Genomic DNA, 70,535 nt, shown 5'->3' on the forward strand with positions numbered 1-70,535 from the left:
ATTATCTGAAGTACATACATATATTTTTTGTGTGAAATTAGCTTCAGCTTTGTAAAAGGAATTCTCAGTCTACTGTCTCCAAAGACTGCTTTTTCCACACACAAAATCTTGGCGGGATTTAAAATCAGATTTTCCTCTATACGCTTATTTGTTTACTTATAATTAGAGTAAGTCAGTCAACAGAAGCCTAAACAACAAAGTCTCAGATTCACAGAGTCCAGCCAATTGATTGTCCTACAAAGGGTTTAGATTTAAGTTTGAACATTTTAGTCACGCCTTTTACGGAAAATCAGCCGGAATAATATGAATTTAAATGTTAAAAAGTTCAAGGAACACCTTGAAAAGACATTTCACCAAACACCATTTAGAGGTAAAAATCAAAGGAATCTGCAGAACTGGACCAGAACATCTCTGAGCCCCTGGACGGTCTAAGGTCCAACAGCACCAGGCAGGCCTAAACATAATGTCATAATAAGGCAGGGGACATGGGGCCAGTCATTAGTACCTCTTTCTCCACCCTCCAGATCTGCCTGCATACACTCACCACAGACAGGTGTGGTGCACCAAGAGGAAGGCAGAATAGTCTCCACAGTCTCCCAGAGGAATGAGCCGTTCATCCTGATGATGCCTTAGACAGTCAGGATGCCCCCAGAACATCGCTGACCCACCGCCAAAGCACTGGGTCATGATGTTAGAAGTAGCTACTGTACTGACCACAATTTGGTGCTAGACTCTATTTAAAATGTGTTTTTATTTCCCCAAAGCTGTGCTCCAGTCTTCAATTGCACAAATATTATTTTTGTGTTTAATTTTTGTACATATATTATATTTTATTTGTGTATATTATATTGTATTGGCCTTCACGGCCACTATGCACATACAGTATCCACATTAACCAATAGGGACATTACTAGACATTACAAAATGACCAGGGTTTTAATCTTGTGGCATGTCTAGTGAAACTGAACAGATCAAGGGTTTACAGGAGGTTGATCCTTATCCCACATACAGTGTGTAACAGTAGACAGGATGTTTTCTCCTCTGTCCCACCAGAGAGAACCGTGAAAGCCATAATTATATTATTAACACTATGTATAAGCTGAACTCACTTGTGTAACCCACTGGAACATTCTGTCGCATGTAAAATATAAAGTTCCATGAGAACAAGGATTGTTACCCATTTTGTGTTAACCTGATCCTCTACAAAGGATTTCTGCTTTTGTTGTGCAAGTCTAGAAATATGAACCTACAACTGTGGGAATTGGAAACTGATAAGAAACAATAATATCCAAATTTATTATGTTAGTTTATGTAATGCAATGTCATCTTTCATCAGAAACATATTTTACTTTAACTCCCCTTGGATTGTGCTTATCACATCCTCACAAATGTGGATACCTATAGTTTTTTCGTTTGTTCTTTACAAAACAATAGAGCTTATCAACGAAGCTCTATTGTTTTGGTTGAGTAACATGTTCTGGGTGTGGCCAAAGAACGGTTTAAATAATGAGGTGCTTGGTACTTAAATCAGAAGAAGAAGGAGAAGAATCCAAACAACGATCATGATGTGAGTATTTATTTTTACATTTTAAAGCATTTTTAAATTGTCCTAAAATGTAATTAAATGTGAATGTTTTAGGATCTACCTTGCAGGACTCGTTGGCTTTTTGCTGGTTCTGACAGCTCAGGCTGGTGTGGGGTATGTGCCAGCTTTATTCACATACCACTTCTGTACAAACGTTACAAATTGCAGTTAGTTGATTTTCAATATTTTAACCCACAGACCCACAGGTCCCAAGTCCTTGTGTGATGAGTCAGAAGAATGTCTCCAGTTTGAAACCATTTGCAAAAACGAGGACTATGAGGTGAGTCTGCCACAAGCGTAGACATTTATTTCTAACCAGCCACTTTAACTGATCGAGATTAAGCGATCTAACGATATTACAATGTCACATTTTACAGCCACAATGTTTGAGAAATTGAGCTTTATCACAATTTGCACAACTACCGTATTTTCCGGACTATAAGTCGCACCGCAGTATAAGTCGCACCACCCAAAAAAGGCAAAATAGAGAAGAAAAAAACATGTATAAGTCGCACTGGAGTATGAAATGCGGCTGCAAGTGTGAGAATAACAAATAATATCACATATAAGTCGCTCCGGAGTAGAAGTATATAAGTATAAATATAAGCATAAGTCACACCCCGGCCAAAACTATGAAAAAATGTGCGACTTTTAGTCCGGAAAATAGGGTACTTTCAAAAACAATGTGTTTATGACTTATCTTTATGACATTATCCGTCAAACTTTCAGATTTAAAATAGTTAGATAAGACAAAAAGTAATATAGGTTTATTCTTTTTTACTGTCTCTACTAGGGATGTCAAGATTATTTCGTTAATCGAAAATCGAGATCATTTAGGTCACATTGTAATCATATGAACCAAAAAATAATAATCGTGACCATTTTAGAAGCAAAATTATGTCTTTTTAGTTAAATCTGTAGTCCAAAAAATATACCGAAATGTAAATAACTAACTTTTTTTGTCATATTTAACTTTAGTTTGTCTTTCATAAAGTAACATTTCACAAAGACGGTCACAAACTTGAAGAATAGTAAAATGTTAGACCACAGGAATCAAACCCAAACAAATAAATCACTGTTGTTTGGTCAGTCTCTGTGAATAATCGTTAAATCGTGATGTTTTGTCTAACAATAATTGTGACACTAAAATTTGAAATCGTGACATCCCTAGTCTCCACCATCTGTCTCCCTCTTTCACGCTACTGCCCTGCCTAATAAAGCCTTCTTCAAGTAATATACTATATTACTGTATATTAATATACCGTTTTCTTTTGTCAGGTTCGCCGCTATGCCCCTGTGAAATGGGTATGCACTTCCTTCAGTAGTCTAAATTGGGCGTTTGGAATAGCACCTGCATTTTGGCGTCTGAAAACTTACCTAGATGGTAAGTTGATAAATAAATTGAACTGCTATTTGTCCTTAGAAGTCATTCTTTATTTAAGATCCACATGTTTTCTAAATCAGAAGTTAAATCAAACCTATATTTGATTTGTGAATTCATTTGTCACACAGATAATAACATTGGCATGAAGACAGCTCCTGGAATTATGGCAATGCCAGCTGACGATCCCCCACCTAGCGACGGAGATTGGCTTTCTGCACTCAATAACATTCCCAAGCGCCTTTCCAAAACCTACTCAATCTGCTTTCTACCATCGAGTGAACATCAAAGCAACCCTCCCAAGCCAGCTGACCCTAAAGTAATTAGCAAATCAAACATTTCGCCCACTTATTCAATTCAGGGGATTGGACTTTAGACCTGGGCAAACTGTATTGATCCACAAAGGAAATGATTTGGTTACAGTAGAATAGTTAGGGAATAAGGACATGTATGATTATTCTCTGTGAATTCATATGACGGGTTCAAAAATAATACCTCAATACATCTTGCAGGTGACGATTAAGAGCGAAGGGGTGAGGTACATGTACGTCAGAGGCTACAAAGGCTGGATTAAGGATGACACTGCTCAAGCCAATCTGCTCTTCAGTAGTCTCAATATGGCCAGCTATGAGAAGTCCCACTATGCCGTTGGATACAACAGGTGAGACAACTCTAACTTTATCGTCATCATTTCAGATAGATATTCTCAACATATGCCTCATTTCTCATGCAGTCCAATGAGCAAGTCACCATATGGAGAAGTGTGGGTTGAGACTGATGACAAGGCGCACTGCTGAAGCAAGAGGAGACACACTCAAGCAAAGTGAAATATTCAAATCGATGAATATAAACACATAGAGAAATGTAATTCTATATATTACATGTAGCTGTAATTGATGAAGTTTAAAATGTCACAAACATGGCACTGCTGTATGATCATTGTTGACTGATATCATGTGTTTGACTGATAACTTCAATAAAGGCTATGTCCAACTGTTTGTGAATTTACTCCAAAGTGTCTGTGTCTGACTTTGATAAATAAGCAAAATGAAACAAAAAATAAACTGCATTTTGTTGAAAAAGGCCCACAGTTTAGTTTTTGCTGTTTAACAAGACCACCCAAGTACTAAGGACACACCTCCTTAACATTGGCCAAACACCATGAATCTAAAGTTTAACACAGATTTTACAGATGAATAAAAGTGAAGTTGGAGGAAAATTAATATGCATTATTATATTTGATGAGTTAACTTGAAAAACAGATAAGTGCAATTTTAAAAACTAATTGGTGCTTTGCAGTTTACTCCTTGTATGGCAATGCTTTAATTTACATAATCAAACCAATACTACATCCTCCTTGGTAAAATCCACTCTACGTTATTTGAATTGAAAGCATCTGTAGATTTGTATAAATGTGTCACACTGATTGATATGGCTCTCACACACCTGGAGCATTTGTTTCTCTGCTCTCCTTTTGGCTTCATCCTACAGACACTGAAGGATAAACATCTAATAATAAAAAGCATGCCATAAAGTTGTAAATCGCATTACAGACTTGTCGAAGCCTGTGCTACACTGTAGTCATTCTTTTGCTCCATCCTACACGGTGGGCCACTTAGACCTATACTGTCCCTGTGACCCCCACCAATCATTCACGCACTGCCTATATTCATATTATGCAAGGTGGGTGAAGTGTCTTGCTTAAGGACACAACAATAAACCGTGGGGTTGGTGGACGAGCGCTCTTCCCGACCAAGAGGCCCCAGACCTTCAAAATCTGCAACATCACCTCCACATCCACACTGAACACAAGAGGCTCGCCCTAGGGGTGTGTTTTGAGCCCCCTGCTGTATACACTGCTGACATAGGCTTGCACCCCACACAGGCAATGTTTTGGTTGAGTAACATGTTTTGGGTGTGACCAAAGAAAGGTTTAAATAATGAGGTGCTTGGTCCCTAAATCAGAAGAATAAGGAGAAGAATCCAAACAACAATCATGATGTGAATATTTAGGCCTGAGTCAATGGACGATAATCATTCCTGCGAGGGAACTATTGAAATTGTATCTGGGGGCTGGAAAAATGCAAAAATTTAGTAGAAAACAAGGAGGGATGTATAGCGTTCTGGATGTACTGCAGCTGTTTTACAGCTCGTTTGGAGAGAACAGTGAGCCGGCCGTTACAGTAGTCTAATCTACTGGAGAGAAACACGTGAATAAGTCTCTCCCAAATCTGGTTTAGACACTATATTTTTTATTTTGTCAATGTTTTTTAGATGGTAAAAAGCTGCTGATGTTATTGATTTGACGTGGCTGTTAAGTTCAAGTCTCAGTCCATTATTACCCCCAGATTTCTAACTTGGTTTGTAGGTTTTAGAGCGAGACTCTGGAGGTGACGCTAACACTTTCTCTTTGTTTCTGTGCCAAAAACGATAATTTCAGTCTTGTCTGAGTTCAGCTGGAGAAAGTTGTTTTGCATCCACAAACTGAACTGTTGGATGCAGTGACAGAGTGAATCTACTGGTCCATAGTCACCTGTCATCAGTGAAACATAGATCTGAGTGTCGTCTGCATAATTGTGATAGGACACATTTCTTCTGCATATCAGCTGACCTAACGGCAGCATGTAGAGGTTGAACAGAAGGGGACCCAGGACTGACCCTTGGGGCACTCCACAGGTCAGGGTCATGTGGTCTGAGACACAGCTACCAATTTCAACAAAGTACTTCCTGTCTTCCAGATAGGACCTTAACCAGTTTAGGGCAGTGCCAGTGATGCCCACCCAGTCCTCTAGTCTCTGTAAGAGGATCCCATGATCGACAGTGTCAAAAGCAGCACTCAGATCTAACAGAATTAAGACTGAGGCTTTGCCCGTGTCAGTGTTCAGGCGGATGTCATTTGTCACCTTGACAACAGCAGTCTCAGTGCTGTGATGAGGTCTAAAATCTGACTGAAAAACATCAAATGAGTTGTTTATTAAGAGGAAATCTGAGCTGTTGGTAAACAACCTTTCAAGGACTTTTCCCCAAAATGGCAGATTAGAGATGGGCCGGTTATGACTCAGTACTGCGGCATCAAGACTGCTCTTCTTTAGGAGAGGCTTTATGACCGCAGTTTTCAAAGACATTGGGAATGGTCCAGATTGAAGCGACATGTTAACTATGTGAGTGAATGGTGCTAACAAACTGTTCAGCACAGACTTTAGAAATCTGGTGGTTAACACATCAAAGCAGCATGTAGATGAACTCAGACTGGTGATGATCTCCTGGACAGTTTTGTCAGTTACAGGTGCAAAGTGAGTAAGCGCTAAGTGTCTGGGTGGTTTTAGAGTAATTTTTTGTATTGTGGGATTTATAGCATTTTTAATGGCCTGAACTTTGTCATTAAAGAATAATGCAAACTCATTACACTTGGATGTGGAAATGAGTTCTAACGGCAGCTGAGCTGGAGGGTTTGTTAATCTGTTTACTGTGGCAAACAGGACACGCAAGTTGTTACTGCAGCTTCCAATTATTTCAGAAAAATATCTTTCCCTAGTTCTACATAAGATTAGGTTGTACATGTTCAACTTCTCTCTGTAAATCTCTTTTTGAACCTGGAGCTTTGACTTCCGCCATTTCCGTTCGGCCCTGCGGCACTTCCTTTTCTGTGCCGTGACCGAATCTTCATTTCTCCACGGCGCCTTCTGCTTATTTTTAACCATTTTAGCCTTTATAGGGGCAATGGTGTCCAGAACATTCAAAACACAAGATGTAACGGAGTTCAACAAACAATTTACATCAGAACATGAGACATTGTCAAAGTTTATCATTTCCATAAACAGTGCACCTGTGCCATCATTTATGTGTCTCCTCTGAACAAATGCAGGACCAGCCGGTGGTTTAGGAGAAACAGACAGGTCAAAGAAGACACAGAAATGATCAGACAGAGCAACATCGATCACATTAACATTTGAAATATTTACCCCCTTTGTAATTATGCGATCTAGAGTGTGCCCTCTGCTGTGGGTGGGGCCTCTCACATGCTGAGTAAGACTGAAGGTTTCAAGGACAGCATCAAGCTCTTTAGCGTTTCTGTCACAAATATTATCAACATGCACATTGAAATCACCTGTAATGACCAAACCATCAAAGTCAGTGCATACGACTGAAAGCATCTCTGTAAAATCATCAATAAAATTTTGGCAGTGCTGGGGAGGCTTGTATAAAACAATGAAGAGAATGGATTGAGACTGTTTTAGCTCCATTTTAAAAGATAAATACTCAAATGATGAAAACACCCCAAAAGACAACCTGCGGGTAATTATTTCATCTCTAAAGACAGCACATACTCCACCCCCTTTTTGTTTTCTTGTCTTTCAGATTCAAACTTTAAGTTGGGTGAGGCAGATTCTATTAGAACTACAATTCCTGTGTTTTTGTCAAGCCATGTTTCAGTTAAAACCATAAAATCAAGATGATAAGAATAAATAAAATTATTAATTAAGAATTATTTGTTACATAAGGATCTGACATTTAGCACAGCAAGTTTCAGACTAGTTTCAGTGGGACTGGGTCTTATCTTTTCACAGGGAATATTAATCAAATTTCTCAGATTGGGTAACCTGACTCGCGTTTTGTTTTCCCATCTGTATGACGTAACTACAGAAATAGCCCTAAGGGGGGGCTATTTTTACACAGGGCCCCGGGTTGGTTTGATTTCTAATGTGACAATAAGTTCCGGCAACGCTGAGACCCAGTGCATCCTATCTATGGGAGATACCAGGTGAAAGGCAAGGGGAGAGGGCTGGTGGGGCTTTTGTTGGTGTAGTCAGCTTGTGTGGGGAAGAGTTGATAATTGTTGATATAAGGAGAGTGAGGAATCTGCAGGGGGGACCCAGGGCTGGTCTGAAGGCAGGGGTGATGACAGGGATGCGGTCGGGCCTGTCACAGATGGGTCCAAGGCCTTTGATGAAGACCCTATGGGGAATGACTCCTGCTCTATGCAGAATTTGCTTATTTGTTTACTTATAATTAGAGTAAGTCAGTCAACAGAAGCCTAAACAACAAAGTCTCAGATTCACAGAGTACCAGCCAATTGATTGTCCTACAAAGGGTTTAGATTTAAATTTGAACATTTTAGTCACGCGTTTTACGGAAAATCAGCCGGAATAATATGAACTTTAAATGTTAAAAAGTTCAAGGAACACCTTGAAAAGACATTTCACCAAACACCATTTAGAGGTAAAAATCAAAGGAATCTGCAGAACTGGACCAGAACATCTCTGAGCCCCTGGACGGTCTAAGGTCCAACAGCACCAGGCAGGCCTAAACATAATGTCATAATAAGGCAGGGGACATGGGGCCAGTCATTAGTACCTCTTTCTCCACCCTCCAGATCTGCCTGCATACACTCACCACAGACAGGTGTGGTGCACCAAGAGGAAGGCAGAATAGTCTCCACAGTCTCCCAGAGGAATGAGCCGTTCATCCTGATGATGCCTTAGACAGTCAGGATGCCCCCAGAACATCGCTGACCCACCGCCAAAGCACTGGGTCATGATGTTAGAAGTAGCTACTGTACTGACCACAATTTGGTGCTAGACTCTATTTAAAATGTGTTTTTATTTCCCCAAAGCTGTGCTCCAGTCTTCAATTGCACAAATATTATTTTTGTGTTTAATTTTTGTACATATATTATATTTTATTTGTGTATATTATATTGTATTGGCCTTCACGGCCACTATGCACATACAGTATCCACATTAACCAATAGGGACATTACTAGACATTACAAAATGACCAGGGTTTTAATCTTGTGGCATGTCTAGTGAAACTGAACAGATCAAGGGTTTACAGGAGGTTGATCCTTATCCCACATACAGTGTGTAACAGTAGACAGGATGTTTTCTCCTCTGTCCCACCAGAGAGAACCGTGAAAGCCATAATTATATTATTAACACTATGTATAAGCTGAACTCACTTGTGTAACCCACTGGAACATTCTGTCACATGTAAAATATAAAGTTCCATGAGAACAAGGATTGTTACCCATTTTGTGTTAACCTGATCCTCTACAAAGGATTTCTGCTTTTGTTGTGCAAGTCTAGAAATATGAACCTACAACTGTGGGAATTGGAAACTGATAAGAAACAATAATATCCAAATTTATTATGTTAGTTTATGTAATGCAATGTCATCTTTCATCAGAAACATATTTTACTTTAACTCCCCTTGGATTGTGCTTATCACATCCTCACAAATGTGGATACCTATAGTTTTTTCGTTTGTTCTTTACAAAACAATAGAGCTTATCAACGAAGCTCTATTGTTTTGGTTGAGTAACATGTTCTGGGTGTGGCCAAAGAAAGGTTTAAATAATGAGGTGCTTGGTACTTAAATCAGAAGAAGAAGGAGAAGAATCCAAACAACGATCATGATGTGAGTATTTATTTTTACATTTTAAAGCATTTTTAAATTGTCCTAAAATGTAATTAAATGTGAATGTTTTAGGATCTACCTTGCAGGACTCGTTGGCTTTTTGCTGGTTCTGACAGCTCAGGCTGGTGGGGGGTATGTGCCAGCTTTATTCACATACCACTTCTGTACAAACGTTACAAATTGCAGTTAGTTGATTTTCAATATTTTAACCCACAGATTCTCAGGTCCGAAGTGTGATAAGTTAGAAGAATGTCTCCAGTTTGAAACCATTTGCAAAAACGAGGACTATGAGGTGAGTCTGCCACAAGCGTAGACATTTATTTCTAACCAGCCACTTTAACTGATCGAGATTAAGCGATCTAACAATATTACAATATTTTACTGCCACAATTTTTGAGAAACTTGGCTTTAATACAATTCTCACGACTACTTTCAAAAACAATGTGGTGTTTATGACTAGCATTTTAGTTAGATAAGACAAAAAGTAATATAGGTTTATTCTTTTTTATTGTCTCTACTAGGGATCTCAAGATTATTTGGTTAATCGAAAATTGCGATCATTCAGGTCACATTGTAATCATATGAACCAAAAAATTATAATCGTGACCATTTTAGAAGCAACATTTTTTATTTTTAGTTAAATCAGTAGTCCAAAAAATTTTCATTATTTGTCGTTTTTGTCACATTTAACTTCTTCAAGTAATATACTGTATTTCCGACATTCCTACTGTTTTCTTTTGTCAGGTTCGCCGCTATGCCCCTGTGAAATGGATATGCACTTCCTTCAGTGGTCTCAATTGGGCGTTTGGAATAGCACCTGCATTTTGGCGTCTGAAAACTTACCTAGAGGGTAAGTTGATAAATAACTTGAACCGTCCTAGCAGTTAACTGTCCTTAGTCATTCTTTATTCTTTATATAAGATGCACATGTTTTCTAAATCAGAAACTAAATTAAAACCAATATGTGATTTGTGTATTCATTTGTCACACAGATAATGACGTTGGCATGGAAATTCCTGGAATTATGGCAATGCCAGCTGACGATCCCCCACCTAGCGACGGAGATTGGCTTTCTGCACTCAATAACATTCCCAAGCGCCTTTCCAAAACCTACTCAATCTGCTTTCCACCATCGAGTGAACATCAAAGCAACCCTCCCAAGCCAGCTGACCCTAAAGTAATTAGCAAATCAAACATTTCGCCCACTTTGACTTTAGACCTGGGCAAACTGTATTGATCCACAAAGGAAATGATTTGGTTACAGTAGAATAGTTAGGGAATAAGGACATGTATGATTATTCTCTGTGAATTCATATGACGGGTTCAAAAATAATACCTCAATACATCTTGCAGGTGACTATTAAGAGCGAAGGGGTGAGGTACATGTACGTCAGAGGCTACAACGACTGGGTTAAGGATGACACTGCTCAAGCCAATCTGCTCTTCAGTAGTCTCAATATGGCCAGCTATGAGAAGTCCCACTATGCCGTTGGATACAACAGGTGAGACAACTCTAACTTTATCGTCATCATTTCAGATAGATATTCTCTCAACATATGCCTCATTTCTCATGCAGTCCAATGAGCAAAACACACTATTCAGAAGTGTGGGTTGAGACTGATGACAAGGCGCACTGCTGAAGCAAGAGGAGACACACTCAAGCAAAGTGAAATATTCAAATCGATGAATATAAACACATAGAGAAATGTAATTCTATATATTACATGTAGCTGTAATTGATGAAGTTTAAAATGTCACAAACATGGCACTGCTGTATGATCATTGTTGACTGATATCATGTGTTTGACTGATAACTTCAATAAAGGCTATGTCCAACTGTTTGTGAATTTACTCCAAAGTGTCTGTGTCTGACTTTGATAAATAAGCAAAATGAAACTAAAAATAAACTTAATTTTGTTGAAAAAGGCCCACAGTTTAGTTTTTGCTGTTTAACAAGACCACCCAAGTACTAAGGACACACCTCCTTAACATTGGCCAAACACCATGAATCTAAAGTTTAACACAGATTTTACAGATAAATAAAAGTGAAGTTGGAGGAAAATTAAGATGCATTATTATATTTGATGAGTTAACTTGAAAAACAGATAAATGCAATTTTAAAAACTAATTGGTGCTTTGCAGTTTACTCCTTGTTTTATTTACGTAATCAAACCAATACTACATCCTACATACTGTCCCTGTGACCCCCACCAATCATTCACGCACTGCCTATATTCACATTATGCAAGGTGGGTGAAGTGTCTTGCTTAAGGACACAACAATAAACCGTGGGGTTGGTGGACGAGCGCTCTTCCCGACCAAGAGGCCCCAGACCTTCAAAATCTGCAACATCACCTCCACATCCACACTGAACACAAGAGGCTCGCCCTAGGGGTGTGTTTTGAGCCCCCTGCTGTATACACTGCTGACATAGGCTTGCACCCCATACCATAATATACCAAAAATATAATCAAATTTGCAGATGTTACATACAGCTGTCACAGGGCTCATTACAGTCGGCCTGTCACATTAACATGTTTCAAAATGTGATAAATTGATACAGAAAAAATCCCTACTTTAAGCAACTGACAAAATAACTAAAGCCAGATAATCACTTTTCCAAATATGATTAAAATATTGTTAAAGAAACATGAGCTGCAATAGCTAAATATATGGCCCAATGAAACACTTATTTCATACCCATAATTAGTCATAAACAGTACTAAATCTCATTGTACTACCAAAATAAAAATATATATAATAAAAAAAAGATGCGTTCATATGAGCAATGTAGAGTTCTTATGTCCTGCATCACTGTGTGGCTATGAGTTTGGGACAGAATCAGAAACATTTGCAGAAAAAATACAACATTAAACAATTCTCTTAATTTTCATACATGCAATGATATTTAATATATAAGCCCTCAGTAAATAATACTTTTTTTTTCTTTTTTTTACATTTCCTGACAATGGCCCCAGACAAACAAAAATTTAAATTCACGGCGAAAGTGAACGTTCAGATAGAAAATCCAATCATACAATCAACATTTCCCATTCAAAAATGTCTATATTTTCTACATAGGGCTTTAGGGGGAAGATGTGAGTATACATGTAGCCAACCTAAAATGTGTGCTCATGATGTGTATGAATATGGCGTTCAGGGGGAGATTTCTAGGGGTGAGAACGTTAGATGAGAGTTAGTTGAGGGCTTTCAGAGTAAAACGGTAAAAGTAAGGATGAAAGATTGAATGAAAATTTAAAAAAAAATACTTTTAGAGCTTCACATAATGTACTGAATAACTAATGAGTTGTAAGTAATAGGATTTGTTGTTGTAGCAGTGTAACAGTTTTATAAAGCAAACATCTTTATGTAAAAAGGCTGTGTTCACAAGATTATCAATTAATTGTGATTACTATATTGAACAATAACAAATATTATATAATAGAGAAAGCATTATTAGTTACAGTTCACTATCTTAAGCAAGTTTGCCCTGTCTGTGTCTTGTAAACTATGTACTTTCCACTGTCTATTGCAATGTATGTGTAACGATGTCTTTTTACTGTGTTTTTGACCAGCTCGAAAATGAGTGCTATAAGTTCCTGCTGAAAGTAATTGCTTGACTAAACCTGATTTCAAATGATGAATCAAATAACTGATTATTATTTTCTCCATCATCAGGCAGAAGCACGACTTAAACCTCGATGTGAGATTTCCTGAAGGCCTTGTAACGCAGACACAATTATTATGTTTATGTTCTTAATCTTAATGCAACAGCTAAATGTTTTCAAATGTTTTTAAAGCGTGTGGTGGAAATGTCCCACTTTGTTCCAGCTCAATGTTTATAACGGATCAAATAAAGGTGAATAAATACATTAATACATAAATACATTTTTCAGTTTATCAGAGGGAGCAGTTTATCACTTTGTTAAACCAGAACCTGTAGTGTCTTATATTTTTTTCTAGTTACTTTTAGACACAGGTTTAAACAGGTGCCGCAAGTCTTCTCTTATTACAGACCATTATAATCCCTCAGCTTTTATAATGGCGTTGTCTTCTGGAGCATTCTGTGGTGAGTAATATTCCACTTCATTGTGTGTAAACGATCCTCCACAGGGGACTTTCTGTCTGCTTTTGTTAAAAGATCAAAGATGCGTGTCCTTAAAATTTACGAGCGCTAATCCCAAATACAAATTAATTTATTTGTAAAAAATGTAACATATTTTAATGTCACATTTTTTTTTCAAATTGACTTCATGCTTTTGTTGTTTAAGTCTAAAAAACAACGATATTATAATCTAATCTAGTTTAATGTACCGCTAATGTAATGCATATTTTCCCACAGCAAAAAAAAAGAGAATTATATCATTTAATTCACGTGGGACTTGTATGATCGTCACATCCTTACAGATAAGGATACCCATCTGTTCTTTTGTTCAATTGCTTTGACAAATTGTATTGTTTTGGTTGAGTAACATGTTCTGGGTGTGGCCATTGAAAAGTTTAAAAAAACAGGTGCTTGGTGAGTCCGCAATATAAATACATTATTCCTTGCTCAAACCATCCGTCAAAACTATATTTCATAAAAATCATTTCTTTCACAAAAATAAACTCCTGAACATTTGGTGACATCTCCACAGTTAAGTTAAAATTCATTCTTTTGTCAGATTCGCCGCTATAACTCTGTGAACTGGGTCTCCATTTCCTTCCTCGCGGCACCTCAATTCTGGTGGAGAGGAGAAATATCTGGCAAGGCAAGATTGTTTGTAGAGCACAATTCGTACACTCAGGCACTTCTTATGTGCTTCACACAACAGGAAAGAAGATACATTTAAATCACAAAGAGATGACAGAAATTGCAAATCCTTCATTTCTATTCATTCAATTTAACAATTTTGCTGATATGAATCATAAATTTTGTCCGTACTTAGTGAGCCGCCAGATGGAAAACCAAATCTATTGGACCACGCTGGCAGACAGTCCAAACACTCTTTCCCATATTTATTTGACGTTGCCAGCATGACAGGTGTCTCCGGGACGGGCACATTGCTTTTAGATTTGTTCGATCCCATGTTTGACCGTCCAGAGACGTCAACGCGCTATCTACCTCTGCACACTTCTGTGCTGAGCGTATGTATCTTTTACGACGTCTCTAATGTCGCCATCAACACGTTATGTGTGGTGCATTTGTATCTTTAATAACGGACTCAGTCTTGTCTGCCCCCTCTCTAGATTTAGCTTTCGCTAAACTAATTGTCCCAGACAAAACTCGACCGAAGCTTATAGAGTTAAAACTCGCTCTTGATCAGTGGGTAGGTGCGCCAGGCTCTTCCTGGACTTTGCAGTGACAATCTAACAGGCACCAGCTATGCGGCTGCGCTTGGACACCGGCACAATGGGCTATTGTGTCAAGCGTATATATATGTTCAATTGTAATTGTGTCTAAATAGTAGTTTTAGAATTGTAAAGAATTTCTCTAAAGAAAGACCTTTCCAAATTAAAGAAATGTAAAGGTGCTATGTCTTTGTGATTTTACTTTAACTATTTAACGGATAGTCAAATAGTTAAAGTAAAATCACAAAGACATGACAGAAATCACAAATCACAAAACAGTTTAAGACATAAAAGAGAGAAGAGTGTAAAGAAAATCATTTCAGTCATATGCAAAGCTAAACAAAACTGTTTAGCTTGGATTTGATTACCAGGGTAGAGGCCTGCATTTTGGGATCTGAAAAAATACCTAGATGGTAAGTAGGCCAATTGACTGCTACTTTATGACCCCTATGTGGATGATTTATTTTTGATTTATGTATTCAATTCACACTCAGATAATGAAATACAGATGGAAACAGCTCCTGTTACTGTGAAAATTCCTGAAGATCTTCCACAACAGAACGCATTTTTAAGGATGTTCAGCCAGTGCGAATACACAATGAATGTTCTACTGCCAAGTGCGCATCAAATTTTGTTTTTTTTAACAGTTATATGTACCGTATTTTACGAGTATAAATCGCACCAGCCAAAAACAGACATTTAATCTTGAAATGCACTTTAAAATAATAACAGATTAAAGAACATGGTGAATAGGTGTTCGTATGCTAACATAACACCTTCAGCTAGATGACGCACAGTCAATGTTATTCAGATAACTATCGCATAAAGAACATGCTAACAAGTAAAGCATCAATATTACCCTAAATCACTAAATCCATGGAATTCTTCTTCCTGTGTCACTTCAGCCAGATTATTCTTCTGCGTCGCTTAGAGCCTAGAGCGCCCTCTTGTGGTTGTCAGTGTGAAAATAATCAACATGTGACAGACTGTTGCCAGTGTTAAAATAACTAATAATATCACATATAAGTTGCTCTGGAGTATAAGTCGCACCCCGGCAAAAACTATGAAAAAAGGTGCAATTTATAGTCTGGAAAATACGGTACGTGTATGTCAGGTCACACAGAGGCTGGGTGACCAAAGACGAAGCTGAAGCAAAACGCCTATTGAACAGGTGAGACAAATCTAACTTTATATAACTTTATATAACATTCTCTATCTTACTCATCGGTGCATCCCGTCTCCTGCAGCCAAATGAACCCCAATCCATATTCAGAAGTGTGGGTTGAAGCTGATGGTGCTCCACAGTGCTGAAGCAAGAGGAGATTGTCAGGTCGTCTCAGATTATAAGATACATTGCTTTATAATGTTTAAGCAACTGTATGTTCAATTGTTTTAAACCCCAAAATCCCTTCCTAAACATACTGTATATGCTTGATGTGCATGACTGACAACTTCAATAAAGTCTTTGCTAAACTGTTTGTGAAATTACTCTTAACTGTCAGACTTTGATAAATAAACTAAATTGATAATCATCTTAATTGAATTGCATTGAGAATATTAATTATAAATACCAGAGACCCTTTTATTTGGATTTGAAATGTATGTAAAGCTAGCTGATTCAAAACAAATGTAATTTATACTTGAAATAAGCATCACGGATTTTACAGATGAATTAAAAGTAAAGTTGGAAACCAATGTGTGGCCATTCAACAGTGGCAAACATGCATTATTATAATAAAAAAGTGTGTTCAAATTTGAGTATTAAGACAAATCTCCACCGTTTGACAGGATACATCTGCGAGTTCATTTGTAGAACTTACACTTCATTCACTGTACTTTCTATTGATTGCACGTTCATTGTTTCCTCTGTGTCATACGACCTTGAAGAGTGGAGTGTACGCCCTCAACAGCGCCTTTTCTCCGAAGGGAACATTTAAAACAAAGGAACCTTGTATTCAAAACCTGTAGCTCCATTTACATAACAGTAATCTATGCTTGATAAATTGTTTTCATAAATAGTTAAGCCCTAATCATGTATTTATCACAAAGTTATCTTTCTTTCTTTCTGTGGACTCTTATCTTATCAGCTGTGCACCACGATGCTGCCATGATCATTTCATTCTGCCTCTAGACACAGGGCAAGAGGCCGTCCCGCTGGAGGACATAGGAGTGCCAGTCAGGAGAGGTTTATGAGCCCCAGTAATGGAGCGAAGTCCACTGTGGTGCCTCACACAATAAGCATAGGCTCAACAGGGCCCTTTGGCCTTCCGGCTGGCTTCGGAACAGTGTCTGGTCTCCGGTCTCAACAATGAGGACCAGGCCCAAATGACTGTGAAGCTCCAGCCAGAATGGACCCACCATGTTTCCCCCCACTGCAGACTGTGACCCAGGCAGGACCGTGTGTGGCCCACACTGAGATGATCTTACAGGCAGAAGAGGGACCCACATGTGAGTACAGAACAAACGGTGTGGCTTTTTCACTGAGGTAAAATAAACCGGGGAAATACATCGATCACTATAAGTTTTGGTGAATTTTGGCCTCAAGCTTAAGGGCTTTTTTTTGTGATTGTGAATTATGTAATTGTGAAACTACTGTTACAGTGTCTATGACAGTGTCTTATCACCTTATGATAAGACACTGTCATAGAGACATGTACTCCTGTCAAAGTGATCATAACTATGTTTGGTTTTGCATACATACATACATACATACATACATACATACATACATACATACAGACAGACAGACAGACAGACAGACAGACAGACAGACAGACAGACAGACATAAATAAATAAATAAATAGATTTTGATTCTGTTCTGTTCTGTGTATAGCTCCAGAGTTAAACACAGAGACTGACGCCAGACCTGAATCACAGGAGAGCTGTCCAGTATGTGGAGACAAAGTGTCAGGATACCACTATGGCCTCCTCACCTGTGAGAGCTGCAAGGTAACGTCAAACTGCACCACATTCTTCCTTTTTCTGAGCGTACAATGTAGTCTTTATTTTATTTCCTCTCTCTGTCTCTTCACAGGGCTTTTTCAAACGGTCAGTGCAAAACAACAAACACTACACCTGCTCAGAACAACAGAGCTGTACCATGAACCTGACTCAGAGAAAGCGCTGTCCTTACTGTCGCCTCCAGAAATGTTTATCAGTGGGCATGAAGAAAGAAGGTACAACACTTAACTACAGTCTTCAGCAATCTGTCACTAAATTGCCCTACTCCACTGACATGCAAGCCCATTTTCCATAGGATTTATCTGAAAGACCATAAAGCACATGTATTGTGACGTAATAATAACTCGTTTTCTTCTGTGTTGACAGCTGTACGAGCAGATCGTATGAGAGGTGGAAGAAACAGATTTGGCCCTCTTTATCGGCGGGACAGGCAGATAAAACAGCAGCAGTCTTTTCAACAGACAAATGCTGCCCCCTATTGGATTAAAATGGAAAGTGCAATACCAAACCAATCTCTGACTGCAAATGACCTTTCCCCTGCTGACTGGAGGTTAAATACTGCATTTTCCTCTGGTACTTTTCAAGAAAGTCAAATGTACCACACAGATATGTCTCATCCAGAAGTATCCACTCCTTGGGACTGCAGTATGAACTGCTATAGAGAGCTCACTTCTCCACCCCTGCTCTACTCAGAACGGTTCCCCCAAACGAGATACCCTCAGGAAACATATTTAGATTACCACAGATCTTCTACCAGCCACCCACTGCATAAAGCAGCAGGTGAGTCTTACGCCCCAAGAAATACTCAAATGGTATCCTCAAATGTAAACACAGATCCCAATTTGGACCTCACGTCAGCCACAGGCCCAGGCTTTTCTCTTGGATCCTTTCAATCAAACTTTTTAGATTCCCTTCTCGAGTCAGAACAAGACGAAGGCCAGTTATGTGCAAAAGTCCTTTCCAGTTTGCAGCGAGAAAAAGCCAACCGAGGAAAGCATGACTGCCTGAACACATTCAGCATCATGTGCAAAATGACCGACCAGACACTTTTTGGGCTTGTTGAGTGGGCCAGAAACAGTCCTCTTTTCAAAGAGCTCAAGGTAAAAAAAATACAGTAATAACATTACTTTCAATAATTATGTATGCCTACATGAGTATTTGTGCATATAGGCCTACAGACAGGGTAGAAGTGGGTAAAAGACAAATTTACCTGTCCCAGGTAGAAGACCAAATGCAGCTGCTGCAGAACTGCTGGAGTGAACTGCTGGTGTTGGACCATCTCTGCCGACAGGTGATCTACGGAAAAGAAGGCTGTATATATCTGGTGACAGGACAACAGGTAGCAAGTCATTTCTCTAAGAATCTGGTTTTAATAATAATCTGCTCCTCATGCATCATTTTCTGTCATTGAAGCGCAGATTGAGGTCCCCACCATCATCTCACAGGCTGGAGTGACACTGAGCAGCCTCGTATCCAGAGCACAGGACCTGGTGACCAAGTTAAAAGAGCTCAAGTTTGACAGGAAAGAGTTTGTCTGCCTCAAGTACCTTGTCTTATTTAATCCTGGTAGGTAAAAAAAAAATTAGGATCTATTATTGATAAATATAGTCAATTTTGATGTTTAAAAGTGAAAAACAATTGCAGATAACACTCTCCAATGACTTTAATTAGACACAATCTGTACTATTTTTACCCATGTTTTTATCTTTCAAAATATAGAATATATTTGTTCAGTATTATTGATTGGTTGTTTTTTTTCTCTTTAATTCATCGATGGACAAACTATAAGTCAAGATAGTAGAAGACCAATTACTAGTTTGCTTATATGTCTTGAATTTGCATAATGAACGGTGCAACCTTTCCCGTGGTGGTGATGATGATGATGGTGATGATGATGTTTTCCAGATGTGAAGTCCGTGCTGGAGCGCAGGCAGGTGGAGCAGACGCAGGAGCGGGTGAACAGGGCGCTGATGGAGCACACGCAACAGTCACATCCAGGACACTCGGATAAGTTCGGACAGCTGCTGCTCCGACTGCCTGAAGTGCGGAGCATCAGTTTGCAAGTGGAGGAGTATTTGTACCAGCGCCATCTACTGGGGGATCTGCCCTGCAATTCACTGCTCACCGAGATGCTGCACACTAAACATAACTGAATGTAATTAGGCTGAGCAAAATAATATGTCTGTTTGCCGTAATCCGACCGACCCGGTATGAAACTAGAAGACTGAAAAAAAAAAATCAACATTTTGCTGAAAAAAAGTAAGAAAAAAAAAAATTCAAACTTCAAAGTAAAAAAAAAATAAGAACTTGAAAAATGTTGGCTCGGGTTACAGCAAACAGACAATTTATTTGGGGCAGCCTTATTGATCGAGTTTCATTTTATTTTTTTATTTTATTTTTTATAAGTGAAGAGAGAAATATAATTAAATGGAAATGTATTGTCAAAAAACGACAGTGGAAGTTTGACAAACAGCAAACCATTTTCAATGTTTCGCTTTGTAACACCATAAAACAAAATATGGAGGGGGGGACGGAACGAAATAAACACATGATAAGAAATGAAATGATTAAAAAGTATTTTATTTTCTGTTCCAGTTATCAATGACACTTTATGAAATGAACACACGATTGCGAAGCTCAATCTCGGAACAAAAAACGAAGGAACATGGACATGAATGGCTGACATGAAATTTATGACGTAACAAAACCTTAACCAAAACAGTAAAGAATCAGAACTAAACATTTACTTCAGTTTATTACCAACTAAATAAATATAAATACCGGTGTGTGCGTGTGTGTGTGAGACATGGGAACTTCAACAGGAACATTGCACAGAAACCAAATATAGGCCTATATTGTTCTACTACAAGCTTCTTTTTTTTAAACAAATATATAAATAATAAAAAGAAATTAAACTCTAATTATCTACGCTTTTAGACTATTTCATAATCATTCATAAATGCTACTCTGTAATTATTATACAAACAGTTTGAGCAAAAGGCAGTGCCACCAATGCTGCTACTGTAGTGCTTAGGACTATAAAAAGGAGGAGTGGCCTAGTGTCCTTCTTGTAATATGTAGAAAAATGGCACTAACCACCATCCGCTGCCAAATCTTGTTTAGCCCATTAGTGTGTGGACATACTGGCCCAATAAGAAAGAGTAAATTACATTAAGTGTGTCTGGAAAACAAGAGGGGCTGCCTGCAAGGAGTCTTCTAGAAACCTTCTATGCTTCAGCAAGAGAAATAGGGACCAGACAAATGACCTTGAGTATTTATTGATGCCCAAACAAAAAACGTTTCAAAATTCAAACAATCATCCTCACTCACTCATTCTTAATCATACACCTTGCAATGCTTCAAGCTGCTTATCTTACAAAAATCATCAACATAGAAGTCATCAAACTAGTCGGGGGGGGGGGAAATGCATTCATTTCCTTCATGTTTTCAGTTTTGTTTCAAGCTAAGATCAGGATTACATTTAATTATTGTAATCGCCATGTTAGAGGAATTCATTCATTCTTGTCATTCTTCACCCTGCTTCAAAAGTACAATAAATTATCAAGCGAAATGTGCTGAAGCTGAAGCATGGGCAGTAATGCGTGTCTACTGACGACAGCAGCAGGCACAGTGCAGCCCTAACACAGCCTCTGGCCCTTCAAAGAAAGGGGCCACTGTGGACCTTACATTCACAAACCCACATGGAAACTGCTATTGTCTTTTCAGCTGTGACATGTTAGCAATGAGCCCTGGAAGAGGTAAAGGCAGCGAGAGGATAAGCCAGCGAAACTGAGAGGTCACCTTTCTATTCCCAAAATCAGTGGGCAAAGGCAGTAAGGTGCCCCTCCTAGAGTCACCTATGGGTCAAATAAATTAAAGCAAGGGAAAACTTCACTCAATCATTTTCTTTTCTTTTTTTTTTTACATGTTTCAACCGAGACTTTCAGAGTCAATCAGAAGCTCTTAAAAAGTCTAACTATTATGGTTTGGCCTAGTTTTTTGGCATCTTACCAAATAGATTGTTCTCACATTGAAAGCTGTTTAAATTACACAGTTAGCAGCTTCTTTAAGTAGGTGCCACAAATCAAGTGCCACACTGGCCATACAAGCAATGATGAATGATCCCGAATGAGAGCAGACATCTTAAGTAGACTTTCATTTCGGAGTCCCGAGCTTCTTCGGAGTCCCTGGTCGTTTTTGCCAAAAGTGACCGGGTATGGTGATGGCATCCACACTCATCGACATAGTTTTGGACGGTATGACAGTGAATTGTTTGCGGTCAGAGCTGTATTTGAAAATGGACTCCACCATTTCAGGAGTAATGACCCGAGGGCCGATGCCAGTGAGCCGCTCCATCTCATCCGTCTCCAGGTTCATGGTGTAAATGGCTCTGAACTGGCAGCTGGAGTCTCTGAACAGGATGAGGAAGTGGTTGGCTGAACTCTTTTCCATTTCCTACAGACAGAACGCAAGAGACGGGTCAAAGCACTTGACAAAACTGATTATTTCAAAGCCCCTTTTTTTTTTTGAGTGAAGTCTGGCACAGTGGCATAGATTACCTCCACAATCTTGTTTTTCTGTGGTTCGTTGACTTTCCCGGCCAGGCAACAGCGAGTGATTGCATTATGGATAATGAACTTGTTGGACTTAAAACTTGGCTCTTTGTACAGCTTTGGTCCTGCAAAACAAAACAAAAACAACAGTCTGTCATTATTTTCTTACATTTTAAAATACATATGAGCATCAAGTGACGATCAGGATGCTGAAGATAGTGCTATGTTAACCACGGAGGGGAGCACATAAACATAAGAAGATAGTGGTGTTACAAACCTGGAAAACACTGACCTGTGTATTCTGGGATTGAGGACGGTGATGAAATCGTGGAGCCATTCTCCCAGTCGTTTTGGGAGCCCCGTCGCCCCGGTGACCGATGACGCGCCGGAGAGTGTGAGCGGCTAAAGGAAGCAGACAGGAAGTGAAATTTAATTCTCGGTTAAAAGGGAAAAGAGTGACACAGAATAAATGCAACTAAACACAATTATATAGTGGCAATATCCAAAGATGCATTTAGGTACCTAGGGGATTTTCTGACAGAAAGTCCTGTGTCATTCGCCATAGAAGACAAGTTCATGCTGGAGTGAGAGTAAACCTTGCTCAGTCTGTTGCCTGTGAAAGAAAAGAAAGAACATTTAACACATAAAGTCACAGTAATGATGAGGCATGGTCAGAAAAATGCCTCGATATATTACCCATCAAGCCCTTGGCAGGACTGTTGGACAGGACGGAGTCGTCCCTGAAGACAGTTTTGGGTCTTTGTTTCTTGACTCCGCGGACAGTGGTGGGTTTCTGCTTGAGCACTTTGTCCAGGTCTTCCATGATCTTCAGCTGGTGTCGCCTCTCGTACTCCTGCCTGGTGAAGTCCCCTCTGCGCTGTGGGGTGCCCTCTGCCTGTGGGGTGCGTGGAGTGGGCGGTGTGCCGGGGGTCTGGGGCTGTTCCTCAGGTTTTTTTTCCCAACCCTCAATGATCATCCACTGTGGCTTGCTAATAACAAGATCATGAGGAACTATTAATTCAACTATACTGATCGTTTTTTAAAAATAAAAAAAATATAAAGGCATTCCTGAAAAATGTATAAAGTATAGTAACATTTACTTGGACTCTTTTTCTTTTTCCTGCTCCAGTTTACGTCGTTTCAGCTCTTCAGCTCTTTTCTGTTGTTTTTCAAGAAGCACAGCTTTACGTTGAGCCATTTCATCTTCTGTTCGCTCTTTATCATCCTAATAAGAAGTACATACAGTATATTACTTACATGTTTATCCATTGAGAAATACAGTGGTATAATGTTGTTGTTTTTTACCTTGAAAAAGAATCCCATGCCTCCTCTGAGTTCAGACTCGGTCCGTTCACTTATTGAATCAGATAAACCCTCTTCCTCTCCATCGCCTCCCAGAGCAGACAGCGAGATCTCAATCAGGCTGCCACGTTTCCCATTCATTCCGGCTGCTGGCATATCACTCTCAAAGGAGCACTCTGACGGAGCACCCGAGCTGCAGCCGCCGCCTGTTAACAGGTCCCTTTTGAGCAACGAAGATGGCCTTGCCTCAAAGTCCATACTGAAGATACTCTGATTGTCTGTGGACCCCACTTCAGACAGGACGTCTTCCGCAGTGGGATGAGGCGCTGGGCTGGAGGACGGCGTCAGAACAGGTGTGTGCACTGGTGTCGGTCCGAATGAGCGTAGATCGTCTAGGTTTTCAGCGTCGCCAAAGGAAAAGGAAGAAGACGTCTGCACCTGAGATTGTGATGGTTTGACCCGACGAAGATGAGGGATGCGGTCCACGTTCTGGTGTGAGTTTAGGACCCTTGACATCGTTGGGACCTTAGCATCTGGTTGGCGACTATGTTGGTTGTGTTTGGGACTTTTGGGGGGCACAGACTGAGCTCTCCGTTGTACCATTTTGGGAGATTTGGGAGGTGTGGTGTGATTCATTATTTTACGTGATGGAGATGGAGCGCTGGGAGATGCACTGAAGTCCCGAGTGGACTCTCTGGAGAGGCGAGAGGAGGAAGGGACTGTGGTAGAAGTTTTAGGGCTAGCTGGTATTGTCCAGGTTTTGTTACTTGGTGAGGCAGGTTTTTTCATAAACTGGCTTTGTTGATCAGTCAGTCGCTGCATGTCATTTTGTAAAGAGCTCAGTGCTGCTGTCAGCTTGGAAACAGCGTTGTTATAGTCTCCAAGAGGAGCTACCATTTTTTCATTTGGTTGTCCGGAGGTGTTCTCTGCAGGGGCTTTTGACTTTTCTTTGGGCAGGACTTGCTTGTTAAGTGCTCGCCCACCTTGTACAATGGTTTGTCCTGATGCCGACGGGCGATGCACACCTGGTTTCTCATCATCAATGCTGTTCAGTCTGTCCTCCAGCTGTGAAAGGTCATCCTCTGTAGATGAAGCGATTAAGTCTCCTTCACCTGAACCGTCCTCTTCCTGCTCCTTCTTGAGTTGTAAAAAGGCACTTTTTCCTAGTCTTTGCCGGTGTTTTGCAAAAATTGCCTCTATGCGTTTCTTCTGGGCCTCAATGGCTTTGCGCTTTTCCTCAAGTCGAACTCCAAGCTCTGACATTTCATTGTTTAGTTGTGGGCTTTTGCTTGGACTTTCTTCAGACTTTTGTGGCCATGAAGTCATCTGAGGAGATGGAGGTTCACTAGACTTGGGAGACTCTAATAACTGTTTTTTCTTGCGTTCTGCAAAGTTGGTCATTCTAACACCACTGTCAGGTGCATCTTTGCTTCTCGTAAAGTTGGCTGGTGTAGCTGGAGTGGACTGGGTCTTAGGCAAGTCCTCTGATGCATCAGAGTCCACACTACCATCCCTTAAAACAGAGTCATCATCTCGTGAACATTCAGAGGTGTTTCTAGTGCGTTTGGGATCTTTAGGTCCCGTGGGCCTGAACATCATTCCTGAGCGTGAGGGAGCAGAGGAGCTGACAGGGGACATGCTGTTGGTGTATCTGGAGCTGGCAGGGTCATCGGGAGAGTGCAGGTAGAAGCCGTCCGGAGCACCATCAGGGTGGAGCCGCTGCTCCATCTTGCTCTCATTGTGGATAATCTCAAGAGCTTCCTCCATTGTGGGCAGTTCACCTGCTTCACTGGCATCAAGGCCATTCCCCTCTGCCACTTTAGGAATATTTATAGACTGGGTTACCCAAGATGCCCTCTGGGGTCCATTGTGCCCCCCAGGTTTGTTGAGTACATGACTGATGTCTTCAGGAGGAGTGTAGGGTGTTCTTGTCTGGACTCCTGGATTCAGCTGGTCTGAACTCACAGAGCGTGTTATTACTGGATTTCCCATCACAATGTCCACATCGCTGTCCAGGCCAAAGGGGATGCTAAACGACACTGCTGACAGCGGTCGGCTGAATAAAAATACAGAATCATTGTCAGCACTTGAACACAGATGTACTGCATGTTCTTCTAGATCTCATTACAAATATAAAATTCACCCGAGAGATTTCTTGCTCCACGTCTTTCCCACTCCTTCTATATGAGACATTGAGGTAGACTGAGTCAAAGATCCTGAGTACATGGAGGGGGACACACAAAATGAAAATGCATGCAGACAAAACCAGGGTGTATTTAAATAAATACAACAAAAGACAATGAATGTAATACAATGAACAAAAATTAGAAGAGCATAGCACTAACAAGAGGGGGAAATCAGGAATGAGTTGTTCACGACATCAAAACTAGTCAAATATCTAATCTTACCTGCTGTAGGCGTGGATATAGGATGGAAGGGCTTCTTAAAAATAGAAGGAGAGGTACTGCAAAGAAACGAGCTGGTCAGGAACAGTCACATTTATAAAGAGCATTTACTATAATTTATACAAACAATGCCCTTTTTACCTGATACTGCTTTTTGATTTTACTGGGGTGGAGCCATCTAAAAACACAGACATTCAGTTAACGGAAATGATATAGACTTTGACTAGAATTAACAGTGATTAAGTGATTCTTACCTGATGTGTTAATTGGCTGAACAAATTCTGGTCTTTGTACTTCAAACCACTTTAGCAATTCTGCTAAAAAACTTAACACATTTACCTAAACAAAATAAATATATTTTATATCTTTATACTTTAACATACTTTTACATCAAGGAACCACCCAATACGGCTGGGCCATATCATATCACTGGTGATACATTAAGCCGCCCCTAAATAGCAAGAAAATACCTGCAATTCTTGGGGCATGTACAACATGTCCTCCAGGGTCAGGTGGCAGCAGCTCTTCAGACAACTGTCACAAAACTCAAGGATGAACTGCAGGTTGTATACACTGTCTGCTACAGACATAGACTCTTTCATACATACATCTATTAGAGAAACACAGATAACAATTTGTTTGAAGTAGACAGAAAATATGTTTTTAATAAAAAATGTGTGTCTGTACCTTCAAGTCTTAACAGGTCGGGACAATAATAATGAATAACAGCAACAATGGCACAGCCACTGGACAAGTCTCTGACATCATTAACCACTGGGAACACGGGCTTCTGTCTGGACTGGACTTTATCTTTCCTGTAGCGTAGCTTGAGAAAAATACATCAAAATATCAAATTGAGCCGATTACAAGAGTTATGTTAACCATATCTTAAAACCACAGTCGTAAACTGACAAAATGCCATTATATGGTGACACAGCAGGAGATGCATGTGATGCACTACTTAAACTACATGCAGTTTGTAATGAACAACAAATAATGCAAGGCCTGTCACAATCATTAATATATTGACTTAGCTTATTGTTCCATAAATGATGCATGGAACAATATTTTATCATGTATATCTTAAATTTGCAATAGTAGATAACTGTTCTTATGATTTAGTAGTATTACAGTCATATTTGAGCTGCAGATGTCTCAGGGTATTTGATCATGACATGCCTAAATTATGCGAGTGGTTTGTTGTAAGATTTAAAAGAAATCAGACGTATATGCAAAATTAAGAAAAAGTTAAACCAAGAAATCTTATCATTTTAAACAAGCCGTTTTTATACAACCAAGCAGTCAGCAGTTTTAAGTGCATTCACACCTTACCAAGGACCTGACAAACCAGTTTCATTCTGTTGTCAGTATTCATGCTTCACAGGCCACACACTTGTTTTGTCCCAGTTTGGACATTTAGTAAAATATGAAGGTTAATACAGTCTATTATGAGATGCGTTAGTGTTCTCACACCTGCAAACGCATGACGAACACACCTGACCAGCAGGTATTGTTGATATATTTGGTGTAGGCACTGGAGGTATGGAGGGACAAAGGCAAGGAGCAGAAGGAAAAGGAGGGGAGAACTTACTGGAACAAGTTTCCAGTACCAGCGAGTGGGACACTGCGAAAGAAGTCAGAGGGGACAAGAGAAACACAAACACAAAGACAACAGGGATAGGAGCTGAGCCCAGAGGAGATAAGACTCGACAAAAGAAGGAAATATGAAGATGATAAAGCAGCCTTGAAGACGGGTACTCATTAAACTGGAACTCAACTTGGTTGAATGTTCATAAAAAAATATTTACAAAAGTCTCCTTTAATATAAAAAAAAATGGTTTATAAGAAAGTCTACCTCCAACATCTATCCAAGGGTTTCAGAGTGATGAAAACCTAGCAGTGTTATTACAGCAATTGACAATTCTACACCTTTTGAATGGGCAAAAGTTCTCAAAATACCACCTATAAACAAGAAGCTGAAACCCATGAATAAACATCAACATAATTCAAAATACAGACAAGGGCCGTATTTCACAAAGCAGCTTAAACTCCTGGTTAAAGTTCTTAATCAGAATTGGGAGTCAAGAGAGACACTCAAAGCTGGAGTCACAGAGGAATGTGTAAATATGTGTCATACTCACAGCGGGCTGGACAGGTTGAGGTTCTGACATGGACTGAGTCGTGTCGTTTTCTTCTTCATCTGTGCGATCTCTGAGATTATGATTTAACTAAGATCACAACACAAAAAAGTGAGTTTAAAAACACAACAACAAAAAAGATTCAAACTACATGTCAGGAAATGTTTTGGTTGATTGATAATTGGGGCTGGGATATATTGACCAGAATTAACATCACACATTTTTTTATTTATTAGTCGAGTTTGCGACGAACGCGAATAAACCAAATGACCAGCAAAAGCGCAGAAAAATCACTTTATTTACTTGGAAGTGGACAAAATTATTGATTTCCCATTTATTCCCCCCCCCCATTATTATCCAAAAAATACTATATTTTTTGCAACATTCACAATATTATCAATGTTTTTATATTTTACCCATCTCTGGTAACAATCAATCAAAACAATAGTGGTGAGAAATTTTGCAGGAAAATGAATTTCAATTCAATCTACACTTTGTCATTTTTCACACATTCAACTTCATCATTTTCCATTCAAATAAAGCTGGTCACATTTTCACAGAGTGGTAATATAACAGACAATGTAAATATGAATAAATTAAGAATTTCATTGTTTGATCGCGTTTACAATCATCATAAATAATAGTATTGTAATCTTCCTTCTCACGCGAGTCCTTAAACTAAAATGGTGAAATGCGACACGTCTCGTTTCCAAATCAGAATGTTTTGCTTCCTACCTCTTTTACCCATTGAAGTACACTCTCCTCCCAACTGCTCTGCAGCTCCACAACACCGCACGACTTTGCTGCAGCAAGCGTCTCCATGGCTTCCACAGACATCAGGGAATCCATCAATGCAAGGTGCGCACTCTGTAACCAATAATACGGAACAGACAGCACATTGAGGATTGGGCTATTCTCAGAGCATAGACAATATCCGGTACAGTTAAAATAACAACGGAGCTGGTTGTTTTTCCCACTCTTCGGAGAGCAGCAATACTGCAAGTGTCCTCCAGGTGGCAGCAAAAGCCATTTGTGACAGTAAACGTTTGCAAGATTTCCCACAAAGCAAACATGCTATCAGTACATGTGCTTGAACGTTGGACCCTTGTTTACACACCCACTAAAGGCATTAAGCCACAATTATATAGACTTGTAGTGTGTTGGTGTGGCCTGTCAGTATTATTTTCTCCAACAATAAGAATATTAATTTACCATAAAATTGTTATACTGATGATATTATAGTTTTTGGATAGATTTAGGCGCGTTCCCTTTTTAGAAAGTGAAACTGCGTTCGCTTGAGAGTTCTCGATTCAAGAAGCCAAAGCACATTAAAATGCACCGCCCACATTATCAGGTCAGCCTAAACAAGCACCTTAACTCTATTAACCAGTTAGCTCATTTGAACTTGGGATATGCGCCATGGGACGGCTGTTGTTGCTCGTTCTTAACTGGTCAAGTAGCTCAAGTAGCTCCTTCAGTGCACACTCTTTCTACTAGTACACCTTTTTCCTACGATATTTTTGCATTTGTATTTTCTATGCTTGTTTTAATATCAATTATTGGCAAGAAAAAGGAATGAACACTACACTACACACACACACATACACACACATACACACACTGATCCTCACTCTGAGCCAATTCATCTCCAAAGCATTAAACTAATCTGTACAAATCAGTGCCTGTTCCCTTTGCTACCGACTTTAGAGGCCAGGCATTCTTAGTCTAACCTCTGGTGTTGCCTTAGCTGGGGACGGTAGTGGTCCAGCTGCCTGCATTAGGCCTGCCTGCGTGTCTGCCTACTCAACCCTGATGTAAAGTGCTGACCCGAGCAGACACGCTGCTGGGACAGGCCAGTGGGCGATGCCAGAAATGAGCTGTCAGAGAGCATTTGGCCAGTGCTCTGGATATTCTGCCACGAGAACCTTAGCACCCAGTGACCCTGTTTGTGCGCCAGAACGTTGGGAGGAAGAGGATGAGACATGCTCACTGACAAACACAGCCCTCATTAAATATCAATGCTTAGTACTATGGTGTACAATGTTTCAATAATCTAAACTTGCAGGAGCCTTTACAACTATATTGGAGATTTGCCGTTTTTCAAATAAATATTCATAATAGAAATCCACAAACGCTGAACTTTTTCATTATTTGATTGGGATTGAACCCACTAACTTCTCATATTAATCTTATGTCAAAGTCCTTCGACTGACAACAATCACATATTTGAGTTCAATAATGGCACCACTTACTGAGGCTATTGTGATTTTTTAATTTTTTTATCTTTTTTGTTTAAAATGTTATTTATATTGACAGGAGATGTTGAACTTGGTGTCCAGTTTTTGTTTGTGAGGATAGGCTCAGTAATTACAGAGTTATGAACTGTAAACCAGGTCAACAAATACAATCTGACAGTTAAACAGAGAATTCTGACTCAGCTCAATGTTCTAACCCGATGTTGTGGTCACATGAACGCAAACTATTATTACCCAAACTGAAAACCAATGTCAAACAAAGTTTCAGTTCTATAAATTCATAACAATATTCATACAAACTCAAAAAACAATCAAAAAACACTGGCAAAAGAGTCTGTGCTCCTACTCTGCACAAGAGTTGTGAGCACAGGGATGGGGCATTTTCATAACTGGCCCAGGAGAGCTCCTTAAGCTAAATCACAAGTCCACTTAATGAGGAGAACAAGCAGGTCTCCATAACAACCAACCAACCAGCTGACCCACAATGCATCTGAACACAGCACTGCTGCATGTTCCTGGGTTTAGCATTAGCACAGCTCTATAAATCAACCACAGAAAATAAAACATAATTTTATATGAACACCAAAAATAATCCATGGTTTCTCAAGAATAAATAATAAATACATTCTATATAATTTCACTGATGCAAAGACAGACAGCAACAACATGCAGTCATTAGATGAGAGTATTATAATGAAAACTAAATCTGATTATGTCTGAAATATTACTAAACCCCCTCCCCCACGCCGCCTTGTGCGTTTAGAGGGGGACAAACACTGGGATCAGGCAGGTCTGGGGCCCTTGAAGGGGATTTCAGTGAGAAAATCCTACTATGGCACATGTTCATAAACACACACAAAGATCAGAGTTCTTGAACAAATAATACTGAGCAAATAATACTGAGCAAATAATACTGAGCAAATAATACTGAGCAAGTTGCTAAGATTAAACAAATTGAAACTATTATAATGCAGAAATTATATATAAATATATTTTTTTCATTTTATTCCAAGCATTTACTCACTGAACCAATTAAATGTATTATCTGCCAGCATAATTACACCTAAAACAAAATTATAATTGTGACAAAAATGAATATATAATGACAATATAATTGTTACTATCAACATTTATTGCACATCCAATCCTAAACGATGACGCACAGTCTACATCACAGATTATCTCTAATCTTTACAGATCTTTAGCCTCAATTTGATGAGATGGGGGCTGGGCTCCCCCAGAAGAGAGGGAACACTTGAAATGTAAAGTTTGATATACTTTACATTTCATTATTACATGAAAGTATTATATTACATTTTACTAGCAGAGTCACAGGAGGTTTCATTCTGGAAAGCTTTGATGAGCTGAGACCCACTGATGCTCCATCCTAATGCTGCAGCAGTATGACCCATTTTACTGCTCACAATCGCCGAGAGAGACCAGGGCCAAAGGCGACTGGAGGCTCAGATACTACAGAAAAAGTAGCACACAGCAAATGCAGCAGTAAGTGTGTCAGCCAAAACTAGAGCTCAGAACCTACTGGAGCTATGACCTAAAAAGCTAAGAATGAAGGATAAAATGGTCTATAGTAAAATTTTAAATGACATTTGTTTTTTATATTTTGTTGAAAGGAAATTTATCTTCCATTCCTGAGTTTTCCATGAGGAACCTGGAGTGAAGGGCTACAGAGGACATGAGAGACCCGCAGCTGCTGCTGTGCTGCAGTGAACAGAACATTTCACCTGACAACAACATAACACTGGCTGCAGCTCGCCAGAAAACACACAGAATGTGGCAACAACAATGGGATTCCTCCAACATTTAAAATGAACTGAGGGAAAGGTATGTTTACTGGATAGAAGCATAATTCACGTGAGAATGCTGACACATAACACACATTTCTCCACACTTGACTGTAGGAGTATACCCAGTTGTAAATAAACAGCCACAGAAAGTGAGCGCATGTAATTGCTTCTCAAAGAGGACAAACTTGTTCCTCTCCTCTCACTGCACTCTGATGCATCTAAAGTTTCACTAGGACTGTCCCGCCATTGTTCTGCAGATGATCTGGAGCAGCTATTGTGGCCCGGCTCAGAGTTCCCCTCACACCCTGAAATTAAAGAAGGCGTTCCTTGTGCAGGGGCCCTCAGCCTTAGCAGATGGATCTACTCAGTTTTAGGATCAGTGTAGAAGGGCTACTTTAATTCAGCTTCAATGTTTATTTATGCCTGCAAATAGTAGCATTATTTCAACTACAATTGATGAGGAAAGTTTATATGGTTGGTAATCATAAATCAAACTATATCATATCGGTCAATGGTCATAATATGAGGGAGAACTTGCTATACTGTTAAAGCTTGTAAATAGTTGGAGTAAAAGTACCAGAGGACAAATGTAACTGTGACAATACATGAGAAAGCCGTGGGGAAATCAGGTAGCCATCAGTAATAATTTACCATTTTGATAGGTGTTTGCCGAAGGTCCTGGTCAGTTACAGGAACATCTTTGTCTTTACAGACTATTCCTCTCTGAGCGCAAAGCTGCAGCAGGGCCACGTTGTCTTTTGGTTGCGGGTCGGCCTGGTTCGGCCCCAGGATCAGCCCGTACGTGCGGCAGTAGAGCTCGGAGGACTGGAGGAGGCGTGTGACTGGTGGCTTGAGGTGCTCCTGCTCGTACTGGTCACAGTAGAAGGGGCCACGAAGCTCCACCGGGACATTCTCTGCCAGGAGTCAAAACATTCAACGTTAGATAAGTCCTCCCTCGTCCCAGGAACAGTGCTACAGATAAACTTACACTTTCACACAGACAGTAGAACAAGGCATTATGTAAACGTCTTGAATATTCTGTAAAGACTGGCCTTGTACATGTGTCATCCACCTTTGACATAATGTGAATCACCACTTGGACAATACACTGAAGTCACTTTACCTGCCATCTATTCATCCTTATGCTGCGCTACACTTAAATAACTATTAAACAATGACAATGGTTATCTTTATTATTTGTTTGCATATTTCTATTCTCTTGCTGTTACTGCAATGCTGACATTTTCGCAATTGTGGGACAAATAAAGGTTATCTTATATTACACCGGGTGTACATCGTTTTATACATGACACGTTTTGTACAATTTAACTGGTATATAGTAGTCACAACATTTAAAATAGGCCATGACATTATAGCAAAACATGTTTCTTGTGATAAACAAATTTGCAATGTACAGTCATTTCCTTGTAATACGGCTCTACATATTGTAATCAAAGTGACTAAGGCAGTCCACTTGACTACATTTTACATCAAGGTCAGCGTGAGATTAAGAAAGGCTTGACATGATAAGATTACGAAATACTCAATGGCCTATTTTGTATGTATAAAATCTCAAACACTTAAAAAGATACAACTTCGAGATGAGAAAACTGCCAAAACCTTTGTCCCTTATGCCTTTACAGGTTAAAAGGGTGTAGCGCGGAAAACGTGTAATGCTTGTGTGCAAATAGGATTACAACAGGCATTTTCTGAAATCACTCCCTTCATCAAACTGGTTCTTCCACATATAAGACCGACCACAGTAGCAATTTGTATTACAATGCAAACATGCTGTGTGTGGGACAGTTTTACACGGACAAGAATGAATAACTGTTTGTATAAAAGTAAGTCTATATTGCTGTTAAACTAGAACAAATGTATGCATATCTTTGGGTCCTTTTACATCAAAAACAATATGTGACAAAACACCTAAAACAAATATTTTCAGGTTACATTGTGTGGTCAACAAAAAGAGTCTTTGGGAGCTGACACAGAAGGCAAAGTAGAATGCAAATGCTACAACAAAGTGAGATCATGGAATGATAACAAACATTGACAAAGGTGAGAATTATCCAATACATGCTAAAGACGAGGCCGACTTCAATTAGTCTGTTCATAAAATCTAATGAGATTATAACAAGCACAAATGATCCAAAATGTCCATCTCTCTCTGGGTCAAAGAAACAGTCATTCTACCTCTGACCACACAAGGTAAGAGGATATAACTTTCACTCATCAAGTTTCACCTTGCTAAAACTCCTCCAACACATTAACTAGCTACAAAGATCACGGCCCAATGTATTTGATAGCTTTAGTGGCCCATTGTGTAGTTGGAGGGACACTAAAACTATTGTGAGGCTTTATTTAAACATGTAGTTATTGAGTGACTTCTAACGCGTGGCCTTTTCTTGGACTGGGCAAGCGAATACATTTAAGGCATGCACGAGTCTGGCTACTATTGAGATAAGAGGAAACAAATTAAATAGAAGTTACTCAAGTCCCTAACCTTCTAAACTAAGCAAGCAGGAACAATACTTTAGAAAGTGTTTCCTTTTCTGTTAGCAGGAAAAGCAACAATCCTTGTTTGTTTGATTATATATATATATATATATATATATATATATATATATATATATATATATATATATATATATATATATATATATATATATATATATATATATATATATATATATATATATATATATATATATATATATATATATATATATATACACCGTATTTTCCGGAGTATAAGTCGCACCAGCCAAATGCATAATAGAAAAGAGAAAAAACATATATAAGTCGCACTGGAGTATAAAATAAGGTTGCAAGTGTGAAAATAACAAATAATAAGTATAAGTATAAGTATAAGTACTGTAAATAAGTATAAACATAAGTACAAGTCGCACCCCGGCTAAAACTATGAAAAAAGGTGACTTATAGTCCAGAAAATACTGGTAGTCAAGTTTATCCGGCTCACATGTTCTGGTACAAAGAAAAAACTATGTAAATTGTACTGCAAAAAGTACTGTTCAGGCTATTGAACGATGAGTCGATTATAGAAATTATCTTGACAGGCCTAATCAACTACTAATGTACGTGTCTTGTAGGCACTTCATGCACGGGGGAATTCTGTAAACACAAATGTCATGCCACATCCTTGTTCATGATCTCCCCTGTTGACTCACCATAGCGACAATGGCTGGGAGGAGAGGAGCCAAGTATGAGTCAAAACGCGTTACAAGGTGGAGCCAACACCATATGCACCTGTGCAAATATGTTGTGTTCTGTTTTAAATCTGCTAAGAGACGCATTCGAGCGGTGTCGCAACTATTACACATAATGAGGAGCACACAAAAAGCACAGGGATTAACAACGAAAATGTCAAGAGTAGCCTATGAGATTAAGTCTTTAAAAAGTGGCGAATCCAGACTTTCAGGTCCCACGCCAAACAAAGACAGCCACGAGGTTTGCTGCGGAATAGATAAATCATGAGCTCTTCGAAGTAGATTCAGCCACACTCATTAACCTAAACTGTAAAATGCATGTATTAGGCGAACCGTGAGTGGACTAAAATAGTAATTGTTTAGTAGAATAGACTTGAGTTAGTGTGCAAAGTATGTAGTCTTGACTTTACAGGAATATTACCCTGGGACTAGAAGACAAATAAGTTGATAACCAAAAGCCGGATACAGTTCTGCTGGAGAGACTTTGGCCCGAGGGCTGGTCCAGGTACAAAACAGAAGTGTCATTGGCCCAAGGTCTGTTTGGAGTTGTGAAATAAAGCACAGGGTGAGTGAGCCATTACAGGAGAAAGAAACACACACACACACACAAAAGAAAAGGGCAAGAGAATTGTGTATATTGTAAACATTTTTTTTTTATGTTTTAAGCTGTCAACTACAAAACAAAGCAGAGAACATCAGACTAAAAGTAGCAACGTTTTGTGTTTTTTGTTGTTTAAGGCTATGTCAAAGTTTCAACACCAAAGGGACAAAGGCACTTCATTAAAACACATTAAAATACATTGAAATTCAGTGTTATTGTATCCAAAGGAGGCACAGAAGACACAGGCCTGCTACAGTCACGTCTGTCCAGCCCAGGAGCACGTTCTGGTGGTGGGATTAAAGCATCGCCGGGTTCAGCTTAAACCCGGAGGCTACAACCGCACAACATGCGTTAGCGGCACCGTAACCATGGCGTCCTTTTTTTGCCAGAATCACTCACGAACGCGATCACCGTCACGGAGCGCGAACGAAATGACATGTGTCAGTAAAAACGCTCGGCGCCTCTCTTTCTTTCTTTGTGCGTAAAAGCGCTGAGCCACACTCTCAGATGTTCCCCGACACACGCGACGTAAATCCCCCTTTTGTATTGTGTTACCTCGCAGCAAAATGAGACCAGAATAACATCGTGAGAAATCCTCTTCCTAGGCACAAGTCAGCCGATGTTCGGAGTAAAAACCTACCTGCGCTGCCGTAGGACTTCGCCAGCAGCCATCCGACACTTGCGCATATTTTCGCTTTGGAGCAGTCGTACAGATCCAAGGGCTTCACGTCTGGCACCACAAACGTCTTCCTTGTGGTGGGCGAGTCCCCCATAGCGAGAGTGTGGGACTCTGGAGCTGAGGCGAAAACCGGCCGGGACGCTTTAGTGCAGAAATATCACGCAGCCATCCTTGGAGCGGAGCCGTCCAAACGCCGAGAGAATACGGATGTGGGGAGGTATTTCAGGAGGAAAATTTCCGCCCCGGAGCCGCATTCAAAGCAGTTGAGAGCCCGCCGTTTGGTGATTCAGGACAATGTGTCTGTCTGGTTGTGAATAAACTATCCATTTAACGCGGAAAGCGCAACAAACAACACGAATCCCGGCGGTTTTTGCCTTTCTTCGTCCGCATTGCTGTCGGCTCGCTGTGTCCTGCGCAGTCCTGCAGATGACTGACTCCCAGGTGCTCCATACTCGCGTCACTCACTGATCCCGCTGACCAATCACATTAGCGCCTGGAGCACGGGGGCGGGCGTTTCCTCTCAGGACGCGCCATGGGATGCACAGAGGAGCAGGATGAGTGCCACTGTGGCTACAGCATGGGCTACTAGTGCATCTGCACAAGTACTGCCCCAGTGTGCTACAAGTGCATCTGCACAAGTACTGCCCCAGTGTGCTACAAGTGCATCTGCACAAGTACTGCCCCAGTGTGCTACAAGTGCATCTGCACAAGTACTGCCCCAGTGTGCTACAAGTGCATCTGCACAAGTACTGCCCCAGTGTGCTACAAGTGCATTTGCACAAGTACAAGTACTGCCCCAGTCTGCTACAAGTGCATCTGCACAAGTACTGCCTCAGTGTGCTACAAGTGCATCTGCAGAGGTACTGCCCCAGTATGCTACAAGTACTGCCCCAGTATGCTACAGGTGCATCTGCTGAAGTACTGCTCCAGTGTGCTACAAGTGCATCTGCACAAGTACTGCCCCAGTGTGCTACAAGTACTGCCCCAGTATGCTACAGGTGCATCTGCTGAAGTACTGCCCCAGTGTGCTACAGGTACATCTGCAGAAGTACTGCCCCAGTGTGCTACAGGTGCATCTGCAGAAGTACTGCCCCAGTATGCTACAAGTACTGCCCCAGTATGCTACAGGTGCATCTGCTGAAGTACTGCCCCAGTGTGCTACAAGTGCACCTGCTGAAGTACTGCCCCAGTATGCTACAAGTACTGCCCCAGTATGCTACAGGTGCATCTGCACAAATACTGCCCCAGTATACTACAAGTACTGCCCCAGTATGCTACAGGTGCATCTGCACAAGTACTGCCCCAGTGTGCTACAGGTGCATCTGCAGAAGTACTGCCCCAGTATGCTACAAGTACTGCCCCAGTATGCTACAGGTGCATCTGCACAAGTACTGCCCCAGTGTGCTACAGGTGTATCTGCAGAAGTACTGCCCCAGTATGCTACAAGTACTGCCCCAGTGTGCTACAGGTGTATCTGCAGAAGTACTGCCCCAGTGTGCTACAAGTACTGCCCCAGTGTGCTACAGGTGCATCTGCAGAAGTACTGCCCCAGTATGCTACAAGTACTGCCCCAGTATGCTACAGGTGCATCTGCACAAGTACTGCCCCAGTGTGCTACAGGTGCATCTGCAGAAGTACTGCCCCAGTATGCTACAAGTACTGCCCCAGTATGCTACAAGTACTGCCCCAGTGTGCTACAGGTGCAAAAGAGATCAGTCGTGGCTCAAAGGAAAGGAACCAGGTTCAAACTACAACAGCAAAGCCACAAATTAAGACTTTTTTTATAGTAGGCAACCGTTCATTCAAAACCTAAAGGTTTTTCATAATTAATCCCTTAATGTAGCACCTACAGCACAACAAACAATTGTATACTAAGATTGTAAAAAATTGTACAGAAATATTTGGTGATATTCTAATCTTAATTATTAATATCTTACCTAAGCAGACAACATGAAAACACATTTTAAGAAGGATAACAACAATAGGCTAAATCATTAGGCACTTACTTATAAACAAAATTATAAAAGCAATGCAGCAAAGTAGGCTATGGGTCATGTCAAGGTCACATGAATGTCATTTTCAATGGAAACATGAAAAATGGTACATTATTTTTTATTTATTTTTTTCATTTATCTTCATGAACAACACAAAATTTTTTACTTTAAAGTCACGTGGTGTTTCTCAGAGTTACTCAAGCTCACACTGTGCCCCTTTTCTAACTTTCTAAGAGGATTACCTTTCTGCTACTTAATCTAATTATGAACGCATAGTTCAACAAGAAACATGGTGGAAGTATGGGTAAATTCTTGTTGTGGTGTTAAGTAATAAAAGAAACATGTCAGTCAGTGATACATTTTTAAAAGCTCTTGGTGTCTACTTTACATCAAAGGAATAAAATATCAAAACTATATCTTATAGAGGTTGGTATTCCCTGTCCCTACTCAGATGTTTGTAGGTTCTATTGGTAAAGTGGGACACCTGTTATTGGTAAAGTGGGACACCTGTTATTGGTAAAGTGGGACACCTGTTATTGGTAAAGTGGGACACCTGTTATTGGTAAAGTGGGACACCTGTTATTGGTAAAGTGGGACACCTGTCATTGGTAAAGTGGGACACCTGTTATTGGTAAAGTGGGACACCTGTCATTGGTAAAGTGGGACACCTGTCATTGGTAAAGTGGGACACCTGTCATTGGTAAAGTGGGACACCTGTCATTGGTAAAGTGGGACACCTGTCATTGGTAAAGTGGGACACCTGTCATTGGTAAAGTGGGACACCTGTCATTGGTAAAGTGGGACACCACAATATTCTCACTTTTCATAGAGAAAACACTAAAAAATACAAAAGCAACAATTGTATTTATTATTTGGTTAATATCATCATTTGAACCATTAAAGTGAAGTATAAAGCCATGACACTTCTATGTCTGTGATACTGTCATCTGCAGGCTGGAGAGCACTTTCAGGCTTATTCTAAAAAGTGCATCTCTTTCCTTCTTTAGGAGTTATGTGCTGGACTGGTCTGAGAGCAATGGGTTGTAAAGATAAACCATAACCCAAATGTTGGCAATGGCAAGCTGTGCATAGTGTCCTTGTGTATTTTAGCAAGACACACACTATACATACAATTATGTGCCTGTGTAATTTGTGGCATCAGAGAGGCTCTTGGTACCTGAAGACCACCACATCTTTGTCAATCTGCCTCAGGAGTATCTGAGCAGAGTATCTGAGCAGTTTATGGCCCAAAAACAAATGTGCTTGAAAAATGCTTGAATAGTGCAAAGTAAAGTTAAAAAAACAATTTTGACCATTTATCAGAATCAGAAAAGGTTTATTTCCATTGTCAATGAACAGAATTCACAAACATAGGAACTTGCTTTGGTGATTCAGTGAAACATAATACAATGAACAATGATAAAACAACCTATATAAGTCAAAATGAAAGACAATTTAAATCTGCTATATGATACAAATAACAATAGGCTATAAGATCAAAAAGAAAAAATAATTTAGATATCTTATAATTTGAAGTATGTGTCAAAAGAAGCCAGCGCAGGTTAAATTTGACCAAATATACACTGTACCTCTTTTCCAGTGGGGGCAGTGACAAAAATGCATGTTGTTTTTGCATGTTATCAATTATCTTATCATCTTAAAAACATGTATATCCTTAACAAAATCTAACTGATATGATCCAAACTGAATGTCATTAGGCATATACTTATACTTTTCCACTGGAAACTTTCATACAATCACATTTCAGAAAATAATCTCATTAACTTGACTGTCACACTTTACCCATATTCATCCTACATACGATAAATAAATTAATCTCAATTCAACAATTTTTTATAACACTAAAAATCACAACAGTCGTTGCCGTGGAGGCATTCCAGAATTGTTGATTTAACCAACAGAAGGTTAGAATCAAACAATAAACAGAAGCTGATTAAACCATGTTCACAGGAATTTAGCAAATTGATAACTGTCCCAGAACCTTGTACAAACTTTTTTTTACCACATTTTGAAACATACAGCGCGAAGGGCCACAGATGATAGGACAATGAAGTTAATCATTGGAAATGTTGCATTTGATGTAGTTTTGATGAACCTCCACACCTTTAATAAGGCTTGGAACATAAACAATAGGTCTGTAGGTATCAAAAATGTGTGTTAATTAGATTATGTTTTATAGCAGAATCTTTCAAATTTTACAGTGAAATTATTTTTTGTTGTTGTTTGGACCAATTTAACAGGACTGAACAGGTCTGAGGGCCATAGTTTGGACACCCCTGCCTTAGACTCTCCTTTTCTCCTTAAAAAATCAAATATGCAACATCAAAAATAAAAAGGTCAGATTTGTAGCCGTGGCCTCTTGAAATAACATGATTTTTGAGTTATGTTATGTACTCTGACACGGCACTGTGCATTGGCCTTGGCCTACTTTACTTTAATACCTCACAAATATTGGCACTAAATAGTTTGTCAAGCCAGTATAACACTGAAGATATAATAGCTGCAATCTTGGATCACATTTGTCCAATTGAGGGCAGCAGTGCTTCACCAGACAATATGCCATCCTGAAAATGACCTACTGGCTACAGTTGCAGGGTGACCACTTGTCCCTCTTCTGGATGTCCGGTAAACCATTTCGCCCTTTTCCATTGCAAAGAAATCAAGACTTGGTGTACTGGATTTCAGGGTAGCAATATTGTTGGTACCTATTCCAGTCTCTCTCTCTGTGCGTTACGATTGATTAAACTTAAAATAATATGGTGATCTTGCAGACACATCGGCAGTGTTCACCTGCGATTACACCAACTTGTGGGCCAGTGGAAACATCCTTCCAAGGATTTTTGTTTCGATGGGCCAATTAAAACGTGTCTCTCTCTTCTACATTTGAAGTGGTCACCCTGACTAATTGTATTTCTGGTCCAGGTGAATAATCCCATTATTTGATGTGACACATTTTCATATTTTACTCAATATTTGTTTTAAATATATACAAAGAAGGCCTATATGTATGTAACCAGGTGAAAAACGGGTACTTTAAAACTATTTGTATTTTAGTTCAGTAAATGTTTGTTGCAATATCTGTTTTTGTCACACGATGGTGCTGTTTTACTTAAAAAAATAAAAGGAAATTAATTTGAGCTATTTTGGTTTGGGGAAAGAACTCGAAGCATGTTACTATAATGTAAAACATCTATGACTAGACGCCAAGAACAACGGTAATTTTAAGATGAAACTAGAAGCAGAAATAGTAACCGCGGTGAAGTGGTCCGCCTTTTCGGAGGTGACGGTAAAGCGGCCCGCACGAGAAAAGCTGTTGCGTATTTTGCCTGCTAATTACGGTAATCATAAAAAGCACGGACGTGGTGTTCCAGTTTAGGGACTAAACAAAACATGGAGAGTGAAATCAAAGTTTGAAAAATGAACTACATATTCATGTAATGTTTTATTCTTTATTAAACAGTGTAACAAAATATAAATAAAAAGTTGCCTGTTACATAAGCATATGGACATTTAAAAAAATAACTATGTTGAAAAAATATGTGACTATTCATTTATGTCATATATTTTAATTTCTATTCAATTGTACATGATGTATCAATACTGCAATAATAAACTCCTGCACAAATATACTCCTGCAGTCTCGGACACCACGCTCAATGGACAACATCATTTTGAAGGTCCATATTATCTTATTCTCAAGAGCTGTGTGAGTACTTACACTGCAGATCTTTTCTCACCAGTGCCCTACACCAGTATCTTTCATTTTTAATGTAGGTATTTCCAGTGTAAGTTCTCACACACCTCTTAAGAATAAGATATTACGAACCTTCAAAGTGGTGTCCATTGACGTTTGACATATTCTCCATACATTGTGATATTGAATATGAATTATAAAAAATCCCTTCTGTAAAAATGAAAGATACTTGGCAAGTTGGTGTAGGCAAGGCAAGGCAAGGCAAGTTTATTTGTAGAGCACATTTCATACACAAGGCAATTCAAAGTGCTTCACAGCAGGAAAAATGCATTCAAATCACAAAGAAATTACAGAAACTAAATTAAAAATAATCAATCCAACTGATTTTCTAAACTAATAAAATCACAAACAAAAGAGAAGAGTGCAAAGAAAAAATCCTTTCAGTCATATGCGCAGCTAAACAAAACTGTTTTTAGCTTAGATTTGAACATTGTCAGAGTAGAAGCCTGTCTCACATCTTCAGGAAGACTGTTCCAGATTTTAGCTGCATAAAACTGAAACGCAGATTCCCCATGTTTTGTCCTGACTCTGGGCACCAGCAGGAGGCCGGTCCCTGAGGTCCTCAGAGTCCGAGATGGTTCATATGGCACTAACATATCCAAGATGTACTTTGGTGCTAGGCCATGGAGAGACTTGTACACAAGCAGAGCTGCTTTAAAGTCTATTCTCTGAGCCACAGGAGCCAGTGCAGAGACCTGAGAACAGGACTAATGTGATCATACTTCCTGGTTCAGGTCAGGACCCGAGCAGCAGCGTTCTGGATGTACTGCAGCTGTTTTACAACTCGTTTGGAGAGACCAGTGAGCAGGCCGTTACAGTAGTCTAATCTACTGGAGACAAACGCATGGATAAGTCTCTCTAAATCTGGTTTTGACATTATATTTTTGATTTTGGCAATGTTTTTTAGATGGTAAAAAGCTGCTGATGTTATTGATTTGACGTGGCAATTAAAGTTCAAGTCTGAGTCCATTATTACCCCCAGATTTCTAATTTGGTTTGTAGGTTTTAGAGCGAGACTCTGGAGGTGACCGCTAACACTTTCTCTTTGTTTCTGTGGGCCAAAAACGATTATTTCAGTCTTGTCTGAGTTCAGCTGGAGAAAGTTGTTTTGCATCCACAAACTGATCTGTTGGATGCAGTGACAGAGTGAGTAGGGGACCAGTGAGAAAATATCTACGGTGCAAGTTCTCTCAAACCTCTTGAGAATAGGATGTTATGGACCTTCAAAGTGGTGTAGTTGTCCTTTTTATGTTTGATATATTTGCCATACATTGCGATTTTGAATATGAATTATGAAAGATTCTTACAGTAAAAATTAAAGGTGATTTTAGTATCCCACCTTAGTTTGATATATATATAGAAATATATATATTGTAGATAATCAAATTTAAAACTTTTTACGGGATTCTGTTAATCCCATAAAAAAAAACACAAGAATTAATTTTTTTATTGTTATTTCAAAAAGTTCACAGACGTAGTGAAAAGATCACACATAATGTGTGATAATGTATAATGTGTACATGGCACATTTTTCATATAAAATATGAATACATATTATATAACAATAGTTTTTGATAACTTTGCAATGATACTATAAAATTGTGATTTCCTGATCATTTGTGTAGTTATTAACAAGCTGAGCTGTATTTGACCTGCCCATTTAGAGTTGGGGGTTAGAGTACTAAAATAACTTACGAGGAAAGTAACGCATGAGTTTGGTCACCCATGTAATCTAGTACTCCCCAAGTTACTTTTTCAAATCAATAATGCGTTCGTTTTGGTCAGGTCTCATATCTTTGCCGGTCTCATTTCCTCAGCAGAATCCCAGAGCCAGGTTTGTTTCCCAGCTGCAGAGTCGAAAGAGAAAACACTTGTTTCGGTGTGTTGTGAGCAACTAGTGAGGCGTCTGGTCCTCACGCCAAAGAGAAATAAACCTTTCAGATGCAAGTTTTGAAAAACTCCATTGTTATAACCACTGTTTTGTTTCTGTAAAAGTAAATATAGGGTAACAGCGATGTGGTGAGTTTGATATGAATAAAATACATTGCTAAAACAAGTGTATTAGTGGTGTTTTTCATTGCTTGAGGACAGGCCTACACATGCTTCTTGCATGGCATTGTATTGTAGTAATCTGTCAACATAATAGATAAATAAAGCTCAGTCAAACGCATTTACTTTGCTTGTTCATTTGATATTTTAATGATTAAGATACTGTGTTTAGCACCGCAAAGGGATTGTCGGCAAACAATTTTGGTCATACAATAATGTTACTTTTTGGTAACACAAGAGTACTCTAACACATTACAATACATGTATTATAATTAATACAGATAATTATATATGGAATATGCGTTACAATTATAATAACACAGCGCAGTAAATGAACACGTTAGTTTCCAGGGCCATAACGAGGTAACGCTAAAAGTTACTTTTAAAAGTAACACTACCCAACACTGCATCCATTACATACTATTGAATGCATATATACAAAAAAAAAGAACGCACATACCGCCCACACACCTACACCCCTTCTCAGGTAAAGAAGACACACCCACGGGAGCCTTCTAAATACAATACCTGTCTAAAGCTCCAGAGGTAAAGCCGAGGAAAACAATGGCTGTGCTAAATATTGGAACATTAATCTGTCAGTAAATTGGTTGTTTTCTAGAGAGTCTAAGCTTTAAAACAAGGTATAACATGCCCAGGTGGAATATCAGCCATGTCTCATACAGGAGTTATGACCAGAACCTCCAGCATTAAGTACTTACAATACTGACAGAAATGTGCAGGATACAGTTTATAGCCCTACAGAGGCCAGACAGGTGCTGTTGGGACGGGAGTGTTATCCACAGATAGTATTTACAAGATATGATTTAAGAGCCCTGGCTGTAAGCAGAATATGTTTGTCACAAGAGGGACAAGAGGACACTGTACAAACTGGTCCCACTCTGGACAATAAAAAGGCAGAGGAGCTCATTCTCCAACATGCTTCATACAGCTGCACTCACAGTGAAGGGTACAGGAGGCCACAGCTCACTCAATGACAGATAACCTTATGTCACATGCTGTATGTGCTTCCTAATTCATCTGTGCATTGTACTTCCACACTGCCTTGTATCCGTAATAATTATATGCTTCAATTGTACAGGGCCACTGTGTATGTCATAGCACCAAGACTCGCCAGGACCTGATCACACGTTATGTTCCCAGAATTCATCCTCCTTCCTGATTCTGACCAGTCCTCCTGTTAACTTATTTGATTGGTTGATTGATTGATTGATTGATTGATTGATTGATACATTAACACAGGTATAGGCCTACTTTCTCTCTCCACCTCATTCAGCTCGACTGTTTTTGTTTTTTAAAGCCTTTGTTTGATTTTATACAGATAAAGATGCATAATGGGCTATATATACCAATACGCATTTTGAATCTCTGACCAATAGCAAGTTGTCATAAATTTTGCAGAAAAAGTTGACAGAAAAGGGGGGAAAGGATCTTTTACCTCGATCTATACAACAAATTGGACATTGGCTTTGACATTGGCTTTGACATGTCCATTGATATAAAATGAGTGTAATTTAGACAAGACTGCAGGGACATTGTTTTGGCACAAGAGATACAACTCTATTTTACGTATTATGAGATCTAACAAGAAGATCAAATTTGTTTTTTGATTTGGAGGATTTGTTGCTTTTTACTTAGTGGTCGTTTTCTACTGACTTTAAATCCAATGACATTGAACTAGTTTAACCTCCAATTACCAAAAGGTGAAATGTCTTCAGTTTTATTTTTAAGAAAGTATAATTTTACTGTCATGTGCTTTGTGTTTAGAAGTTTTTCTTGTGTAAATAAATAATTGTCTTGGGAAAAAAAAATAAAAAATAGTTTGAGAAATGCTGAGTAATGTTTAGCTGACGGAAGTGTCCACAATATGATAATTACAAACATAAAAGTGTTCTTTGTATTAACATAACACTCTCAATTTTTCACCTCATGGAATTTTATAGAAAGAACACTATAAATTCACAATATATAATTTAGTTATAGTGGGTAATTTGCTGCTGTTACATTTTCCTGTTATTTTACGGAAAACTGTTTTTTTAGAAATTGTAAAAATCACACATTTGATCACTTCTCAAAAGGGGAAACCACAAGTGATCAGGAAATCATAACTTTATAGTGTAATGTCAGATCAATTAAAAATGTAGTGTCTCTTCGGAACGTGGGCGGGGCTGTCATCTGGTTATAATGAGAAGCCCCTCCTTTTCAAAATAATCACTGCACCCATACAAAAAGTTTAAAATTAAAATAAATAAAAAAGCCACTGTTGTTACTAATACCCAAAAGGTTAATAAAAAGGAAAAAGAAAAGTTGGCTCAAACTCATATTTTAATATGGAAAGTGGGCCATCTATGACTTTATGACTATTTGTTTTATATTAAAATTACACTATAATATGTATATATTTTTAACAATATTTTATTTTACAGCCGTATTTTCTACAGCCGTCAAAACAGTGGAGTAAAAGGGACCAAACTAAATGAGGATTAAGGATGTTTTATTCTAACAGGTTAATACAGCCAAACATGTGCAACCCATAAGGGAAAATATCTTTGATGTCTGAGTGCACTTAATATAGATAGTCTCCTTCAGGGAGCTCTTCTAGTGAACATGTAATACCACGCGATCTTTATGGAAAGGGTTTAAATTCAATTTTATTAGTGAATATGAGATGTCACAGCACACTGTTTATAACCATATATACCAGCTCAACATAGCTGCTTCTCCAACACCCTTCATCCCCCCACATCTCAGGCAATTGACCACGTCATTGTTTTGCGTTTCTATTTTCAAGGTCATGTCCCATATATAATTATCTGTATTAATTAAGTGATTACAATTATTTAATTCTGTGTTATAGATATTGCAATGAGCAATAATATTACTTTTTCAATATAAATTATTTAAAATTCATCCAAAAGAGTTCAATTGATCGGGAAGTCCAATTGTAAATTCTCAAATCCATATTAAACACATTTAAAAGTATATTTTGGGATTGGACCGCTTCTTCAGGATCTGGTCACATGGTAATTTAATACAGTTGACATTTGAAACAAAAAATCCTACTAAAATTGCAGCCGCTTGATCTGGGTTTCAAGATGACACGGATGTCCAAGATGCTTGACCAAATCGAGTGGTTCACTGCTGCTGACAAGGCTCCATCAACCTCTTAAAACCCCACATCTTCTCAATCTCTGACAATGGCTATCAGTTCATGCTTACTGGTGAGATTAAAAAAAGATCATAAAATAAAAACGCAGGCATAAGCATTTTTAATACTGTTTTTTGTTTATAATTTTAGATCGTGAGAACCAGTCTATTCTGATTACGTAAGTGTCGCAGTAGCTTTTAACCTGTTGTATACCTTCATGTTATAACACCACCTGAGACTTTAAAATCTCTTCCAAAACCAGCGGAGAATCCGGTGCTGGAAAGACTGTCAACACCAAACGTGTCATCCAATACTTTGCAACAATTGCTGCAGCATTTGGTGGTAAGAAAGCAGAGCCAGCCCCTGGCAAAATGCAGGTATATTGTTATGACTACATATGTCATTAATTGCATGTATTCCTACTTAATACACTATATATGATTATGTATTTTAGGGATCACTGGAGGACCAAATTATTGCTGCCAACCCTCTGCTGGAGGCTTATGGTAATGCCAAAATTGTGAGAAATGACAACTCTTCTCGTTTTTGTAAGTAGTATTAAGAAAAGTACAAAATAATAACTTCAACACAACAATAACTTTGAAATAAAAATAAAATTGTAATTTATTTAGGGTAAATTCATCAGGATCCATTTTGGAACATCGGGAAAATTGGCTTCAGCTGATATTGAAACATGTACGGCTGCATGGTTACATGTTGTGTGAGCCACGGATGTCCATCCATCCATCCATCTTCTGCCGCTTTATCCGGGGCCGGGTCGCGGGGGCAGCAGTCTGAGCAGGGACTCCCAGACTTCCTTCTCCCCAGACACTTCCTCTAACTCCTCCGGGGGGATCCCGAGGCGTGCCTAGGCCAGCCGAGAGACATAGTCTCTCCAGCGTGTCCTGGGTCTTCCCCGGGGCCTCTTCCCGGTGGGACATGCCTGAAACACCTCCCGAGGGAGGCGCCCAGGAGGCATCCGGAACAGATGCCCGAGCCACCTCAGCTGGCTCCTCTCGACGTGGAGGAGCAGCGGCTCTACTCCGAGCTCCCCCCGTGTGGCCGAGCTCCTCACCTTATCTCTAAGGGAGCGCCCAGCCACACGGCGGAGGAAACTCATTTCGACCGCTTGTATCCGCGATCTTGTTCTTTCGGTCACTACCCAAAGCTCATGACCATAGTTGAGGGTAGGAACGTAGACCGACCGGTAAATAGAGAGCTTTGCCTTTCGGCTCAGCTCCCTCTTCACCACAACAGTCCGATGCAGCGACTGCATCACTGCAGCCGCTGCACCGATCCGCCTGTCGATCTCACGCTCCATCCTTCCCTCACTCGTGAACAAGACCCCGAGATACTTGAACTCCTCCACTTGGGGCAAGGACACCCCACCCACCTGGAGAGGGCAAGCCACCTTTTTCCGGTCGAGAACCATGGCCTCGGATTTGGAGGTGCTGATTCTCATCCCAGCCGCTTCACACTCGGCTGCAAACCGTCCCAGTGCATGTTGCAGGTCCGGGTTTGATGGAGCCATCAGGACAACATCGTCTGCAAACAGCAGAGATGAGATCCTGTGGTCCCCAAACCGGACACCCTCCAACCCCCGACTGCGCCTAGAAATTCTGTCCATAAAAATTATGAACAGAACCGGTGACAAAGGGCAGCCCTGGCGGAGTCCAACATGCACTGGGAACAGGTCTGACTTACTGCCGGCAATGCGAACACAGCTCCTGCTCCGGTCATACAGGGACCGGACAGCCCTGAGCAAAGGGCCCCGGACCCCGTACTCCCGAAGCACCCCCCAAAGGACACCCCGAGGGACACGGTCGAAAGCCTTCTCCAGATCCACAAAGCACATGTGGACTGGTTGGGCAAACTCCCATGAACCCTCGAGCACCCGATGGAGGGTATAGAGCTGGTCCAGTGTTCCACGACCGGGACGAAAACCACTCTGCTCCTCCTGAATCCGAGGTTCGACTATCGGTCGGATTCTCCTCTCCAGTACCTTGGAATAGACCTTACCTGGGAGGCTGAGGAGTGTGATCCCTCTGTAGTTGGAACACACCCTCCGGTCCCCCTTCTTGAACAGAGGGACCACCACCCCGGTCTGCCAGTCCAGAGGCACGGTCCCCGACCGCCACGCGATGTTGCAGAGACGTGTCAACCAAGACAGTCCTACAACATCCAGATACTTTAGGTACTCAGGGCGGATCTCATCCACCCCCGGAGCCCTGCCACCGAGGAGTTTGCGAACAACCTCAGTGACTTCAGCTTGGGTGATGGATGAGCCAGCCTCCGAGTCCCCGGTCTCTACTTCCTCTTCGGAAGACGTGACTGAGGGATTAAGGAGATCCTCAAAGTATTCCTTCCACCGTCCGACGACATCCCCAGTCGAGGTCAGCAGGCCTCCACCCGCACCGTAAACGGTGTTGGTGAGACACTGCTTCCCCCTCCTGAGGCGCAGGACGGTTTGCCAGAATTTCTTTGGTGCCGACCGATAGTCCTCCTCCATGGCCTCCCCGAACTCCTCCCAGGCCCGGGTTTTTGCCTCTGCGACAGCACGAGCCGCGGCTCGCTTGGCCTGCCGATACCCCTCGATGACCTCCGGAGACCTACAAGCCAGAGTGGCCTGATAGGCCTCCTTCTTCAGTCTGACGGCATCCCTTACTTCCGGTGTCCACCACCGGGTTCGGGGGTTGCCGCCACGACAGGCACCGGAGACCTTGCGACCACAGCTCCGAGCAGCCGCATCAACAATGGAGGCGGAGAACATGGTCCACTCGGACTCAATGTCCCCAGCCTCCCCCGGGACATGGGAGAAGCTCTCCCGGAGGTGCGAGTTGAATACCCTACTGACAGAGGGCTCCACTAGACGTTCCCAACAGACCCTCACAATGCGCTTGGGTCTGCCAAGTCTGTCCGGCTTCCTCCTCCGCCAGCGGATCCAACTCACCACCAGGTGGTGATCGGTTGACAACTCTGCCCCTCTCTTCACCCGAGTGTCCAAGACACGCGGCCGGAGGTCTGATGACACGACAACAAAGTCGATCATTGACCTCCGGCCTAGGGTGTCCTGGTGCCATGTGCACTGATGAACACCCTTGTGCTTGAACATGGTGTTCGTTATGGACAATCCGTGGCTAGCACAGAAGTCCAATAACTGAACACCGCTCGGGTTCAGATCGGGGAAGCCGTTCTTCCCGATCACCCCTCTCCAGGTGTCACTGTCATTGCCCACGTGGGCGTTGAAGTCCCCCAGTAGAACAACGGAGTCCCCGGTCGGTGCACTGTCCAGTACCCCTCCCAAGGACTCCAAGAAGGCCGGGTACTCTGCACTGCTGTTCGGCCCGTAGGCCGCCACAACAGTGAGAGACCTGTCCCCCACCCCAAGGGGGGGGGACAGGTCACAACACGTGGCGGCTGAGCTGAGGGGCTATCAGCAAGCCCACACCAGCCCGCCGCCTCTCCCCGCGGGCAACACCAGAGAAGTGGAGCGTCCAGCCCCTCTCGAGGAGATGGGTTCCAGAGCCCAAACTGTGCGTGGAGGTGAGGCCGACTATATCTAGTCGGTATCGCTCAACCTCCCGCACAAGCTCAGGCTCTTTCCCCCCCAGCGAGGTGACATTCCATGTCCCCAGAGTTAGTCTCTGTGTCTGGAAATCTGGTCGCCGAGGCCCCTGCCGTCGACTGCCGCCCAGATCTCTCTGCACCGGCCCCTTATGGATCCTCCTGCGGGTGGTGGGCCCACGGGAGGGCGGCCCCAGGTTGCTCTTTCGGGCTGTGCCCGGCCGGGCCCCGTGGGGTAAGACCCGGCCACCAGGCGCTCGCCATGGAGCACCCATCCCAGGCCTGGCTCCAGGATGGGGCCCCGGTGACGCCGATCCGGGCAACGTAAACTGCCTTGTTCGTGTTGTCATCATAGGGGGCTTCTGAACCGATCTTTGTCTGACCCGTCACCTTGGACCTGTTTGCCTTGGGAGACCCTACCAGGGGCATGAAGCCCCCGACAACATAGCTCCCGGGATCATTCGGGCACTCAAACCCCTCCACCACGTTAAGGTGTCGGTTCAAGGAGAGGGCCACGGATGTATTTTGTATATTTCTTTATTTTTAGATCTGCTGGAGAAGTCCCGTGTGACCTTCCAGCTGTCTGCTGAGAGGAGCTACCACATCTTCTACCAGCTCATGACCGGCCACCAGCCTCAGCTGCTGGGTATGTTATGGGACACTATGTTAACATTTTTGAGGCCGAAAATAATTTTCTTGCTTAATTACTTTTTTTTCTATTCTTTTTTTTACTCCAGAGGCTCTTCTGATCACCACTAACCCTTATGATTACCCAATGATCAGCCAGGGTGAAATCACTGTGAAGAGCATTGATGATGTGGAGGAGTTCATTGCAACTGATGTAAGTTAAAGGATGCAGTCTGCAGTCTGGTGTAAAACAAATTCCAAAGGAGTGTATATGTTTTTGTAGACAGCCATTGACATCCTGGGCTTCACCGCTGAGGAAAAATTGGGCATCTACAAGCTGACTGGTGCTGTGATGCATCATGGCAACATCATGAAGTTCAAGCAGAAGCAGCGCGAGGAGCAGGCCGAGCCTGACGGCAATGAGGGTGGCATTAAAAAAAAACACATATATATATATATATCTATATATATATATATATATATATATATATATATATTCAAACTATTCAATGGAAACCATAGAATATGAAACCGCATTGTCCAAATGTTTATTCATATAAAGAGCATGTGTATGTGATTTTATCATGCTAGTCCATTTAGCAACTCTTTTTTACCATCCTTTTTAACCAGAGGCTGATAAAATTGCTTACCTCTTGGGTCTGAACTCGGCTGACATGCTGAAATGTCTTTGCTATCCAAGAGTCAAAGTCGGAAATGAGATGGTGACCAAAGGTCAAACTGTCCCACAAGTATGTGGTGCTTAGTATATTAATACATTTTAATCATGAACTTGAATGTATAATATATATATTTTTACATCTAATGTTCTCAAGGTCAACAATTCTGTCAGTGCTCTGTGCAAGTCTGTCTATGAGAAAATGTTCTTGTGGATGGTCATTCGTATCAATGAGATGTTGGACACCAAGCAGGCACGATCCTTCTTCATTGGAGTGTTGGATATTGCTGGATTTGAAATCTTTGATGTAAGTCTAACAGTATTTTGTAGCAAGCATGCTCACTATGATTATGAGGCTAAATAGTTCTATACTTTTGATTTGTAGTACAACAGTTTGGAGCAGCTCTGCATCAACTTCACCAATGAGAAACTGCAACAGTTTTTCAACCATACCATGTTTGTCCTGGAGCAAGATGAGTACAAGAAAGAGGGCATTGTATGGGAGTTTATTGACTTTGGTATGGACTTGGCTGCCTGCATTGAGCTTATTGAGAAGGTTATCAATGATTTTTCTTTTTTCTCTAACAAAATACAATTATGCATAATAATGTTCACTAATATCCCTAACAAGGACATATTCTTCACAGCCAATGGGAATCTTTGCCATCCTTGAAGAGGAGTGCATGTTCCCCAAGGCCTCTGATACATCCTTTAAGAACAAGCTGTATGACCAACATCTGGGCAAGAACAAAGCCTTTGAGAAACCAAAGCCAGGCAAAGGAAAGGCAGAAGCTCACTTTGCTCTGGTCCACTACGCTGGTACTGTAGACTACAATGTCTGGCTAGACAAGAACAAGGACCCACTGAACGACTCAGAACGACCAGTCTGCAAACAAACTGCTGTCCTTACTTTATGCTGCCCATGCAGGGGCTGAGGGTAAGAATGTCAGTTAATATTGAGACTTTAATAGGAAAAATATAAGGATACAGTACACATGAATATGTTTTTAACAGAGGCCTCGGGTGGTGGTGGCAAGAAGGGTGGCAAAAAGAAGGGTGGTTCCTTCCAGACTGTCTCTGCCCTTTTCAGAGTATGTTTTTGAAATGTTATTGAACATTATACATATGTGTTATTAATCATCTGCTGATCCTCAGGAAAACTTGGGCAAGCTGATGACCAACTTGAGGAGCACTCATCCTCACTTTGTGCGTTGCTTGATTCCCAATGAATCTAAGACCCAAGGTAAGCATCAGCCTTTCAAAACTCCAAAGTATAGTATAGTATACTATATCATTTTAACAATCAATATCGAATTATTTTCAGGTCTTATGGAGAACTTCCTGTTCATCCACCAGCTGAGGTGTAATGGTGTGATGGAGGGCATCAGAATCTGCAGAAAGGGATTCCCCAGCAGAATCCTCTACGGTGACTTCAAGCAGAGGTATTAAAGAAGTTGTAAAATGTTTAACCACACACCCACGATGACTGTTAACACCCCCAAATGTTCCCCTGCCCAGATACAAAGTATTGAATGCCAGTGTCATCCCTGAGGGACAGTTCATTGACAACAAGAAAGCTTCAGAGAAGCTGCTTGGCTCCATTGATGTGGACCACACCCAGTACATGTTTGGACACACTAAGATGGTTTTAAGTTTCTCCCAAAAAATACCCGAGTACCCGAAACTGCCAAGGGATGTAGAATGTGGGACAGAGACAGGTGCTAAAAATTAACCTGTGCCTACGTGAACATTGGTTACCTATTTGGTGACAATGTTTTACTTTCCCAGTCAAATAAATCTACTAATAACTGCAGAAGTTAAATTCATCAATAACATTTTTTTCATAAAACAGGTGTTCTTCAAAGCTGGTCTACTGGGGCAGCTTGAGGAGATGAGGGATGAGAAACTGGCTGAGCTGGTGACTATGACTCAGGCTCTTGCAAGAGGATATGTCATGAGGAAAGAGTTTGTCAAGATGATGCAAAGAAGGTATACTCTGTCTGTCTGTCTGTCTGTCTGTCTGTTTGTCATTATTAATACATTGTTTTTAATCATGCAGAGAATCTATCTTCACCATCCAGTACAACATCCGCTCCTTCATGAATGTGAAAAACTGGCCATGGATGAATCTCTATTTCAAGATCAAGCCTCTTTTGAAGAGCGCTGAGACTGAGAAAGAACTGGCTCAAATGAAAGAAAACTATGGAAAAATGCAGTCGGATCTGGCAACTGCTCTGGTCAAGAAGAAGGAGCTGGAGCTGGAGGAGAAAATGGTTTCTGTGCTGCAGGAGAAGAATGACCTTCAGCTACAAGTGGCATCTGTAAGTATAAAAAAGTTAAATATTCAAAATATTTGGTGAACGCCTGTTATTAATTGCACCTATATGTGTTTATTAGGAAGGCGAAAATCTCTCTGATGCAGAGGAGAGGTGTGAAGGACTCATCAAAAGCAAAATCCAACTTGAGGCAAATCTCAAAGAGACAACTGAGAGACTGGAGGACGAGGAGGAAATCAATGCTGAGCTGACTGCAAAGAAGAGGAAGCTGGAGGATGAATGTTCTGAGCTGAAGAAAGACATTGACGACTTAGAGCTCACCTTGGCTAAAGTGGAGAAAGAAAAACATGCCACTGAAAACAAGGTTGAAAATTAAGTAATTCTATAATGCTGAGATTCAAATGTGACAATACAAAATAACACTTCATTACAAACAGGTGAAAAACTTGACAGAGGAGATGGCGTCTCAAGATGAGTCCATTGCCAAGCTGACCAAAGAAAAGAAAGCCCTCCAAGAGGCCCACCAGCAAACTCTGGATGACCTTCAGGCAGAGGAAGACAAAGTCAACACTCTGACCAAGGCCAAGACCAAGCTGGAACAGCAAGTTGATGATGTGAGAAATTATTGTTGCGTTGTTCATCAAGAAGTAGAATTTCATTACTTACATATTGTTATTTGTTAGCTTGAAGGGTCTCTGGAACAAGAGAAGAAGCTTCGCATGGACCTGGAGAGAGCAAAGAGGAAGCTGGAAGGAGACCTGAAAATGGCCCAGGAATCCGTCATGGACCTCGAGAACGACAAGCAACAATCTGATGAGAAGAACAAAAAGTACAATATTTTGTTAACTGTTGAATAATTTGTCAATCAATCAATCAATGAATTAATTAATTAACTCACTGATTAATTTCTTATTTTAGGAAGGACTTTGAGATCAGCCAGCTCCTCAGCAAGATTGAGGATGAGCAGTCTCTTGGGTCTCAGCTTCAGAAGAAGATCAAGGAGCTTCAGGTAATTACTGAGACTACTTCCCATAAGTGTTTTGGTTCAAATGAGAAAACCTTTTCTGTTCCTGTCATCAAATGTAGGCTCGTATTGAGGAACTGGAGGAGGAGATTGAGGCTGAGAGAGCAGCTCGTGCAAAGGTGGAGAAGCAGAGAGCAGACCTGTCCAGGGAGCTTGAGGAAATCAGTGAGAGACTTGAAGAAGCTGGTGGAGCCACATCTGCTCAGATTGAGTTGAACAAGAAGCGTGAGGCTGAGTTTCAGAAGCTGCGTCGTGATCTTGAAGAGTCCACTCTGCAGCATGAGGCAACAGCTTCTGCCCTTCGCAAGAAGCAGGCTGACAGTGTGGCTGAGCTGGGAGAGCAGATCGATAACCTCCAGCGTGTCAAGCAGAAGCTGGAGAAAGAGAAGAGCGAGTACAAAATGGAGATTGATGACCTCTCCAGCAACATGGAGGCTGTGGCTAAATCAAAGGTAACTTCTAAAGTCAATAGGATGCACTAAATTGGGCGTCTCCAAAGTGTGCTGAATAAGTCTATCATGACAGGGAAACCTGGAGAAAATGTGCAGGACACTTGAAGACCAGCTGAGTGAGCTCAAGGCCAAAAATGACGTTTGTAATACACTGAACTGTCGAAAAGACTTTGTTTATCACCACAGCAGAACGTGTTGGAGATGTGGTGTTTACAGAGACGATCCAAGTGGGACAGCCAGTGGACGGAGCCACACCGTGTCATCCTCACACCGACCATTGGAGGGACGAGAACATGGGTGCTCTCATGGGAAAGTGAGAGAAATGTCTGGACAACACAGCGCCGGACAACACAGCGGCGGACAACACAGCGGCAGATCCATAAGATCTACAAGACGCAGGACTTCGGTGTATTCTTCATTTTTGTATGCAGTGAACACAGAGGCCACAGCGCGTAAAGTGCTACACTCTGCTACAATGAACGGGAGCCAGAGACAGCAAAAAGACGTACGTGTTATCATCATCGCAGCGACGGCGGTAATATGGGTGCTGACACCTGTATTATGCATCGGACAGTCGGGACCACGTGAGAGAACAAACAGCAAGCCAAAGGTACTCTGGGCACCCAACCCATGTTCTAATAGATCAGCATCCACTTGGATGCCACAATTGTGTATACCTGTGAATGAAACATACATTTTTGAAATTCCATACGCAGATCTGAAATACAGGGGGAAGAAAATAACTGATCAAATTGATGTAGAAGAGTATGAAATGTATATGATGGTGGGGCAGCAAGATAGTAGCTGGGAAAACACAATGGCATATTCAGGAAAATCATGGGAGCCATACGCTACTACAGCCGCCGCACAAAGATGGAAAGGTAAAATAGAAATGGCTCAGACTAGTGGTAATGTGTTAATAACGGTAAATCTACACAATCATCAAAATAAGACAGAATGTGAAGTATTCAGACTGTATTGGTGGGTTCCAGGACCAGCTCTGGATCCATTCTGTCATATTCTTGTATGTGTTGTAGCGATCTCAAGCAATCAGGCCCAGGCTCAGACACTAGACACAGTAGGAAGGGCAATGCGGGGATCCATAATAGTTACCAATAAAAAGCAATTAACGCCAGACACCTTTCTATACATGGCAACGGGTGCACATATTGCAACAAATATGTGGATACAAGAAGCATTAGCAGTGGCAAGACCTCTGCGAAAGGATTGCATAATATGCATGACAGTACGACCACAGTTATTATTAGTAGATGCGATAATAGTAAACACGACATGCGTCCAACACCTAGCCAACAGAACCATGAATAATAAACTATGTGCCAATTATGACAGAGCATTTCCAAAATTGACAAATAATATGCAACCGCCATTGTTTACATTACCTAAAAGCGCCTTTTTTGTCTGCTACAACATAACTACATGCAAAGTTAATGAAATATGCCTTAAGATGGGAAATGTACCAGTTCATATGTGTAACCTAACTGTGCAGATAGCGGGAGGAGGTCTCTTGGATACCCAACGCCAGGATGTATGGTGGTGGTGTGGAGACACCGTGCTGAGAGGACACTTGGAAGCAAAGGGAGTAGGACTCTGTGCCTATGTATCGCTCTTGTGGCCAGCCGCAGTCATAACAAGCATCACCCAGAACCATACTGAAAGGTCAAGGCGAGACGTTAGTGGACAATCTGGTATGCTCCCAGTAGCACCTGATACTACGTATATAGATCCTATTGGGGTACCCAGAGGAGTCCCTGATGAGTATAAGCTGGCTGACCAAATAGCAGCAGGGTTTGAGGGCCTTCCGCTTGTCTCTGCGATATTTCCCATCACGCCGCACAAAAATGTGGACAGAATTAATTATCTGTCTTTCCAATTACAAAGGTTGACTAATCTGACTCACAATTTAGGACTTGCTCTCGGGTCACAGTTGCATCACACCGCTTTAATGGCGTGGCAAACTCGAATGGCAGTAGACATGTTATTAGCTGAAAAGAAAGGAGTTTGTTCGATTTTCAAAGGTCAATGTTGTACATTCATTCCTAATAATACAGCCGCGGACGGCTCAGTCACAAACACTCTGTCACAATTGAGAACTATGTCTAGAAAAATGAAAGAACACACTGGAATAGACAATAAAATCTCAGAATGGTTAGAAAGCTGGTTCGGCAGGTGGACTGGTATCGTGGTTCCGGTACTGACCTCACTGTTGGTAATAATTGCCTGTTTTGTGTTTTGTGGATGTTGTTGCATACCAATGTGTAGACACACTATAGAACGTACAGTGGAAGAAGCAATCACAAGCCGAGGGCATCATAGTTATGCCTTAGTAGCTATAGAAGAAGATGAAACTGACAAGTATTAATGTGCATGACCCTTTGAGTGTAAAATGTATTATGTTCACACCAATATGAAAAACATGTTGAAAACTGAAAAGAGTGATGTGTTCGGATATGAGAAAGTGGGCTAATGCTTTGATAAACAGGAGGGAAATGTGATAAAATGTAAATATATGATTATATTTGTGTGTTAAAAGTTATCTGCATCATTAGCCTGGGGGGAGGGAAAGGCATGTTTTTCTAATAACATGTGTGAAGATGTTGTAGAAGCAGCCGTGAGGAATGTTCCTCCTATCCTGGGGACCAGATGGGTAGAACATTCACCAAGGTTTTTATCTCTAAAGATAATACCAAAGAGTCGTAAAAGACAAGTGCTTTAATGTGAAGCTGACCAATGAGAAATGTGACCCGCCTCCTTTTTATGTGTGATTTTAATAAAATGACTTGTAAGAGGGAGGAACGCTGAGAGTGATTTTGGAAAGTCGTTCAGGTTGCTTACAACATCTTGACTCGGCTAAGCCTTCCTCTCCCTTGCAAGCCACACAAAAGACTGACGTTTCTGTGTCGTTTAATATTCTAAGTTGAATTATGTTCTCTGACTGTTAAGTAATAGCATTGATTCATGTGTAATTTCTTGACAGAATGTCCGCCAACTGAATGACATAAATGCTCAGAGAGCAAGACTCCAGACAGAGAATGGTACAGAGTGTTTTTTGTATTTATATTTTAGTATTTAAAGTATCTAACAAATGCTGTAATTACAGGAGAGTTTTCTCGTCAGCTTGAGGAGAAAGAAGCTCTTGTTTCTCAGCTGACCAGAGGTAAGCAGGCTTTCACTCAGCAAATTGAAGAGCTGAAGAGACACGTTGAGGAAGAAGTTAAGGTATGGATAATCTACTGTAAATTCAAAGAAATAAAAATATCAGTGAACATTAACACTTTACATTTCTACAGGCCAAGAACGCCCTGGCTCATGGTGTCCAGTCTGCTCGTCATGACTGTGATCTGCTCAGAGAACAGTTTGAGGAGGAGCAGGAGGCAAAGGCTGAGCTGCAGAGAGGAATGTCAAAGGCCAACAGTGAAGTGGCTCAATGGAGATCTAAATATGAGACTGATGCTATTCAGCGCACTGAGGAGCTGGAGGAGTCCAAGTAAGTATGGAAATCATTTAAGTAGAAGTAGAGGGGCAATCTTGTATTCTGTTGGTGTTTTTTCACTCTTTCCTTCGTCACAGGAAAAAGCTGGCCCAGCGTCTGCAGGAAGCTGAGGAATCCATTGAGGCTGTGAACTCAAAGTGTGCCTCTTTGGAAAAGACTAAGCAGAGGCTCCAGGGTGAGGTGGAGGACCTCATGATTGATGTGGAAAGAGCTAATGCAATGGCCGCCAATCTGGACAAGAAGCAGAGGAACTTTGACAAGGTAGAATAACAAAACATTTAAATATTTTCAGAGCTATACATACAGTATGACAAATATTCCAGGTCCTGTCAGAGTGGAAACAGAAATATGAAGAAGGACAAGCTGAACTGGAGGGAGCCCAGAAGGAGGCTCGCTCTCTTTAAGATGAAGAACTCTTATGAGGAGGCGCTGGATCAGCTGGAGACCATGAAAAGAGAGAACAAGAACTTGCAGCGTATGTACTTTTACTTTGATCAAAAAAGGACATGACACCAAATATATTAAATTGCCTGAATAATTAAAGAAAATGTCTAATAGGCTAAATAATGTGGGTGACGCATGCCCCCCTTTCTCTGATCTCCCCTTTCTGTGGTGTCACCCTCTGATACTTTCAGTGACTCGCCATACAATTAAGTAATTTTCAAACATGCATGTACATAGTAATTCAAATCACTTCCATGTCACTTATTTTGGAAAAAATTGCATATTTTATGTTTTGAAATAACAAACCCCCCGTATTGTTCACTGGTCATTATGCGCGCTACCGACCAGTGAGGAAAGGTAACGAGTTGGCAGTTAGTTTTCCCTCACTCACGCTGCTCTCAGCCTCCGCCGTTTCCACCGAAGGCTCATTCGGTCTGTGGACAAGAGGCTGAAGGTTGTTCCCTACTCAGGGAAGCATAGTTTTACGGACGCAATGCAGTAAAACGAGTCTGAATAGTGGCGCTGGCTCCAGTTTGTGTGCTCTCCAAAACTCCCAAAGAGCAATGAGCTGAGGAACACTCAAATTTTCACATATTTCGCTTTTGCAATAAATTAATTTACACATCATATTTGTGGCACTAATAAAACGTGCAGTTTCTGATGATAATTAAGGTGCAACACACCCACAAAATAGCATGTGCTAGTCTAAGTAGGCCTCACAGTTTAGCACCTGTCTTAGTAAATCAGGGTTTTGCATATCAATGAAGCCCGGGTCACTTTTGGCCCTACTCATTTGAGGGTAAAACAATTGGCCTATACTATATTTTAAGCTATTTTGTGACTTAATTTCTAGAGGAGATTTCTGACCTCAGTGAGCAGATTGGTGAGACTGGAAAAAGCATTCACGAGCTGGAGAAGGCAAAAACGACAGTTGAGACTGAAAAGGCAGACATCCAGACTGCTCTAGAAGAAGCTGAGGTAATATTTGGTGTTTGTATATAGTCTGTTTTTTGGGAAGTAAATTTATTATAACATAAACTTACTGTATCCAGGGAACTCTGGAGCATGAGGAGGCCAAGATTCTGCGTGTCCAACTGGAGCTCAACCAGATCAAAGGTGAGGTGGACAGGAAACTGGCAGAGAAGGACGAGGAGATGGAGCAAATCAAGAGGAACAGCCAGAGAGTCATTGACTCCATGCAGAGCAATCTTGATTCGGAGGTCAGGAGCAGGAATGATGCCCTGAGAATCAAGAAGAAAATGGAGGGAGATCTGAACGAGATGGAGGTTCAGCTGAGCCATGCCAACAGACAGGCAGCTGAGGCACAGAAACAGCTCAGAAATGTCCAGGGCCAGCTCAAGGTAAGAAACAAGGCACAGTTCAAGTGAAACTTGTATTCAACTTTTTTTTCCTCACACCAGGATGCCCAACTGCACCTTGATGACGCACAAAGAGGACAGGAAGATATGAAGGAGCAGGTGGCCATGGTGGAGCGCAGAAATGGCCTGATGCTGGCTGAGATTGAGGAGCTGAGAGCTGCTCTGGAGCAGACGGAGAGAGGACGTAAAGTGGCTGAGCAGGAGTTGGTGGATGCTAGTGAGCGCGTTGGACTGCTTCACTCACAGGTTTGAGTCTCGAAACCAGCAATATTTACAGTGCAGAACAGAAAAAACAAAGCATGCATTTCTCTGTCAAACAGAACACCAGTCTTATTAACACCAAGAAGAAGCTGGAGACTGATCTGGTCCAGGTTCAGAGTGAAGTGGATGATTCTGTTCAAGAAGCAAGAAATGCTGAAGAGAAAGCCAAAAAGGCCATCACTGATGTGAGCTCACTGATTTAAGCACAGGAGTGGCTAAATCTGTGTATACCAAAACACATTTACATTGACCAACATTTCAGGCTGCCATGATGGCTGAGGAGCTGAAGAAGGAGCAGGACACCAGTTCTCATCTGGAGAGGATGAAGAAGAACCTGGAGGTCACTGTCAAGGACCTGCAGCACCGTCTGGATGAGGCTGAGAACCTGGCCATGAAGGGCGGCAAGAAGCAGCTCCAGAAACTGGAGTCCAGGGTGTGTGTCTACTGAAATGTTTATTCAAATAGTGCATGACCAAGATAATAACTCTAATCTTAATCGTAATAGGTCCGTGAGCTTGAGGCAGAAGTTGAAGCTGAGCAGAGACGAGGAGTTGATGCTATTAAAGGAGTCCGCAAATACGAGCGTAGAGTCAAAGAGCTTTTTATGCTTTTAGACTGATGAGGACAAGAAAAATGTGAGCAGACTTCAGGATCTCGTGGACAAACTTCAGCTCAAAGTCAAATCCTACAAGAGACAGGCTGAGGAGGCTGTAAGTAAAATACATAGTATTAGGAAATAGTAAAATGCATTTATGTTGACCTCAAAATGAATGCAACTTGCATTAACAGGAGAAGCAGGCCAACACTCACTTGGCCAGGCTCAGGAAGGTCCAGCATGAATTTGAAGAGGCTCAGGAGCGCGCAGATATTTCTGAAGGTCAAGTCAACAAGCTCAGAGCCAAGAGCCGTGATACTGGAAAGGTAGAATCTAGCACCAGACCTTGTTTGTATATGTATTTATAATTAAGTATAATTTCTTAATCTAACTGACACTTTTTGTTCAACAGGTGGAGTCAGAATAAGAGTGATGCTAAAGAGAGAGTGAAGTTAATATTCACATTTAATATGAACCATTTGAGTTGCCACAAAAGGCATTTCAATAAAAATGGACCCTTTAAATTATTTTCTTGAAAAGGAATGCCTGCAGTACAAGTATGTTTGCGTATGTGTATGATATTTCAAAAATGTATGTATTTTTGCAACATCCCCACCATACATTCAGACCATAGCCATTAATAAGCTATAATCACAGCTATTTTGGCCCAGACTGCAAATAACACCATTGGCGTGTTACATAGGTTATAATGTTGCAATGCCAAAACATAAAAAAATACCCAAGTTAAAGGGAAGGTATATACAATTATTTGTATTTATTCATTTGTATTTATTTATTCATCTGTGTCCTCAGATAAGACGCAAACGCGCCCCTGATATAATTCATATTTATTATATAGTTAATATTTCACCTCCTAAACAAATTTATGATGTTGTTAAGTAAGGAAGTAAGTGAGTTATTATTTTTCAATAGCTAGAGTCATTCTCAATTAAAATGCAAATTGAGAATTACTCTTGGGTGGCAGTCAAAACGTTAACAAGCTCGCTTTCAGCTTTTGGGACAGTTGGAATTGATAATATCACAGGGAAATAAAACTCACCATCATAAAAGCCAATAGTGAATCTGAAACAAATAATAAAAACAGGAAAAACAACAATAATTAATAAAATGTGTAATTAATTAATTAATTAAATGTACAATAAATTACTTTAAAGAAGTAAATTTGAGTGTTAAAACTTAAAACCAAGCCCCCAAACACAATCGAGAAAATGTTACCTCAAATCTAGTGATTTGACTGTTTATTAAGATAAGCCTTTATTGTCCACCCATGGGGAAATTTTGGTGTTACAACGCAAGTAGATACACAGGGAAAGGACAGATAACTTATAGGAAGTTTAAAAAAAACACTCTTAATAGAAGAACTCTTATGAACAAAAACAAAAACTCTTATTAACAAAACTCCTGTAAACAGGACCTCTCATATCTTAATAGGGAATGGAGGGAAGAAAATAAAAGTAAAGTAAAAATAAAATAAAATAAAAATTAAAGCCGCACGCAGCGTTAAAGGCCCTCGCCCCCCTTGCGAGAGCGAAGAGCACACCTATAATCCCTCGGCCTACATCACCCCTTCCTCACAAACAGTACAAACTGTATAATACTTCATTCAACATATGAAGATAAGTTTGTTATCTTAAGTTCGGGAGCAGGACCACACCCCTTCCTGCGGCTACACTACTTAATCATTCAGATCACATACACATGTGTTCGTGATTTTCGTGCCCCTCCCTCCCACCCTCTTTTAAATTGTTCTAATTATTCTAATTTATCTCCAAGATGGGGGTATCGAGGCCCGAGAGCCTTCAGCCCTTATCGCAAGAAGCCCAAAAACGGCATCAACTTCGTACATTTGTGTTGTTCATGTTTCTCCCCTGCCAATAAACACCTTGCATTGGATCTGGGGTTGTGGTCCTTGCTAGTGAATTTCACAACCGCACGGTTCGAGATAGAGTTATGTCCCCACTGGCTTTTATGTTCAGTGTGATGTGGAGAGTAAATGCCAGATTTTAACTGTAACATTCAAAATGCCTGTAAGCCAAAACGCATGTAAGTCTATGGCAGTGTTTGCCATGTTGCCACGGTAACATGCTTGCAGCTAGATGTATGGTCTCATTGGCTTTTTTGTTTAAAATGGCAAGAAATGAAGATGAGTTTGTTATCTTGAGTTTTGGAGCAGGACACCCCTTTCCCGCCCCTTCCTGTGGCTAAACTATTTATGCATCCAGGTCACACACATCAGCGTTTGTGACTTTGTGCACCTTCCTCCTTCCCTCTTCTAATTATTATTCTAATTCATGAGAATAAACACTTTGCATCTTAGCTGCGGATGTGGTTCTTGCTCGTGAAGGATGTCTGTGCCAAATTTAATTTGTCTACATCAAAGTACCATTTTTTCATCCCTTAATCAAAATGCTTGTAAACCAAAAAACATATAAATCAATGACAATATTTGTTAGGTTTTCATGGTAACATGCTTGTAGATGGAGGTATGCCATCCCTGGCTTTATCAATCAGAATGGTAAGAAGAATGTGTGTGCCAAATTTGATTTGGCTATATCTAAGTACATTTTTTGACCTCATTCAAATGTTCAAGGGTGCGCTGTAGAGTCTTTGTATAACTTAGCTATATATGTTATACATTATTGCGTTCAGCTCATCATTTTACACAACATGTATCTTAAGTCCGGGAAATAGGACATCTCATGCCAGAGAAACGCAAGTTTTATCACAAAAAAATGCCATTTTTGTTAATGAGCTTGCCACACTCACATTTGGAATATATAAAAAATCTAAATAATTGCCTCTAATCACACATGGGTTAAGATTATTTTGACAAATATTCAAGCCTTTTGACTGAAAATCCAAGGTGGGAAAAAATAAAGTATGAGGTGTTAAAATACTTGGTTGGCCGACACAATGGCCGACTCCCTGTTGGGTTTAGGGTGGGGTCATACTACATTTGAATACTTGTCTAGACATGAGGCATGTATGTACCAAGTTTCATAAGTCTAAGACAATGCCCATCAGTGTAGATGGCGCTAGTGAGTTATTTTTCTATTTTAATTTTTTTTAGGGAAAAAAATAAAAAAAAATCACCGATCCTGAATGATGTGTCAAAAAAATTTAGTTTTCATTGACGTTCAGGGGGTCAAAATTGGGTTGGTTTGTGGGAGAAAAATAATAATTAAAGCCGCACGCGGCGATAAAGGCCCTCGCCCCCATTGCGACCGCGGCGTACGAGCCACCGCGAAGAGCACGCCTCTAATCCCTCCGCCTATATCACCTCTTCCTCACAAACTCTGAGGGGTCAAAGTAACAAAAATTCAGTTGAACGTTGTGTGGTGTAAAACCTCAATCATTGAAGGTAAATGTGTTAATAATGTTGTTGTGAATCGTTTGACTTGGTTAATTTTGATTCACTAATCATGTAATCGCAATCAAATGTAATCGTTTTTATAATTTAATATTCGCGTCTACACCATTCAACAGTCCGGAGCATTTGCGTCTACACCATTCAACAGTCCGGAGCATTTGCGTCTACACCATTCAACAGTCCAGACCATTCGCGTCTGCACCTGTGAATTTTTGTTACTTCCGGTTGCGCGGAATACGGCAGGGGCAGATTTACGACAATTACCGCTGTCGTCCAAAACAAGATCTTTAAAGTTTAAACCGATGGTCTTCACGGCAGAGTTTCTGCGCAATGCGCTTCAGTCAACGAAACTTTAAGGAACACTTTGAAGCAGCTCTGATAAGTGCCCGAATTATTCTCAGTATTTTATTATTTGTCGTTATATGTCTCCCCAGACACTTCCTCTAACTCCTCCGGGGGGATCCCGAGAAGTTTCCAGGCCAGCCGAGAGACATAGTCTCTCCAGCGTGTCCTGGGTCTTCCCCTGGGCCTCTTCCCGGTGGGACATGCCCGGAACACCTCCCCAGGGAGGCGCCCAGGAGGCATCCGGAACAGATGCCCGAGCCACCTCAGCTGGCTCCTCTCGACGTGGAGGAGCAGCGGCTCTACTCCGAGCTCCCCCCATGTGGCCGAGCTCCTCACCTTATCTCTAAGGGAGCGCCCAGCCACACGGCGGAGTAAACTCATTTCGACCGCTTGTATCCGCAATCTTGTCCTTTCGGTTATTACCCAAAGCTCATGACCATAGGTGAGGGTAGGAACGTAGACCGACCGGTAAATAGAGAGCTTTGTCTTTCGACTCAGCTCCCTCTTTACCACAACGGTCCGATGCAGCGACTGCATCACTGCAGCCGCTGCACCGATCTGCCTGTCGATCTCACGCTCCATCCTTCCCTCACTTGAGAACAAGACCCCAAGATACTTGAACTCCTCCACTTGGGGCAAGGACACCTGGAGAGGGCAAGCCACCTTTTTCCGGTCGACAACCATGGCCTCGGATTTGGAGGTGCTGATTCTCATCCCAGCCACTTCACACTCGGCTGCAAACCGTCCCAGTGCATGTTACAGGTCCGGGTTTGATGGAGCCATCAGGACAACATCGTCTGCAAACAGCAGAGATGGAATCCTGTGGACTGATGGACACCCTTGTGCTTGAACATGGTGTTCGTTATGGACAATCCGTGGCTAGCACAGAAGTCCAATAACTGAACACCGCTCGGGATCAGATCGGGGAAGCCGTTCTTCCCGATCACCCCTCTCCAGGTGTCACTGTCATTGCCCACGTGGGCGTTGAAGTCCCCCAGTAGAACAACGGAGTCCCCGGTCGGTGCACTGTCCAGTACCCCTCCCAAGGACTCCAAGAAGGCTGGGTACTCTGCACTGCTGATCGGCCCGTAGGCCGCCACAACGGTGAGAGATCTGTCCCCCACCCAAAGGCGGAGGGACGCGACCCTCTCGTTCACTGGGGTAAACTCCAACAAGTGGCTGCGGAGCTGAGGGGCTATAAGCAAGCCCACACCAGCCCGCCGCCTCTCCCCGCGGGCAACACCAGAGAAGTGGAGCGTCCAGCCCCTCTCGAGGAGATGGGTTCCAGAGCCCAAACTGTGCGTGGAGGTGAGGCCGACTATATCTAGTCGGTATCGCTCAACCTCCCGCACAAGCTCAGGCTCTTTCCCCACCAGCGAGGTGACATTCCATGTCCCCAGAGTTAGTCTCTGTGTCTGGAGATCTGGTCGCCGAGGCCCCTGCCGTCGACTGCCGCCCAGATCTCTCTGCACCGGCCCCTTATGGATCCTCCTGCGGGTGGTGGGCCCACGGGAGGGCGGCCCCAGGTTGCTCTTTCGGGCTGTGCCCGGCCGGGCCCCGTGGGGTAAGACCCGGCCACCAGGCGCTCGCCATGGAGCACCCATCCCAGGCCTGGCTCCAGGATGGGGCCCCGGTGACGCCGATCCGGGCGACGTAAACTGCCTTGTTCTTGTAGTCATCATAAGAGGCTTCTGAACCGATCTTTGTCTGACCCGTCACCTAGGACCTGTTTGCCTTGGGAGACTCTACCAGGGGCTTGAAGCCCCCGACAACATAGCTCCCGGGATCATTCGGGCACTCAAACCCCTCCACCACATTAAGGTGTCGGTTCAAGGAGAGGATAAATAATAATATATAAATAAATAATTATTTATATTATAAATATATACATACATTATATATATATATATATATATATATATATATATACACACATATATATATATATACATATATATATATATATATGTATATATTTATAATATAAATAATTATTTCAAGCCCCAAACCCAGGGCCTGGCTCCGCACATGAGTTACGCTATTCAGTCGTCAAACCAATGCGTAGCCAAAATCTAACGTTAGCATAGGATAGCGTGAAGCTAACAAAACCCATAGAGCCACCGTGAAGAGCACACCTCTAATCCCCCCGCCTATAAAAACTCAAGTTAGAGTCACGTAATTTTTTCAAACTGTGCCTGGTCTCAGATTACCTCCTTTAGAAATATTTTCAGTTTTTGGACCCAAAAAATATATATTTTTACCGATCCTGAATTTTGGGTCAAAAAAAATTTACTTTTCGTTAACGTTTGGTGGTTAAAATTGGGGTGGTTTGTGGAAGAAAAATAATGATAAAATAAAAATAATAATGACGGAAACTTTTTTTGGGGCATTTTTTTTGCCCTATAAAATCTAAAGCTAGAGTCACGTAATTTTGTCACATTATGCCTGGTCACACATTCAACCCTTATAAATATTTTCAGCTGTTTACAATAAATGAATGGTCTTGTATGAATTTTTAAAAATCTAATTTGGAGAGGGCGCTAGAGAGCCATTTTATTAGCTAGTCTCTACATTTGCATATCATTGCGTTCAACTTGGAAATATACACAAACACTATTAAAAGTCTCCCGTAAAAATAAGACTAAGAAACTTATGTATTTTTTAAAATTTTCACAAAATTGCAATATTGTTTAGAAAATCACATACCCGAAAGCGCATAAGCTTCAAATTCATAACATTTCATTGTTATTGAGTTTTGTGTCTTGTGGTCAAATTTGAAGTGTTTTCAATGAAAACTGTAGGAGGAGATGCCAAATGCACTTTTGTCAGTGCCGTGTTTGATTCAATATGGCCGACTCCCTGTATGATTATGGGCGGGATCATAGTATCATTTTTTACATGTCTTCACATGTTCTATTTTTTGGAGAGACCGTCATATTTGAAAAAAATATTAAATTGTAGGTGGCGCTAGCGAGTCATTTTGCGTAATTTATATTTCTAGACACCAAAGAAAAAAATTTCACCGATCCTGAATTTTGGGTAAAAAAAAAAAAGACTTTGTTAATGTTAAGAGGGTCAAAATTGGGGTTGTTTTGGCCAGAAAAAATAAAATAAGAATAATAGAACGTTTTTTTATGCCCATTTTTTTCAGCTATGAAACCTCAAGCTAGAGCCACGTAATCTTGTCAAATTGTGGTCACAAACTAACCCCTTATGATTTTTTTAAATAAAATTTGGAGAGGGCGCTAGAGAGCCATTTCATTAAATAGCCACTACATTTGCATATCATTGCGTTCAGCTTTGAAATCTTTACAAATGCTACGTCAAAATTTTCCCCCAAATTTTTTTTAAGAAACGTAGAATTTTTTTAATATTTCCAGAAATCGCAATTTGTTTTCAAATTCACGATGACCATACCATAAAACGTATTAGCTTCAAAATTCAAACACTATTTTGCTCATGGGTTTTGTGTCTTGTGGCCACGTTTGAAATGATTTTGATCAAAACTGGAAGAGAAAATGCCAAATGTACGACTAGGTGCACTTTTGTCAGCGCCTCGTGACTTAGGATGGGGTCATAATATTATTTTTTACATGTCCTCTCATGAACTATTTTTTGGAGTGAGCGTCATATTTTTACAGCCACTTTTTTTGGCGTCGGGCTCCCATTGGCCCCATGTTATTTGATTTTTGAGGTGGCGCTGTCTTTCAATATTTTTTCACGAAACCTTCACTCAAAATTTGAACTCACAGAGTTCAAAATTAGAACTCATAGAGTTCTATTTTTTGATACCACTCACGAGCATATCCGTCTTTGTTTAGTACTCAATTTTTGTGTTTTTCCAGCCCCCTTGTCCAATTTTAATAAGTCCCTCGCCAGGACAATACTCGTCCTTCGGCTTGGGCCTAATAAAAATGAAAATGGCTGGCATAAGACAAATAATACTAATAATAATGGTAAATTATTGTTAGCTCCATTGCTAGCATTGCACCTTTCGAGCAGATCCATGCGTTCGAGATGTTGGAGGAGGAGGTTGAGATGCTGTTATCCTTTCTTCCAGTGATACAATGTTTTATTTTACAATCATTTCGGAACCGGTTCTGCCAATTTCCACAAAAGGAATTCTGGCTTATCCAAGTGCACCAACTGTTTGTAAGTTAAGTCGGTCCTAACTCTTACACTTGGCTTAGCTACGCTCGACATAGTGAATAGATTTAGGACAAAGTGCACAAACTAAATTTTATTTCAATAGCAGCTGTGCCTGGTCTCACTTGTATGTTAAACATGTATTCACTTGAGACTTTGAAAATGTGGTCTTAAAAAACCCACACAAAAAACAGCAATTTGAAAAATGATGAT

The 70,535-nt window shown here is 40.9% G+C and overlaps 7 protein-coding genes across 8 annotated transcripts in view; 6 read left to right on the forward strand and 1 right to left on the reverse strand.

Moving 5' to 3' along the window:
* The first annotated feature begins 1,507 nt into the window (after window positions 1-1,507).
* LOC140357665 (heme-binding protein 2-like) lies at window positions 1,508-3,974 on the forward strand. Its single transcript, XM_072442174.1, has 7 exons — window positions 1,508-1,567; window positions 1,640-1,699; window positions 1,784-1,865; window positions 2,864-2,969; window positions 3,098-3,285; window positions 3,479-3,627; window positions 3,700-3,974. Exons 1-7 carry the CDS (start codon window positions 1,563-1,565, stop codon window positions 3,761-3,763), a joined length of 654 nt encoding a protein of 217 aa, XP_072298275.1. The 5' UTR covers window positions 1,508-1,562; the 3' UTR covers window positions 3,764-3,974.
* Window positions 3,975-9,349: 5,375 nt separating this feature from the next.
* Window positions 9,350-16,038, forward strand: LOC140357666 (heme-binding protein 2-like). 2 transcript variants are annotated; one of them, XM_072442175.1, is made up of 7 exons: window positions 9,350-9,383; window positions 9,456-9,515; window positions 9,600-9,675; window positions 10,128-10,233; window positions 10,376-10,560; window positions 10,737-10,885; window positions 15,962-16,038. In XM_072442175.1, exons 1-7 carry the CDS (start codon window positions 9,379-9,381, stop codon window positions 16,023-16,025), a joined length of 645 nt encoding a protein of 214 aa, XP_072298276.1. In that variant the 5' UTR covers window positions 9,350-9,378; the 3' UTR covers window positions 16,026-16,038. The 2 variants fall into 2 exon arrangements, with proteins under 2 accessions (XP_072298276.1, XP_072298277.1); XM_072442176.1 differs by lacking the exon at window positions 15,962-16,038 and adding an exon at window positions 10,960-11,234.
* Window positions 16,039-16,888: 850 nt separating this feature from the next.
* Window positions 16,889-19,835, forward strand: nr5a5 (nuclear receptor subfamily 5, group A, member 5). The gene is made up of 7 exons (XM_072443088.1): window positions 16,889-17,162; window positions 17,549-17,664; window positions 17,750-17,891; window positions 18,043-18,776; window positions 18,896-19,015; window positions 19,095-19,242; window positions 19,582-19,835. The coding sequence occupies exons 1-7, from the start codon at window positions 17,063-17,065 to the stop codon at window positions 19,827-19,829; spliced, it is 1,608 nt and encodes a 535-aa protein (XP_072299189.1). The 5' UTR covers window positions 16,889-17,062; the 3' UTR covers window positions 19,830-19,835.
* Window positions 19,836-20,938: 1,103 nt separating this feature from the next.
* On the reverse strand, window positions 20,939-37,066 carry camsap3 (calmodulin regulated spectrin-associated protein family, member 3). The gene is given in 17 exon segments (XM_072443089.1): window positions 20,939-22,131; window positions 22,236-22,354; window positions 22,522-22,842; window positions 22,926-23,218; window positions 23,330-23,454; window positions 23,535-25,587; window positions 25,675-25,711; window positions 25,940-25,995; window positions 26,078-26,114; window positions 26,191-26,275; window positions 26,407-26,546; window positions 26,624-26,762; window positions 27,528-27,560; window positions 28,078-28,164; window positions 28,810-28,941; window positions 32,786-33,048; window positions 36,606-37,066. Coding segments are annotated over 17 exon segments (4,353 nt in total). The 5' UTR covers window positions 36,739-37,066; the 3' UTR covers window positions 20,939-21,831.
* Window positions 37,067-48,263: 11,197 nt separating this feature from the next.
* The window catches only part of LOC140358336 (myosin heavy chain, fast skeletal muscle-like), a 63,653-nt gene continuing 41,381 nt past the window's right edge, over window positions 48,264-70,535 (forward strand). Inside the window, exons 1-3 of the mRNA XM_072443106.1 lie at window positions 48,264-48,324; window positions 51,740-51,838; window positions 51,930-52,033. Coding sequence (XP_072299207.1) covers window positions 51,811-51,838; window positions 51,930-52,033 — 132 coding nt within the window. The 5' untranslated portion in view covers window positions 48,264-48,324; window positions 51,740-51,810. The remainder of the gene's footprint in view (window positions 48,325-51,739; window positions 51,839-51,929; window positions 52,034-70,535) is intronic.
* On the forward strand, window positions 52,046-57,924 carry LOC140357782 (myosin heavy chain, fast skeletal muscle-like). The gene is made up of 18 exons (XM_072442299.1): window positions 52,046-52,057; window positions 52,103-52,244; window positions 52,450-52,568; window positions 52,683-52,802; window positions 52,881-53,051; window positions 53,143-53,379; window positions 53,651-53,738; window positions 53,820-53,937; window positions 54,014-54,213; window positions 54,310-54,484; window positions 54,555-54,816; window positions 54,893-55,135; window positions 55,209-55,385; window positions 55,455-55,600; window positions 55,690-55,780; window positions 55,858-56,247; window positions 56,321-56,390; window positions 57,758-57,924. Exons 1-18 carry the CDS (start codon window positions 52,046-52,048, stop codon window positions 57,922-57,924), a joined length of 2,928 nt encoding a protein of 975 aa, XP_072298400.1.
* LOC140358354 (myosin heavy chain, skeletal muscle-like) lies at window positions 61,253-62,553 on the forward strand. The gene is made up of 5 exons (XM_072443154.1): window positions 61,253-61,566; window positions 61,627-61,830; window positions 61,905-62,030; window positions 62,108-62,278; window positions 62,351-62,553. The coding sequence occupies exons 1-5, from the start codon at window positions 61,360-61,362 to the stop codon at window positions 62,462-62,464; spliced, it is 822 nt and encodes a 273-aa protein (XP_072299255.1). The 5' UTR covers window positions 61,253-61,359; the 3' UTR covers window positions 62,465-62,553.

This window comes from Eucyclogobius newberryi, unplaced genomic scaffold, assembly GCF_026437365.1.
Source record: "Eucyclogobius newberryi isolate DKJ021-1_F unplaced genomic scaffold, fEucNew1.0.hap1 SCAF_13, whole genome shotgun sequence".
Classification (NCBI taxonomy): Eukaryota; Metazoa; Chordata; class Actinopteri; order Gobiiformes; family Gobiidae; genus Eucyclogobius; species Eucyclogobius newberryi.

Excerpts from the sequence above, each read along its gene's own strand:
- LOC140357665 (XM_072442174.1), top strand. Across the intron at positions 1,866-2,863 it reads GCAAAAACGAGGACTATGAG|GTTCGCCGCTATGCCCCTGT; the intron begins GTGAGTCTGCCA and ends TTCTTTTGTCAG. Across the intron at positions 3,628-3,699 it reads TATGCCGTTGGATACAACAG|TCCAATGAGCAAGTCACCAT; the intron begins GTGAGACAACTC and ends TTTCTCATGCAG.
- LOC140357666 (XM_072442175.1), top strand. Across the intron at positions 9,516-9,599 it reads ACAGCTCAGGCTGGTGGGGG|ATTCTCAGGTCCGAAGTGTG; the intron begins GTATGTGCCAGC and ends TTTAACCCACAG. Across the intron at positions 10,234-10,375 it reads TCTGAAAACTTACCTAGAGG|ATAATGACGTTGGCATGGAA; the intron begins GTAAGTTGATAA and ends TTTGTCACACAG.
- nr5a5 (XM_072443088.1), top strand. The coding sequence starts at position 17,063 with ATGGACCCACCATGTTTCCCCCCACTGCAGACTGTGACCCAGGCAGGA. Across the intron at positions 17,665-17,749 it reads TCACCTGTGAGAGCTGCAAG|GGCTTTTTCAAACGGTCAGT; the intron begins GTAACGTCAAAC and ends GTCTCTTCACAG. Across the intron at positions 19,016-19,094 it reads ATCTGGTGACAGGACAACAG|ATTGAGGTCCCCACCATCAT; the intron begins GTAGCAAGTCAT and ends ATTGAAGCGCAG.
- LOC140357782 (XM_072442299.1), top strand. Across the intron at positions 52,245-52,449 it reads CGAGCCTGACGGCAATGAGG|AGGCTGATAAAATTGCTTAC; the intron begins GTGGCATTAAAA and ends CTTTTTAACCAG. Across the intron at positions 56,248-56,320 it reads AGGCTGTGGCTAAATCAAAG|GGAAACCTGGAGAAAATGTG; the intron begins GTAACTTCTAAA and ends CTATCATGACAG.
- LOC140358354 (XM_072443154.1), top strand. The coding sequence starts at position 61,360 with ATGGAGCAAATCAAGAGGAACAGCCAGAGAGTCATTGACTCCATGCAG. Across the intron at positions 61,567-61,626 it reads ATGTCCAGGGCCAGCTCAAG|GATGCCCAACTGCACCTTGA; the intron begins GTAAGAAACAAG and ends TCCTCACACCAG. Across the intron at positions 62,279-62,350 it reads TCCAGAAACTGGAGTCCAGG|GTCCGTGAGCTTGAGGCAGA; the intron begins GTGTGTGTCTAC and ends TAATCGTAATAG.